At 37.3% G+C, this 70,729-nt stretch overlaps 3 protein-coding genes across 3 annotated transcripts in view; all 3 read left to right on the top strand.

The window, feature by feature from the left end:
• The first annotated feature begins 10,513 nt into the window (after nt 1-10,513).
• LUM (lumican) lies at nt 10,514-22,269 on the top strand. The gene is made up of 3 exons (XM_054827947.1): nt 10,514-10,731; nt 13,819-14,715; nt 21,259-22,269. The coding sequence occupies exons 2-3, from the start codon at nt 13,839-13,841 to the stop codon at nt 21,411-21,413; spliced, it is 1,032 nt and encodes a 343-aa protein (XP_054683922.1). The 5' UTR covers nt 10,514-10,731; nt 13,819-13,838; the 3' UTR covers nt 21,414-22,269.
• Nucleotides 22,270-33,457: 11,188 nt separating this feature from the next.
• On the top strand, nt 33,458-43,190 carry KERA (keratocan). The gene is made up of 4 exons (XM_054827934.1): nt 33,458-33,515; nt 33,635-33,732; nt 35,033-35,925; nt 41,282-43,190. The coding sequence occupies exons 3-4, from the start codon at nt 35,040-35,042 to the stop codon at nt 41,452-41,454; spliced, it is 1,059 nt and encodes a 352-aa protein (XP_054683909.1). The 5' UTR covers nt 33,458-33,515; nt 33,635-33,732; nt 35,033-35,039; the 3' UTR covers nt 41,455-43,190.
• A 24,691-nt stretch (nt 43,191-67,881) lies between these two features.
• Nucleotides 67,882-70,729, top strand: part of EPYC (epiphycan) — a 21,749-nt gene continuing 18,901 nt past the window's right edge. The window contains exon 1 of the mRNA XM_054827956.1: nt 67,882-68,049. Coding sequence (XP_054683931.1) covers nt 67,882-68,049 — 168 coding nt within the window. The remainder of the gene's footprint in view (nt 68,050-70,729) is intronic.

Genomic DNA, 70,729 nt, shown 5'->3' with positions numbered 1-70,729 from the left:
AACATTTGCATGCCTCAAAAAACCCTCTTATTAAGTCCCAGAAAGGGGGAAGAGTAAACCTCAGTAGGATAGGAGAAAAGCAGGAAAACCTCACCAAAACTCTTTTACAGAAGATATGGGTCTTTCTAATGTGATTGCCTTTTTTGTATTTTTTTCTGACACCAGGTACTCTCAGGGTTATTCAATCCATTTGTGCTAAAAGTTCCATAATAAATGCAGATGTTTAACTGCTAAAATACAATGTAAAACCCTTCCATTCATGAGCAAAGTTATTACAAATGTGTGACGCTCAGCTCTGGAAACAAGAAGGTCTCATTCTGCTTTCATGAGATTGGAATAGGAGCAACGGATTTTGCTATACCACAACTGGCTAGCCATATTATAGAAGTTATCTATGGGATAGGAACATGACCTAAATTATAGTGTTGCTCACCGGTACTGCTGTAGCTAAGTTTGTGTCAGCAGTTCTATGTGAAACCAGATTTTCCACTTAAAAATTAGTACTCTGCTAAAGCTTGGAATCAGATCTTATTTCTGGAACACATTTGTTTCTCTTCTGAAAATTAAAAATAATCCATGTATCTTCTTCAAAATTCAGTGTAAAGCAAGAGTCACATATGCACACACACACATGTGCAAACACAGATAAATTTTGAGAAAATGGTGAAAACAATGAAATTATAATTTGATAAAATTCAAATTGTGGCTCAGCTAATGTCAGCAGACCTTAGGACCAGAATGTCTATTTTATTATTGATGTCCCAGGTTATATTCCAGAGTCTAAAGCTGCATCTGTATTATTAAGTGAAATAATTTTCCAGCTTTGGACCAACTAGCATGACTTAGCCCCGTCTCTACTGTAAGGCTATCTTACCTCACGAAACAGCATGGCTTCATTTAAACTCTCTGTTGAGATTGGTAAGTCTCAAACCATAGCTAGGAAATCTTCAGTTCGGGCTAGAATCATGGAAAAGCCCATTCTAATAAATTAATACCACAAAAAATGAATTGCCAGTGCCAGGGGTACTATGTGATTTACTAGCATAGGTAGAGCCTAAAGGGGAGGTAAGCCATCCATTTGCTTATATACAATAATTTTAAGTGTGATGACATTAATATTTTGCATTGAACTACCCAAATATTGACAATGCTGTTACCTACTTGCTATCTGAATGCTTTCCTATTTTTTCTTCTCAGTCAGTTGTAACGTTTTCTTCAGCCCTTCATGGAGAAGTTTATCTCTGTCCTTTTATATCTTTGAACAGCTGATAACATGGAGTTCTGATCTGATTGAGAGTTTGGAGGAGTTACAATAGCTGATTACAATGTTTTACTTTCCATACCTACAATCCAAAAGAAATTACAATCCAGCATTTGAAGAGCGAAGGAAAGAAATTCCCTCTGGTTAGCTTCATATCGCTATTCCGAAAAGGTGCAGCATCTTTGAAAATGTTGTTCTGTTTTGTACCATAACGTATCTATATAGGTAATTTTAGATATTAAGAAAACATGAAGAAGACTACTGGGAAGCTAAAGGGATAGACGTTGACTCCAGTTTTTGGTCCAAATTCGATTGCCATTTAGCAAACAGGCATACATGTGTATAAATATACAGATACATAATTATACAAATGCAATTGCTCAGTTGACTAAAGTCCAAAAAAATGCAAAGAGGTAAAGAAAAAAGAGTCAGGCTAAGTAGAAAGAGGTCTAAAATCTAAGTGAGGTTAAAAATAATAATTGGAAAGTGGTGTATTCTCCTTAATCAACACAGGTTGAGCGAAATGCTGCTAGAGCTTGTCCCTTCTCGGGTTGGATGGAGAACAAATTAGACCATAAGCACTCCTGTGTCAATTCAAAATAAGCCTATGAAAGCTTGTGATGCAAAATCTCTTAAATTGTTTCTGTCCTTTCCAATATCCATAACTTATAGAATTATATATGAAATCTAGTGAGAAGCTTTGCTTGACTAAAGCAGAAGAAAACTCTTCAATGAAGACTCAGGTAATGATCTAATGGAAGCAGAAGGCTGTATTCTAAATTTTCATTTGACCTTTCAAAAAATTCCCTATTTTGGTGGGGTTTTTTTTTTTTTAATTTGTTATTATTTTGTTTTTTCAGAGGTGGTAAGAAAATGGAAAATACCTGTGGAGGAATAGATTGTGACTGTCTCCAGGCTTGTACATCTCATTTTGCTTGGCTCTATTTCTGTGACATTTCTTTGCAGACATTGTGCTCAATACTTAGCTAAGAGAAGTCTACAGAGAAAATTGTTGGAAAAAATACCATTCAGACAGTTTACACAAAGTGAGGATATTACCTCACTTAGGAGACTGGCTATCTCCTGGACTGGAGCTCCAAGAGTACCAAAACATAAGTGTCTAATGTCATTCTAGATTGCTTGGATGTGCCTGGCCTCCTGCCACTACTTCAGGACAGGACACGTCTCCTCAAGATCCTGAGTTGTAGCAGCCAGCCCCACTTGGATGTGCTGTGCAGTCCAGGGCATGTCAGACAGCAGTAGATGCCTTGTTGTCACCAGCTGACTGAAGCCTCTTGACAGCAGGCAATTGCCTAAATGCAGATGCCTCATTATTAGGCTCTGTGGAGTACTGTGCTTTGTCATCAGCTGCCAGTTGAAAAGGGGGCAGTCCTTAAGTCCTTTCTCATAACCTATACAGAAGAGCTGGATACCTTAGAGCATCTCAAGTGATACTAGATGCCTACATTTAGGTAACTGAACACTGTTATGGTGTCTGTGTTAGAGAATTGACTCCCTAGGCTCCATAAAGCTGTTTACTAGATCCCCATTGACCATGAGGAATGCTTGGACTCGTAGCACACATTTAGTTACCTATCTTTGCTGTCTCTCCGGACCAAAGTGAGAGATATGTCATCTGAGGCCGTACAAAAAAGGTGGTCTGCATCTCACAGAGAAGTGGAGGTAAGCTCAGTGAGATATAAAATGGATTAATTTATGAAATAAATAGCTTTTCCAATGGGAAATTTTATTTTGTGAGATGTTGATAATAGTGCCGTGCAGCCCATAATAAAGCTTTAGTGGAGTTTCTCAACACTGAACAATTCCTAAGACAAAAGGTATTGCATACAACATGAGGTAAAACCACTCTGGACCTCCTTATGATGAATAAAGACCAGTTAATCACTGGATTGGAATCTGGTGGTTGCCAAAGCTGACCATTTAATATGGTCAAAAGCATATTTCCAGCCAGTATTTCAGAGAAGCTCAATGTCCCCAAACAGGAAAAGGATGAGCAAGTTTGTCTGGAAGGAAAAAATTAGAAGAAAAATAAGAATACTTAAAAATAATTTAAGAGATTGTCCTCAAATACCTTTCCCCTCCTGATTTTACAATCAAAAAGACCAATTTTAACCTTAAGCTTGTTTGTTTCAGTAGAAAAGCGCAATGCAATTAGAAATGAAAAAAAAATAAAAAGCATGAGACATGAAGAATGAGGAAATACAAAGTATATATAATAGTATCTCTGTACATATTAGTAATATGGCAAAAATAAAACTGAGTTGCACTGAAGATATCAGTGACAGATCCATAGATAGCTTGGCTGAAGATGGAAGAAACTGAAGTTTATGATGAGGAAATTAAAACAGTAATGCTGTAGAACCACAACTAAACAGACACAAGCCAATGGGTTGAAATTAAATATGTAAAGAAAAATCAGTAGACATTGTTTCTCTGCTTTTGGAGAGGAGTAGACTGATGTACTTTCATCAGAATGATGTACATTTATCATATTGGGACTATCGTGTACTTTCTAAAGGGAAAAAAACCCTAAATAGTATTTGTTCATGATACTTTTAAATTGGGTTGTCATAATAATATGTACTTAAATATCTTAGGAAGCCGTGTAAGAGATCTTTGGTTCGTTTGCAGTCCCTTTTCACGAGCCTGGGAATATCAGAATGCCAGTGCATTGTTACTGTTTATGGACTACCAATAGGTAGATACTGTACCTCAAGGCTATTAACCTGCCAGCAGTCCCAGGAAAGATAATGTAAAAATCTGATACAGCATTCAGCTGGTAATGAATTATGTGATAACTAATGTCAAAAAATATACTAATAGTTAACTAATGATAGATATTATCTAGCAAGCCTTTACTTGCTGATGAGGTTGTAAACTTGGTGGATAACAGGATCTTCTGTAGTAGCAGTAAATTTTTCCAAGGTGTTTCATTTAAAAAATGATAATAAGCAGTACTTCAAAAACTGCGCATTAAGTGGCTCCCAAACTGTCCCATCTTCATGGCAAAGACAAATTATCACCAAGCGGATATGCTCCCGTAGAGGGTCTCATCAAATGGCAGAAGGCCAAATGCTATGTGCTGGTTGTCTGGACATCCTGTTCAAAGCTGAGGGGTATGTGACTGCACATCACTTTAGGCAAAGGGTTGCAGTTACAGGAACTCACTGGGAGACAGTGTCTCATGGAGAAGCAGCAGGATGCAGTAAACCAGCTTTGCAGGAGGCAGCAGTTCCCACTCCCACTGAGGTCTTGTAGAGCAGAGTAGCTGCTGCCCACTGCAGCTGCACGCACAAACAGAAGCAGCCAACTCCCCAGGACATCACCATACACCCTGCAAGCTGGAAGCTACTGTTCCTGTACTGTCTGGCAACCCTGTTGAGTTTGTAAGACTAAAGTTTTCTGGTGGTTGTGCTTCAAGGAGAAACAGAGGACTAGTGTACTGAGTGGGGATGCCCTGGGTCTGTGCTAGCTGAGCAGACCCTCCTTCCTATCAGCCTGGGAACCAGCTCTCTACTTCTGGGTGCTGCCTGCAAGCACACGTTAGCAGGCACAAGGATGAAAACTGTGATAAATAAGCCTTACTCAACTGGCAGTCTAAATTACGTCGGCTGCTACCCCAAGATGTAGCCCTCTACCTACAGATGGGAAAGTGTGGAGTGCCCGTCATAGCCTGCCAGATCCTGAAACCAGACTGGGCAAAAATTGACAGATTTTTGCACCACACTAGAAAACTCCCTAACTTTTTACGTCTTATAACATGGTTATATGTTGTCTAGAGCATAAGTAGGAAAAGATGTTTTGTTGAACTCAGTACAGCAGTAACAGGATGAAGTTTAATGGTTTGTGTTATACAGCAGGTAAGGGTAGATGATGCAATATCCCTTCTGACCTTAAACAGTAGTGATCTGAAAGGAGATGATAGACATTGCTAATACTTACATTAGGGGAAGATGTTTGGCACCCAATGATGTTCAAAGGAGGTCTACGTTGATACAGCATTAGTATATACAAAGAATAAGCAGTGAGCTAGCCAAGTTTGCCAAGTCCATCTCTTTCTTTTCCTATAAATTATCTGTACTGTTTTAAATACGGGGCTGCTACTATAATTTTACCTGTAACCACAACTTTCCCACAAATTCAACAACTTCTTGAGATCCTCTTACATTCTTTGCCTTAGGAATCATTTGAATTGTTTCATGTTGAGGCTTTAGGCAACATGGTCTAGTGGAGGGTGTCCCTGCCCGCAGCAGAGGGGTTGGAACTAGGTGATCTTTAAGGTCCCTTCTAACCCAAACCATTCTATGATTCTATGATTCTATGTTCCAGGGCCACCTGACCCTTTTACACATAGATCAGCATATTTTAAATGCTATAACACAAAGTACAGTGCATATATATAAAAAAAAATCTGTTTTAAAAACAGCATCTTGCCTTCATCTGTGCAGTTCTCATATAAGAGGTTTGATCAAGAGGTTTGAATCGACTCAAAGGAATTTTGCCATTGACAATTAAATCAAATTAAGTGCAGTCTAGTACAAAAACAGTCTGAAAAGCAACGGAGAGGAGGATAACAGTACTAGAATGTAGACACTGTCAAATTTGAAGCTAAACAGTGAGCAATTTTTCAGAACGACAAAAACAAAGATTTATGCTCAGCTAAAATATCTGTTGTGGTCTGCTAATAGGTTGTACCACTATTACCATTTTTGTAAATTTCCAAAGCTGTTATTTCCTTTTTAGGAGAAAGGAAAAAAGTATTTGGATCACCACAAATTTTGTAATGCTTATAGTATGTGCTCTAACACTTTCCATTTAACATGTAAGTGCAGTGTAGAGGCTGAACAAATAAAAATTTCAATTTAGAGGAATGGAAGTTTTCAGATGAAAAAATAAGCACCTACAGCCTTCAGAATCTGGAACTGAACTGTTTTTAGTGGAACTCATTTGATATGAGTCAGCCTTAAGTAATATTTCCAAAATGCTGCAGGACTTCACAAAAACATTTAGCTAATTATTACTGGAGATTTGAGTCAATATAATACTTTTATTTTATTCACGATATATAGGCTAACAGGCTATATATTCACTCTTTAGAGATACAGAAAACATCATGCATTAAGACTACACTTTAAAATTAAGTGGCTTGCTGTATGGTGCCCATGGTATGTCCTTTTCCGTTAACGGAGGTTTCTTTACCTTCTGCTGCAGGTAGGGAATTAAAATGAACTAGTCTTCATTTCATCTTGAGAGTAATATTTGATTTAAATTATCAGTGATCAGTGCAAAAACTCACTACTCATTTTATGTGGCAATGTGAAAAGTTCCACAAGCATTTTTTCTGGGGTTATAGGCTCCTATGACCCAGATATCCTACTCTTAGCTTTGGGCATCCAAATCTCTTGGTTCTTAGGGTACACATCTGTGTACCAGATGTGTACACAGATTTAAGACTAAAAGGAAGCAGTTGATTTAGATAATATCTATTAGGTCTTAGAAACTTGAGTCTTTTGGGAGAAAAGAGATTAAAAGCAAGCAGATTGGGAGGGGTTTCCATTTCTGTAGAAGTGCGTAGAAGGCATTAAAAAGATAGTTTTACAGGAGAGAAAAGGCAGAAAGGATATCACTGATGAGTTAAGAGAGAAAGTAGTGACACTGTAACTTGGCAATATTTGAAGGCTAGATCTTGCCCACTGCAAATTGATATAGATATAGTTGCAGTGAGCGCTGCTTTCAGATTCTTTCACTACAACCTACCAGGCACCTTGGCCATCTCCAGCCATTAAAACATGAATTAACAAGAATGGAACTTTGAATCAAATAAAAGGAATATTTCTGTTCATGTATCACAAACCAAGGAAAACTAGATGAGAATAGGTTTTAATCATATTTCCCATCAAAGAAAAATTAATAAATAAGAAATAAATAAGGCTTAATTAAGAGCACAGTTGCTGTAAACGTGAAATATCAGTATTCATACCTGATATCATCAGGTGTGAAGCATATTCATAACTGTTTTTCAACTTAGATGTCACGGGTGAATATACACATTATTTTGTGTATTCCTTGAAAATTAGCTGGAATACGTTCACATGCCATTTAATGATTTCTGAGAGCTACTAAAAAACCCCATGAAATAGGGCCAGAAAGAAGAAATCACCCACCCACTTTCCCACCCTTTGCTGCAGAAGAAGCCGTACCTCCATTTGCTGGGCTTCAGTCCCTACCTGCTCTCCCAAACAGAGATTTATGAGGTGAGTGCTTCACGAGTCAGAACACTAAGGTTAGGAAAGCACATAAAATGGTGCTTGTCATGGTTTTGCCCCAGCCGGCAGCTAAGCACCACGCAGCCGCTCGCTTACCCCTCCCACTCTAAGAGGACGGGGATGAGAATGAAAAAAACACTCATGGGTTGAGATAAAGACAGTTTAATAGGATAACAAAGGAGGAGAATAATAATAATAATAGTAATAACAACAATAATGATACAAGTGATGCACAAATGCAATTTCTCACCACATGCAGAAGGGAAAAAACCCAACCCAATGCCCAGTCTGTTTCCAAGCAGCAATCCCACCTCTCAGCTTGCTTCCCCAGTTACATATGGAGTATGATGTTATACGGCAGGGAATGTCCCTCTCGCCAGCCTGGGTCAGCTGTCCTGGCTGTGCTCTCCCAGCTTCTTCTGCACCTGGCAGGGCACAGTGAGAAGCTGAAAAGTCCTTGACTTAGTGCAGACATTACAACTACCTAGCAACAACTAAAAACTTTAGTGTGCTATCGACATTATTTTCGTATTAAACACAAAATGCAGCACTGTACCAGCTACTAGAAAGAAAATTAACTTGGTCTCAGCTGAAACTAGGACAGTGCTGAAGGGACAATATTAAATAACAGAATGGAGAGATGGCAAAAATCTTATTAAAGGGAAAACCTGTTGGTTTATATCTTATTCTTGGAAGGCATGTGATTCTTCATCTTGACCATGCAATTTATAGAGCTAATTTAAAACAGTAAGCAAGACAGGAAATATATGAATGAAAAAGTCTCAGCTGAACTTTATGTGACCCAAGCTTTTACCATACATTTATTGCAAAATATCATCACATTTGTTTAATAAGATTTTTCTACAAGTTATAAAGATATGCATGCTTTTTATTTCAGTTAATAGAATGAGAAAAAGGATGTATACCAAACCTACAGAAATCAATGGAAAAAACAACTGGTGCATAAATATACCTGTGCCAAAACCATATTAGTTCTGCACCATCCTGTATTTGCAGCCAGTGTACAATTCTACTTGTACTTCAAATGTTAAACTACATCTATTACTGAAAGATCGAAAGATGTATTAATTTATTATAATAATAATTTATCCTTCAAAACAAATTTTTAATCAGAGAAAACACAACTAGTGCCTTTCCTGCGAATTTTAAAATTTTCTTTACAAATATTATGCTCCATTGCTCAGCTTGCTGTGCCTTCTTCCACAGAGCAAACCTCATTATTGCCTTAAGGGGCACCTCTCTCTATATTAAAAATCTCTTCTTTAGTCCAACTGATGTTTTGCTGAATTCTCCTGCTTGTTGCCTCATTTGCAGTCAAGACTACAGTTGAGGTTTCCTTGGTCAGCTGAAACTAATGAAGTAATTTTCAGATAAGTATCATATGGTGCATGAGAAACTCCATCTGGTCTCCGTTTGTCCACACGCAGAACAACAACAGCTTTGTCTACTTCTACTTTTCTAGTTCTGATACCATGCCCACTTCTTCACCTACTTAGCTTAATTCACTATTGTCATCCCATTGCTTCACATTCACTCATTTGCATCATTCAAATAGTAATGTAGTTATGGTCTGTCATCAGCATGTTTCCTAACCCGTAAACGGTTCTCTTACACCAGGGGGACAGGTGTGATGTCAGAACATCAAAAGACAACATTCAGTCCCTATGGGCCAGTGGCACTTGGCACTCTGTCTTGAGCAAATTTGTTTGCCAATTTTGTTGCTGAAGAAGCAAAGAGGTCTGTAATCATTTGGCAGGTTTGCTGTTCTCAGTGAAGGGCACTGAATTACGCCAAGCCTTTCCCTGCTCCCAGTAACCTGCACTGGCACAGAGGCCCAGATGCATCAGCAGCAGATTTTGGGGGAAGCCCACATCCAAGCTCCTCTTCTTTAGGAAGCTGCTAGGGTTCTCCAGCCCAGCCACATCCTGTACTACGACTTTTCATAAAGATAGCAAGTCGATAACAGAAAAAAACCCCACAAACCAAAATAAAACAACCTCCCCTGATCTGTGCCCAAAACAATTGCAGTCAAATACAATTAAATACACAGGACACTTTAAAACGGCTTGTGCATGCTTTCTATATGCACATTTCACATTTGTCCCCATCCAGATTCATAAGAAAGAGCTTGCATCCCGTAAAAAAAGGGAAGACATCCACCATTTAGAGATAAGGGAAAGTTCTTATGGAAACATTAAGACCCACTTTAAACAGTTACTGTCTTAGTGCATTATTTTTTGGCATTGCCTGGTGAAAATAACATCTCATCCAAGCCTTAAGATGCATTCTTGAACTACATCCATGGAATAAGAAACAGACAACGTAAAGCTGAGTAGTTCCAGATTCTGAAAAGCAGGAGAAAGCTGTAAGTGCAAAAATGAACAAATGTATAAAGTGAGTTTACAGTAACTGCTGAAAAACCATGCCTGGGATGTGTTTTTATTAAACAAACATTCAATCACCAAAGAAAATCTCCAGACCAAATAAATTCCAATGCTTTGCGGAAGAAACTTTTAACTCTGTACTTAATGGTGTGGAAAAGGTTATAATTCAAAGATATTCCTGCATCTTTGGTTTTGAACCTTAATCTAAAACTTTTTTAAAGGTTATTTTACTGCGGACATAAGATAGTTAAACAAAAAGGCAGAAAAATGAATGAGTCACTTGGCTGAAGAAGTACAGCAGCATTGAGGTTTGAGCGCTATTTGTTAGCTCATGTCTAGCAGTATAAAATAAGTTGGAAAACAAAAGTCTGTTTGTAATTTGTTTTACAATCATCTAAAATGTTTTCCCTCTAAAATACAAAAATTCCTTGTGTAAAGAATGGCTAGTGGTCTAAACTTTCTCAGGTTTGTGAAACACTGATCATTCTCTCATCCCACAGGAATAACAGATGGGTTGTCCTTGTACAAAATATGGTATCCACCTGCACTTCATTAAAGAGCTGCGTTTTTGTACATGCCACACCACAAGATCACCATGATGACATAGCAGCTTCAGAGAACAGCGTGACTAGGGCTTTTTTTTTTTTTTTCGCCTCTTGTAACACAGAGGATCTGGCAGAGTTTTACCTCCTGACACTGTTTACAGCATATATTGGTTGATACAGTCCCTTATTGCATCTGCTCTGGGAATTAAGGAAAGCAGCTTCAAGGCAGTAAGGTAAGTGTTGCATGTTTTAACCGTAATGTTCAGCTGTTTAAATGTAGCTGTAATGGGAATGTGAAAACACGTCAGGATAAGTTTGCCAATTTGTAGATTGAACACAAATCAACAGTTGCTTAGTGGATTAGCTTTCTCACTTTCCTAAAACAACCTCACATATTTTGTGCATCAGTGTTGCACTTTTTTGCAGTCTGTTTTGTTCTACTTCAAAAGAAGAGTCGAGGTACAGTACGAAGAAATTTGTAAGACTACTCACTGCTTATTCATTCATAATCTATTAGTAAGAGCTCCAGAGACTCCATTTGTTAAATCATTTTACTTCATTTTACAAAATGACAAGGTATCCTGATATTTGAATAATTAATCAAGTAAACAATGATAGGAAAATCATAAGCATTTTGAATTTTTTATATAATTTAAAATCAGATTTTAAATATACTGTTGAAACTTTTAAAAATTAAATCTTTTGCAAACTGTGTAACATGTTATGCTGCAGAATTAAGGTATATATAGGTTAAGGCTGATTGAATGATAAGATTATACTTGTTTTGTTTCACAACAACTTTAGAATTAACGTAGTATCAAAGTAGCTCCAAAATAGTTCGAATAGTTTGTCTACTCTACTGTAGTAAGCATTTTTCCAAAATTGTGGATTTGCCATTGAGTATGATTTGGCAAGTTGCCTCAGCAGCTTCACAAATATTTTCACAGGTATTTTACAACATAACTGTTTAGAACAAACACAGGCAATTAGTTCAAGCATGCTTCTGCTATTAGATAAACATCTAAGAATGCATTCTGATTTTATCTTTTGGATTCATGCAGTTCAGTGCAACAAACAATTATGTGTACACAATCTATTTACCTTTTACACTTCTGACAGAAACATTCAGATATGTGAATGAGAAATCCATGAATAAAACAAGTTAACTATACTATATATGTACTTTACTGTGCTATTTTATGTCACACACATGATCATATGTCCTTGCACTACAGAATTGTCACCTACGTATCTTAAAATGTTGTTGATAAAATAATTCAAAACACTTGCTATCTAACTTTTAAAATTATTTCCAGGGTTCTGCAGAGCTGTATACTATTTAAAAGAACAGTCAGCCTATGATATAATAATAAAATTTATCATTACAAATATAATTTAAAACTAGAACAATAGAATTTGAATTTAAAATAGGATGTTTATGCTACTTTATCAGTAAGACTATATAATTATGCAGATGTGTAAAAATGTCACTCTAAGGCCAAAGAGCGTAGTTCAAGAAGTTCATTAAACTGAGTCTTATACTTTGAATACAGAAGCAGTTAGTTCCCCCATCCTTAATGTTTAGTACCTAAATAGGACCAGATTTTGAGCTGAATTGTGTCACTGTAGTGTCTTTGCTTTCAGAGGAGCTGTACTTATTTATAGCAGCAGGGGACTAAAGGTTGAGTTTGCATGTTCTCATGCAGTAATGAAGAACAGACAAAGGAAATTACACTGATAACTCATATTCCAACAATGGCTCTGTCCTACAGTTTGTAATTAGGCAAATGTGATGAGACCAACACTGTGGAAAAGATATGCAATGGTCCTCCTTATTCAGGGGACAGCAGCTTAATATCTAGCAGAGGGACTTTGTGGGTGATTAACTGGAGATAACATGAGAACATTTTTTAAAAAATCTTCATGCTGTACTGCATGAGATCAATAGGCCTGCCTAGAGGTACTTTAGTTGAGATTATTAGCTGACTAGAATGTGATGCGGCTTTTATCAAGTCAATAAAAGAAAGGAAATTTAGAATTAGGGAAGACTTTCTAGCTATGGCCCTGCATTTTAACACTCTCTGCTCTGTGTAGCATTAAATAGTGCCAACAGCAACACTGACTTACTCTGCTGGAAGATTGCCCAGATCTGAGATCAATGTCTGGTGGTCTGTTTACAATCTTCACATACTTTCTGAGATTACTTGAGAGCAAGAAGGTTCTAATGATTTTCTTAATCATCTCACTCTCCGAACAGTTGTGGAGTAGACCGAGCCTTGTCTTTTACTGGGGAAAAGTAAGCTCACTGACTTCAGTGATGCTAGACCCACTTTTCCAACACAACATCTGTCTAGGTAGTAAGAAATAAAAGTAAGGTATTAACCGTCACAGATTAGCATCTCGTGGAGTATCTGAAGAGAAAGGTATGCCCTTAAAAAGTAAGGTGAGACCACTCAGTGGATCACAGCAAAACATCCCCAAGGACACTGAACATCCTTTTGCTGCATGTGAACTGAAAGACCCACTATGTGAAGCCAGTGCTTTATTGTTCTATTGATTTAGAATGGTCATACAGTGTAATCAACACATTTATTGTAATACATAGAATTTGCACTATCTGAAATTCAGTCATTTCAGATCCACTGTAGGTCCATATTAGATATACATGTGCGCACATATGCAGTGCTGGTTGTTTGACATATCCAGAAGAATATGCTAGGTATGTCTATTAGTCTGTTCTTCAGGTGAACATGAAACTTAGTGGACCATGCTTTACTGGACATGATCCATGAGAAGCTACAGGCATCTTAACAACAGGCTATACAGCAGATCATTACCCTGAGTTTGTAACTTCCCCAGCTCTTTCAAACTTACGTCAAATTGCCACATGTTATATACATATGAGGCAATTTGGTATATCAGGAATGTTTGATATAATTTAAATGGCAGAACTAGCTCTGAACATGGCCTTCATCAAAACTGAAAACTCTTCTGTGCCAAGTTTAAAAACCATGGACTTTACCATCCTTCTGGTGACTTAATGAATGAATGTAGGAAGACATAAAGAATGTTTTACTTACAGCAGCAGAATGGCCTGCAATTTTGCATTACAAAGGTAGATTGTAACAAGACAAGTACTGTAAGTTTATAGTAGTAACAATGCAATACTATCAAACTAATTTTTTTTTCTTGATAGCTTTAAACAGGAAGCTTAAATTAATTAGTTTTTAATTATAATCTTTATGTGGTAAAATTTCAAATATTGCTGAAAGAGAGAAAAAAATAAAGTTATAACTTCTTTATTCCCTTTCACCATACAGGGACAAGACACATTGCAAAGATGACTTTAAACTCCCTACCCATCTTTCTGTTACTGATTAGTGGCATTTTTTGCCAATATGACTATGGTCCTGCAGATGATTACGGTTATGATCCTTTTGGGCCTTCTTCAGCAGTCTGTGCCCCAGAATGTAATTGTCCTTTAAGCTACCCTACTGCCATGTATTGTGACAATCTTAAACTGAAAACCATTCCGATTGTACCAAGTGGAATAAAATACCTTTATCTTCGAAATAATATGATTGAGGGCATTGAAGAGAACACGTTTGATAATGTAACAGACCTACAGTGGCTGATCCTAGATCACAACCATTTGGAAAATTCAAAAATTAAAGGAAGAGTCTTCTCTAAACTAAAGCATCTGAAGAAACTTCACATTAACTACAACAACTTAACTGAAGCTGTTGGACCCCTCCCCAAAACTCTGGATGACCTGCAATTAAGTCACAACAAGATCACAAAAGTCAATCCTGGTGCACTTGAGGGGCTGGTGAATCTGACTGTCATTCACCTCCAGAACAACCAGCTGAAAGCAGATTCTATTTCTGGGGCATTTAAAGGCCTGAATTCACTTTTGTATCTTGACTTAAGCTTCAATCGACTTACAAAGCTACCAACAGGACTGCCTCACTCCTTACTCATGCTGTATTTTGATAATAACCAGATCTCCAATGTTCCCGATGAGTACTTCCAAGGTTTTAAAGCCCTGCAATATTTACGTTTATCCCACAATAAATTAACAGATTCTGGAATACCAGGCAATGTCTTCAATATCACATCACTGGTTGAGTTGGATCTCTCCTTCAATCAGCTGAAGAGCATTCCAACCGTCAGTGAGAACCTCGAAAACTTCTACCTCCAAGTCAACAAAATTAACAGTGAGTTAAATCTGTGTATTTTCATTAATATTTGCCACAGTCTAGACATCGATGGTCAATACAAGTATCTGAAAGAGTAGATTAACCACTCTGAAGAAATGGTACTGGTCACACTGTTAGCACACTCACATTTCTGGGACTGTTGTCCACATCAATGTCAAAAGACATAGTTATCAGAGCTACTCAAATTAGCCTTAAAGAGAGAAATTTCTGTTTTCATACTAATGTGGGTATTATTGGTTAAATTCTCATCTCATGTTAGAGTAACTCCATAGAAGCCAATGGAGTTGTCTTATACAATTGAGTAAAAAACAGTGGGAAAATTTTGATCAGTGTGGAAGATGTTTAGAATTCATAAGTCAGCAAAAAGAGAGAGAAATGAGCTGAAGATCTGACTGTGGTATGTGTAACCTTTCAGGAGGGTGGTAGTGAAAGTGCTGGAGGGAGGAGAGAGGGAGAGGACAACAAATTCATAAGATATCAGGCACAAGGAACAGTGAAAAAGATACAAAGTCGCTGCTTTTTTCTCTTTCTTCCCTTCTCTCATGCATCATCCCTCCAAACCCATCTTTAAATCCAAAGAGCTGCTCCTGTTGTTTTTTTTCTTTTCATTCCCATTTCTGACATCGTATGACCAGGTGGTCATTCATGATTTGAAAAAATTGATTTGACTTCTGAAGTCAATAAATGTCACACTTTACACGAGATCATAGAATCATAGAATCATAGAATGGTTTGGGTTGGAAGGGACCTCAAAGATCATCTAGTTCCAACACCCCTGCTGCGGGCAGGGACACCCTCCACTAGACCATGTTGCCCAAAACCCCATCCAACCTGGTCTTAAACACTTCCAGGGATGGGGCCTCCACAACCTAGAGGTTTCTACTTGGACACGGCTTTTACAGGGCTGTCCTAATCCTGGGGTGAGAAGGAGGTGTTGGAGAGCTGGAGAGGCCTCACCATCACATCAGAAGCTCTCCAGCTGCACCTCTGTCAGTGGTGGTCCCTGATGGAGAGGCAAATCTGTCAAACATAACAGTGTTTCTGCATCAGTTTGTGATGGCTTACATCATCTTGCTAGCAGGGATAAAGTAAACCATAAAACTTGCTCTTCTATTTGCCTGCTTATATCCACCAAGGGTTTAGGATATCAGTGTTGGCTATTCCATACATAGCTAAGTCCATACAGATGTGGCCTTTAAAGTCAAATATTTTAGTGCAGATCTTACCAGACAGAGGGCAAGACCTTTGAAATATTTTGTATTTACTATGCTTCACATTTTCCTCAATGTTATGATTTTTTTTCCTATTACATCTCAGTTCCTTGTTTTGATGAGGGAAAATAAAGAGTTAATGCTTCCCACCTGAGGGACCACATGCACTGGCATGTAGAACTCTATCAAATACTCTCCCTCTCCTAAAAGAGCTAACAATTATGATGTTTAATTTCCCATGAGATAAGAGGCAATTTTCCCTGCCTAGAGTGGTTGTTCTCAGCCTTCTGCAAGATACCCAAGTACCGAGTTTGCTTTCCATTCACATTTCCAAGGACTTCTGAGTCAAGGACTATGACAACAATTTAATTTTCAATGAAAGCTGTATTTCCAGAGTACTGGTCAGCAGCAGAGGGGTATGGCGTGAGGAGTGGGTGTGCGCTGCCTACTGCTACACTGTCATTGCTACCCTATGGGCTGATGCAAGAGAACTCTGATTTACTGGGTTTTGCCTAACCATAAAATCTAGCAGATTTCAATAATAAGTTTTCTCGACTATCTAATTTCACAGGCATAATATTGTGTTCCCTAAATGCTAATTGACAATGTGAAAGAAAATTTAGTTAGCAATAAGCATTTCAGATTAATGCACTACCAGATACAGGGTGATCAAAACCTTTGCAGTTCACTACTCATTACAGCTGACCTACTGTCGTGAGTGCTTAGTCTTTCTAAAAATTGATTGACCTTCGAGTATTTGAGCCTCAAACAAATGACCAGTTTCTTTTTTTAATAAAATATTATAATTTGCCAGAGATTTTCATAAGGATGACTGTAAGCAAGGCCAGCTTCCCTTCCGTACGACGGCCCATGGTACACATATACTGTGTGAGAGAGACTTCTGTATTAGGGGTAATGATAATTTGTCCTAAAATGTACAAAAGGTATAATCTTTCAGATTATGCTTACATAGCTTAAAGCCTTCACTTATACTGAAACCTACCATAAAAATATTTCTCCAGAGTTCCTAATTTGTTACTGTCTCCCTTTTTCTCAGATACCTTTAGGCTAGAAATTAACATTTATATTTGTCTAAAAAAGAGTAATCTGATCCCAACCTTTTTGACATTGCCAGAAAGAAAGGGAATATTTCTCTAAACTATTGTCCATGAGTTTCATCCTGGGCTTGCTACAGTCATTATGCATTGCCATACATAAAAAATTACCTATGTGAGAAATACCCTCATCTGAGTGACTTTGAGCTTTTTGAACAAGAGTTGATGAATATACACAAAAAAAATTGTAGCAGAATTGGCTTCACTTTAGTATGTTCTATCTTCATCTGTGATGTGAGGGTAATGGGCAAAGTGGATAGCAAACTGGAATGAAGACAAATTCAGACTAGCTCCTCTGATCTCTAACTAATAAATTGAAGCACATCCATTGTGTTGAATGTAAGTTTGGTATGAACTGTGTTCTCTATATACTGTACTTGATCCTGGTTGGATCTCCAAGCTAGCATAGGAGCATAGGTTTGTAAAAGCCTTTGCTTTCTCCATACCTTAGCCTAAACTGTAACTTCTTTTTATTTAATATTTATTAGTAGTAATTTAAGGGTGGAATTTTCCGTTTAATAACAACAGTTCTTTGCTACCATGCTTTAAGATGCCACTAGGTGTATGTATATTTTTTTTTATATATATATATATATGCATACACACTTGTTTTACAGACTCCTCAAGACAAAAAGAAACTCTGCAGGATGAAAAAAAGTACAGGAATCAAAGAGGTTCAGTGATAGAAGAAGAGGGTCCAAAGGCGGGCTTCTCTGTATTTCATTTATACTTGTAAAGTATTAAGGAGAGAATTGTTGCTTCCACGTGAAACCCCAGCAAGGAGTGTAACAAGGGGGAATGTGAAAGTGTGCCAGAGGAGAGTTAAGGGGCCACATATTCTGCTCCAGTCCATTGGCTGGATCAATGCCTACACCATAATTGTACTTACTCTAAATAGAGTTATTTCTGGAGGTGCTGTATGGCCTTTTATCTGGTTCACTCCACCGATCCCAACAGGATTTTTTCACAATGGCCTGTGCAGAAATTACTTACATATGATTACTCTGCGACCACAGACCAGCAAGGATGACTACGGGACTTCAGATCCCATTAGGATTGCCCACTGTATTGCACGCCTGAACAAGGAATCTTTGCACAGTTAATGTTCCTCTCAGCTAAAGGCTGCTTACACTAATGTGTGAGACGATACACTCTCACCTAGCATATAGTACGAAGTCAATTCTGTCTAAAAAAATAAGTGTTTCTATGGTCCCATTTTGCTCTGTAGGTATTGGAGAGGAGAGGAGAGATATTCCTGATTTTTTTTCTCCAGATATATCAAATATTCAGGTAGTTTGTTAATATTAGAATTTCTTATGGCAACACACTCTTTGAGTGAGAAAATAATTGTTCAGCTGAAAATCCAATTTTCATCCTATCCTTATTCCAGAGTTTGACTCATGCAGGAATTCTGTGTTGGGAAAATGCCACACTAGTGGCAAAATTCTGGCACATTGCCTCTGAACCTGAATAGTGTAAATTCAGGAAGACATTTTAACACCTGCAACATTAATAACTGTAATAAAGGAGGAAGTAAGCTACTGACATATTTTATGCAACAGTACTCTAGTCTCACTAATTGCAGTTCCCATACAGATCATATAGGTATCAGCACTTCAAGTGAATTCACAAGACCCACTTATTTTCTGCTACTGGAGACTGCAATTAGAAAACAAATATTTTTAATATGCTTCTAACAACTGACAATTATATGAACTGTATATATATATAAAAAATATCCAAATGCAAGCAGGGTGCACCAAATATTGGAGCCAAATCCCACTGAAGTCCATGACAGAGTTCCTTTGATGTCTGTGAAGACTAGATCTGCATCGACTTCCAAAGTGGTTTCAGTCTCATAGTCAGCACAGATGAGTATTTTGGTAACAGAGATAAATTTTGTGGTTTACATGAATGAAGTTTACATATTTTGGGTAGTTAAGCATCTACCCAACTTATATAAGCAACTTTGCAACCAAATGTTAGTATTTATGCTCAAAAGTCACAATACGGAAAAAAACAAATAAGTAAATTTAGAAAGTTTTTATATGTCCGTCTTCAACAAAAATATACTTACCATGTTGTTCCTGAATGACAAGAAAATGGAAAAAAAAAAGTATATTAGAATTCATGTTTATTTTAATCTTTACAAATTACTCCTGAACTATCTGCAGAAAACTGAACCTAACTAGTTAATGGTATAGCCTGTAGGCCAAGCAAATAAGTTCAACGTCTCAGGAACTTACGTTTTCATTCAGCAAAATTCCACACAGATCTAATCTTATTAACATCTCTCAGATTATATGATCCTAACTCACAAGAATCATCAGTTCGCTTCAGCTGGTACATTCTAAATCAAAAGAGTATCAGAATTAGTCTGCAGTCTTAAAATAATACTATATTGCAATATGGACTGCCCAATAAATGTGCCATTAAGGGTGCATTTTATCTCTTACCCTTCCAAAGAAGGCTGTACAATCCACAAAATCTAGGAAATTGTTTTGATTTGCTTTAATGAAATTGGTGATCAAGATCTAACATTTGAAATATTTTTCCTTAATCCCTACTCAAAACAACTTATTTTATGAAAGATACACAAATCTTTACCCATTCTTCAACTTCATATCTCTGTGTCCAAAAAATTACCTAAGCTCTCATGTTTTAAAGAGCTGCCTGTACAGATGGGTGTACATTTAGTAAAGTGTACATTAAGCACTGAAACATAATTAGTTTACACAAGCCATGTTTCATCAATGATAGCAGATTATTGCAATGTCAGTTCTGAAAGAATCTAATTGAGGTTAAAGTGGAGATATGAAAGACACTTCCTCCACTTCCTTTAGTACTACAGCATGACGCAGGTCATCACGTTTTCTTAGATGAGTTAACAAGTCACGCAGAAAAGATGTATAAGGTGGTGCTTTCAAAAGTCCATTCATGACCTATGATTGGTAGTTAAAATGGCATCCAGTTTTCCTTCCTTGGTTTCTCAGAAATTATGAGAGCTAGCCCTTTGCAACCTAAAAGCAATTAAAGATATGAAATTTGTCCGCATACTGGTGAAAGGGTTCGTTGAAGGAGTCCCTTTAAAATATTTTCTGTGTGAATGCAATTGATGTCACTGACCCAAAGAAGAACAAACCTCTCAGACTGCTACTTGAGTCGTGATGGAGCTTTTCAATAGGCTAACCCTCTGTCTGACTCAAAGGAAACACAGGTGAGAATGAAATAACATCTTTGCAGAATTACACAATATGTGGTATGTAGGGGACATCAGGTTTATTTACATACATTCGCTCTTGAGAATAGATCTTCTCTGCACAATAGAGGTGTATAATATGCATATGTGTGTGATTATGTATACCGAACACAGAATTTCTCTTCTTCATGTAATTTCTAGCTTACAGTTAATACTGCTCATAAGATACAAGACATAGTTTTCCATTCAAGACCTGTCAGGTGTTATATGAACCAAATAATACTTCAACTGAATAGAGACTATAGATATAATGATAGATAAATTACAGTAAATATAAATATTTTTATAAAAAAATTTTACATTTATACACACCTTCTAATCGTGCTGTTCTGGAAAGGTTCAACTATAAAATTTAAATGTAAAACTCCTCCCCAACCCCAGCCCCAAATTTCATTTTGAAACTAGTAAATCAAAATGACACATCCAAAATAATATTTGACACAGCCACGCATTGGACTACCTGTTCTTAAGAGTAAGGCTGTATCATGATTTTAATTTCTCTGGAAACGTTTTACTTCCTTTAGTATCTTATGTAGCACTGTTTTACCCTTCCATCATAATGTACCCAGCATGATTGATTCCTCCTTCTGCATCTCTGGTTTTACTGGAGATTAATTTTTTTACTTTTTTCTAAATGCCAGATTAGATCTGTATATAAAATCTCAAGTCTTAAAAATCAAATGGGTACTGGGAGCACATAGCCCTTCAAAAACTCAGTTTGAAATTCTGAAAGTCTCACAACTAATGGAAAGAACCTCTCCCAACACAAGCCTCTGAAGTTCCAGTAAACTCATGGGGAACTACATCAGTGGATATGTGAAATACTGAAAAATGGTAGAATAAATTTAAGGTCACAATTTCAAAATAAAATTTAAAAAAGCAGAAAAAATACTGAGTTTGTTCCATTTGTCCTAATTATTCGTTCTTTCTTTTACTCCTGTTCCCTTTGTTTCAGAGTTCCCATTGAGCAGCTTCTGTAAGGTTGTTGGGCCAATGACCTATTCCAAGATCACACACTTGCGCCTGGATGGAAACAATCTCACTCGGGCTGACCTGCCACAGGAGATGTACAACTGCCTTCGCGTGGCTGCTGAGATTTCACTGGAGTGAGATACCTGGGAGCATCCAGTTCCCTTCTAGGGGCAGTAACTACAGGAATTACATCATGATAGCTCTTAAAATTAGGATACGCCTTTAAAAAATTGTCAGTCTGCATATTATCCATTCTGTTTGTTAATATTTAGCATGCACTTGGCAACCTTAAGGAAGTGTGTGCATATTTTTACAAGTGGTTGTATTTAGAAAGAACAAGAATGACCAAATGTGGTGCAAAATATGCCTTCATCTGGCTAGGTAAGTTGATAAAAAGCATTCAACTTCATAAAAACCTACATCCATGCATGCAATATATGTCAGCTGGTACCAGGCTGGAAATCAGGTGGGTTTCATCAAAGTGCTGAACAGTGTGGGCTAGCTTCTGTAAATACAAGATTCCTCTCCAACCAATCCAACTTGCTTAATTATTCACACCTTTTTCATATTATTATCAATTACAAAAGAAAAAAATGTTTTAACAATTTAAGAACAATCTAAAATGTATGAAAATATCTTTTCAGAGCCCATGACATTATTAAATTAATGGAATATGTGACAGATAACAGAGAAACAAATATTTTCAGGTTAAAAAATTGTTTACTCCTTTTTTGTCATACTTTCATTTAAACTTTCATGGTAAGATTTTTATCCATTGCTGGTATAATTATTATTTCAAAATAAGTCATATATATAAAAGTATTTTTATTCAATTATTTGCATGCTACGTTTAACCAGATTGTAGAAAATAAAACATAGCAAATAGTATTTTTGTGTCTATATCATTGTCAATTAAGTTTCAGTCTTTTATAAATTGAAAAAAAAATCAGGTTAAGACAAGATAAACTAAGCTATTCTATTATTATTAAAATTTATTTTAAGGTTAAATAAATTGTTTTCTCTACTTTCAAGTTTCAATATGTTTGTAAACATATAATTTAACATACTCCACTGCACTTGGGTTGGCCATTAAGTCGATGCCTTTTGGAGTTTGCAGTATGGGAGACATGGCACTATGAAATACTGCAAATTAATTTCTCAGTATTGTCAAAAGAACAATGAATCTCTCAGATGCCACGGGCAATGAGTAAAATGCAGCCCTAGCTACTCATGACAGAAAGATGGTAGTATATTCTGTCTGGGAATGCATAGTCCAAAGATTGTCAGCATCCTGGAACACACACTAAAATAAATGTTAGTAACTGAGAGCCATAATTGGCTTGCTTGAAGGACAGATCATCCCATGGGTACTATTTTCCTTTCAACTACGAGACTATTAAATACTCAAACAGAAACTCTTCTAGTTTCTATAGCAAAAGCAGAAACTATCACCTCTGGAAAAAATAACAACACACCAAACCATTTAGTTGGCACATTGCCATTTCCAGATGTCCAGAATCAATACCTGAGGATTAAAAAAAAAAAAAAAAAGGAGAGATTCAAGAGACAGTAGAAATATTTCCCTCAGTTCTGTCATTTTGGAATTCATAAGTGTCGTTGCTTTTTTTTATACACATACAGGAAGGATTGAAAGTAATGTTTGTTACAAGTAAGCTAGAATTTTCATAGAAGAATAGTCTTAAGCTGGAGCTTTCTGAGCGCATCAGAGCCGGAATCACTATGGAATAGCAGCTAGGCATTATAATATAGGAGAAGAAGAAAGAAGTGCATGCAAAACCCCCCAGAGAATAGAAAATGATATGAGAAACAGCATTCAACCATTTCCAGAGAGATCTTAACCCAACTGTCCCCTTCACAGGAAAATAGCCTAAACACTAAGACCTCTACAGCACAAACTGATGCTGAGAAGTGTCACCACACAGCTGTGATCTAGCAAACAGGACAGGAATGTATTCTTCTTTTCAGTTTGTTTCATCAAACCAGTTATCTTTATGCAAAATGAAACAGTGTGAACAGTGAGACTGAGAACAGTTCGCCTCGGGATAGATTAAAACCTGTTGACGAGGGTATTTTCTACATACCCATATGCTGCAATCAAAGCATCCACAGATGTTCACGAGGCACTTTGAAGTTCTGTTCAAGGGATACAGTAGAAGGAAGCCCTCTGTCAAAATAGCAAACAGTCCCAATGACCTCCCTCAGAAACTGGGGAACCTTCACCTTGCAATGAGCCCTTGGACAGCTAAGAGAAAATAGCATTTGGCAGTACATTTTTATCTGGAACACCTCTTTCCCGTGATTCAGAAATTCCCAGTTAGCTGGGGAGAGATAACATTGCACAGCTTGCTCTTCACACTACCTGTGAAAAAGATAAAACATGAAGTCCTTCTGCTAAAGGAGAAATGGGACACTGTACCTCTTGGCTTTCATATTGTGAGACACAGAAGCATAGGTTTCTGCTGCTGTATTAATGAATTGCTCTAAATCACTATAAAGACTGTTTAAGTTCCCAATCTCTACATATCTTACAGAAACAAATGGGCCACAACATACATATACCTTACTTCTCAGTTTATGAAAGCTACATGAATTGTTTTCTAGGCACTAGGCAGAAATGTAGGTGTTTGGGAATACTTCACAGAGCTAGAGCCTTGGAAACTGAATCACTGTAACTTGCAATTTCTGCCCTTCCTAGAAGAGAAGGTGATGGATCTTGATTATAAAGCCCTCAGCACTCTGGATACTGAAAAATATGATGCATACATCCCTGTTCCCACCTAACTTGATCGTATTTTAAAATACTTATGTGTACATGCAAACATGTTACTTAAAAGTAGGTAGACAGGAACAGAAAATAACACAGCTGCAATAGCATGGAGACAGTGGAGTGGGTAAATTAGCCTGAACTAAAACTCTATTTAGGGCTATATATTTACTTAAAATATATGTCCCTCCTTCTTTCAAGTCAAAATGGGTAAATTTGTCATGACACTTTCATGGGAAGTTTCATATAGAAGAATTTACAAAACTCAAGATCTTTTGGAAAGACATGAATTTGAAAGCAGACATAAAAAGGGAAGTTTGCTACTAATGTCATGGAAAGCAGTATTACAATTACAATATACAAAATCAACAGACAAAAACTTTACCCATGAAATTTCAGGAACTAGTCTGCAAGTATGTTGCACAGTCATTCAAAAAGATAGAGTCACCTTTCAAATAAACATGTATTGTCTGATTTACAAGACATTTTTCACATTAGGTTATATTACAGAAGTCCTCTAGAAGGAACAGGCACTGACGCATGAATTTTTGGACATGCACTGGAAGCATAAATCCTAGATGCCCTCTACTGCTTTATAGAGTCCAGCATAGTAAAACAGATCAAGAAAGGGGTGAACAGTGGTTGGTTACAGCTGTCCTTCTAGTGCAAGGAACCTGGCAGGGTCCCATCCCTACTCACAAAACTTCAGCTTTACAGAAAGAGAATAAATAGGTAGCTGCTTAGCATAAAACAAATTATTTTGAAAACTGGGAACAAGAAGGCAAAAGATCATTAAGAAAGGCAGTCTGAATTGTTACACGTGCAGCTGCAACAAGCATAGGCTGGAGACAGCAGAGACTGCTAGGTTATAAAGCAACATGAAGTTCAGTGGAGAGCCACTAAGATGGAAGGCTGCAGAAAGAACTTCCCTAAGCCGCCTCCTTTCCAGGCTATGCCAAGTCACTTCCCTTAGCCTCTCTGAACATACCATATGCCTCAGACCCATGATCTGTTGCAATCTTCCACTGCCTAAAAGAGCACTATAGAAAAAGGGACCAGATTCAGAGGTATACAATGAAAGGGAAAGAAGGTGAAAGAAAAGTTCTGAAAAGAGAAATTCAGGCTTGACATACAAAGAAATTCTTCACAATCAGTGTGTAAAGCACTGACACGAATTGCTCAAGGAGGTTGTGGATTCTCCATCCTTGGAGATTTTCAGAACTTGCATGGACAGTGCCCTGAGGAGCTCATCTGGCTTTGACGTTAGCCGTATTTTTAGAAGGACATTGAACTAAATGACCTTCAGATGTTCCTTCAAGCTTATGTATAATTTATGTGAATCTGTGGTTCTAAGAATACTAGTAGCCAATGGAGGATAATATCAATTTTAATAACCAGTTCTACAGCTGAAGATTTTTGTGTTAAATTCACAGGGAAAATTTATTGTTTCAGGTTCTAGTCCATAATTCAGACTCCCATGTTACTCACAAAATCATAACTCAGCTAACATTTGGATATAGATTCCACAGGTAAAAACTGTGGAAAGTTTCCTCCCATGCCCAGATATCTGCAGCTGGCTTGTGCAAATCTGCTCCCATTTTGACACTTGTGAGCTATTCAGTACTGGCAGTGAAGTCAAAGATCCATCCCACCTCACTCTCCCAGGTGGGACAGCCCTGGCAAACATGCTAGGATGTCTGTGTGAAATAAGGGAAACAGTCTGTGAGCTACCATCCCAGTGGACAAAGTGCTCATGGAGGACATTTTGGTTCTGAACTTTTTTTGCAGATTTAGATATTGGATAAAAGATTCTCAGTCTGCAAGAAAATAACTTAATTGGTAGGCTATATAGCTTTCATGGATAAATATCTTTTAAATCTTTTCTACTCACTGTGAACAGTTCAACACTGTTAGCACAGAGAAAGAAAAGGAGTGCTAACTCTACTTCAGGACACTCACCTTGAATGTAGGAATATCAGGTTCAAGTGCCTGGGCAAATGAGCACTTCATTACGCAAAGCAAAACAGCCTTAAAAGTAGAGGCTGAAGCACTTTTAATCACACTATACTCCTCAGCTTCTGAGATAAAGATGTGGTTGCGGGCTAGACAGGAAATAATTGCATCCATATCTCCACATGCTGGAATCACAAGAAGGATCCCACCAGTCCTCTCTGAGAGGTGACCTGCCTGCAGTGCCCAACTCGATCGAGTTCAGAAATGAGACTGAATTGCTCAAGGCTGTGCTCACTGAATCACATGAACACTTTGTCCTGAAGATTTCAGTTTGGGTACTTTAAGTTGTCCTGAATTTGATAGCTTTTGTGGACCCTTAAGGTTCTAGCTGGGGGGGGTTTCTCAGCATCTATATCCCTCCATCAATGTATATGATGGTATAGGTATATAATCAGGACCTGAGGATTTCAGTGGGCAGCAGCATATCTGAAAAATTACATATTGCTACTCTTTGGTGTTATAAACCGTGATTCTTTGTGGGTGTAACCCCATCTACATAGTTTTTTTTAGGAGTTATCTTTCTTTTCAGAATTTGAAATCTTAATCTGCAGATCAGAAAACACAGCATTTATAACAAGTCTTGATTGCCTGAATAATTATTATTTAAGTATAATCCCCCTTAGGCAGTAGCTCTGTGGTGCAGCATACATTTTTATTCTGAAATTGTTAAAGAAAAGCAGAAAAAAAAGTCGTAGTTAGAAGGCAGTGAAGAAACGAGGCAAATAATACATGAAAGAAGAAATATCATTTATAGTTCAGATGACAGTGTGGAAGCACAGGGATTTGGTCAAATGCACCTGACTTCTGAACAAGAGGTGTTAGCACAAGGGTTTATGGCTACGGAGGTGACTGAGTTAACATGTAGCCTTTGGACCTGCAAAGAAAATGGACTGTTAGATTTAACTATATGGGCAGCTACACTGTGCAAAAGAGCATTTTTGTCTTTATTGCTTGTCTCCTAGCATGGGATAAAGCATGCAAGACAGCAGTGTTATCTCGTCAAGCTAACTAGAGCACATATTTCAAAAATTACAAAGATACTTTGGAATATATTGAATAATATCTGTAAAAATATATTTCTGTTGGAGATAATGCTTTTATTGAAACATGCATAAGACTCCAGACAGAAGTAATGGAAGTCTTTAGAAATGTCATACCTTATAAAGAAATTTAATAATATGCTGTCCTCAAGATAAACAAGGCCAAGAATTGTCTTTCAAAATTCCTGTTTTCATCAACTTTCCAATATCTCATCGTGAGTATCTGCTATCCATCTTAATCTGTAGACTGGTTTCCAAACTAGATAAACAAATGTTTCTTGAACTTCACCCTTAGACTTCATCATCGTGACCATTTTGCTGCCAAAGAAATAAACAGTAAGACTAATAAGTTCTTGAAATTATATGCAACGTCACATTGATTTCAAGAAGAATTTGTGATTCCATGTGTAAAAATGAGATGTTTTCATTCAGGTTCCTAAGTTTGGGTAACGAAAGTAATCCCTTGCAGTATTTTTCTTCCCAGCCTAGATTCAAAAGGATGAAAGGTATGTTGTTCCTAATTAAAACCACGTCCCTGAGATGAGGTATATGTTATACCCAGCATGCAGAAAGGAACTAGGCATTTACCTCTGGGATTCATAGCAGCCACTGGGATGAGCGGGGCATCGTCTAAGATAAGAGCAGGCAATGCTGGAGCACAACCCCGACTGTTTAGGGCCTCTGGAGTGCTGCACGGTGCTTACATGGGGATGGACGCACCAGTTCTCCCTGGAGCTGGGTTCCAGACTTGTCTTCAAAGAAAAAGGTGGTGTCAGTTGGCACCAAAGTGCTGGATGTTGAGGACTTTCATCTGTAATATAAAGACTTATTTTCAAAATGTTCCATCTGAAAGGATAATTAGTGACTGGAGTATTCATGGTGAGTGAGATTCTAGCTTCAAGTCAGGACTCTGGAAGAAAACTTGAGTGCTTTGGGAAATGCCAACTCTTGAAAGTTATGACCAATATGACAGTTTAAGAAAAAAAAAAATCATATATTCTAATGCAAATTTCAATATTTCTCAAGAGTACCTGCATTAAAAATTAGACCAAAAAATACTACAATTAATGGAAAATATAATAAGGCCTGGGTTTTCATATGGCTTATGCCATTTGGCTTTTCTTTTTAAATATTAAAAAAGCACCTGAACCTTGAATTTCTCATCTGGCAGAATCACTGTAGCAGAGCTTTGTTGTAAGGAGACTAAAATATTTTTTTCATTAAGTTGTGCTAGTACACTTTTATGAAACCCTTGTCATTTATTTTACAGGACAGTTCTTTCTATAAGTCTAAACTCCTCAGAATTCATCATCCTATTGTGAGAGTGAAGACCTATTCAAATATTTTTTGACTTCTTTAACAACAGAGCAAAATAAGAGAAGAAAATTAACACTAACAGTCTGTTTTCACTATCTTTATGCTATCTTAGACTATTTAGTTGATGATGGTTTATATTTCAAAAGTGCAGATTTACTGAGAGGGCATCGGATGACTAAATTATACCTTAATTTACTATTAGTTGCTTGGAAAATATTAATCATATAAATAGACCCATGCAGGCCCAAGAACTCAATGCATGCATGTAATCAATAAATGCATGTTAGATATTTAATTTAAGATACATTTAGCATATATGGTTGTACATCTAGCATTTTAAAAATCGGGTCCCTGGGTAGGACAGATTTGTTTCAGTGTTGAAATTGTTGAAAGCATGAAAACAAATTAAGGTAAGAATTTGACAGCCACATTTACACAGTAGGTAAACTAAACCTGGGTAGCCAAGATAAATACCAGATCTTGGCATTGTGTCGTGGAACCTTTATGGTGTCACTGTTGTAAAGAGCTCAAAATAGAGAGAGAAAGGGAATAGAAAGCCAAAAAATTCCTTAATGAAGCGTATTCAGGAGAGTATTATATTTCCCATAAAAGCTGAGCTCTTTTCCATAGTTATTCTGTTCTGAAACGTGTTGCTCTGCAAGGATCTCTTTAAGCTGAGATACTCAGTTCTCACTGTTTTTGTTTTTTTTTTTTTTTTTTTACAAGGGAGTGAAGGTGTGCAGAAAGTAAACTGCTAGAATTTTGTTCCTGTTGTAGAACAGGATCTCATCTTCCTAAACTCTATATAAACAAGGGGTCAGGTGACATTTACATTTCACAAATTAAGCTAGCCCAACTATTTCCCAGGGTTCCTTTAAAGATTGTCTCCTTAATCTAACCTGAAAGCTCCCCAGGTTAACTACCTATACTTTAGCTGCCTGCATATGCACAGAAATGCCTATTTAAATAAGAGATGCAATTTCTCCCACTGGGGAGAAGGCAATTCTTTAGGCAGGCAATTCTAGCCTTCCAGTAGAAGTGCAGAGTTCCTGCTCCTAAGTCTGTTTTTTGTTTGTTTTGTTGTTTGGGGTTTTTTTCATCAGGAATGATGTAGAGTAAAATGCTTCCGTAGGAGCAGGGTCTGGAACATCTGTGCTGGCCCCTTTGATCTGTCTGCACTGTCCCTTGGGCTAGCCTGAAGGGCTCACTGCTTTATTTTAGAGTCTTTGGTCTTGCCGACCTTGTGTGGCTCTTTTTTAAAAGGAGCAGCAGATATTACTAATTGGGATAATCAGTGTCTGGTGATCAGGAAACTGTTTGGAAATAGAAGTTTTGGCTTTCTGACTCTGAGTAAAATTCAGAGCTTCCTACTCTCCATTTCAAGCAGCAAAGCAAAAAAAGAGAGAGAGAGATCACCACTACATACCAGTCTTCAGAAGTGAGAGAGGCAGATTGAACCTTGAGTGAATGTAAACACCTGCCTTAAGTGGTCTGCATGGCTGTCTGGAGCTACCAGTAGAGGATGTGGTGAAGGGTACGTAAACTGGACTTAGTCTCTTCTTCAGGCTTTGAAGCATCACCTTTTCTCTAGTCATCATGAAGGGAATTTAAAAGCATGTTTCAGATATAAACTGATTGTCCTTTGGAGCAAGGCACCTAGCATTTTAGTAGACTAGTACCCAAATTAGGCATACTGAATTGCAGCATTTGCTAAATGAAGCAATCCACAGGGCTGGTGAATTAGGTCTGCTTGCAGTATACTCCTGGGTTTGCTGGTGATGAACTATACACATGCTTGATGTTTAACAGACCTTGCTTCGTATTAAATCTGAGACATATGGCAGCCATTACTGAAAGCAAGCAATGAATTTTTTCACCGTCAGCAACTTCGATGCTGAAACAGAACAACAGCTCTTACAGCACTCCCAGTTGTCCATATCTCCTCCCAATGGGTCTTTCTAGTCTATCTTTTTAGCTCTTCTAGTCTTTCTCAAGTTTGTAGGCAGTTCTAGTCTCAAGCAAGTACATCACTCTGCTTAAGGAGATGTTACCACCCTCTGTGGTTGTTGGTGCACCTCACTTTTTGATTTTTTAAAATATTGATTGTCTTATTACATTGATTAACAATGTTGATTGCCAGGACACATATGGAGGAAAAAACCCCGTAATAGCTTAAGACATCTTCCTCAAACTAGAATACTCCCAGCAGTATCTTTTAAAAGGTCTTCAAAATTCTCAGAGAGCGCATTCACGGTATTTATACTGTAATAATTTTTCTACTTCCTTTTATTGTCATTCAAATACCTTGTACGCTGTTACTTTTTAGGAAATTGTTCATGATCTCACGAGCAGTTTGTGTTTCACTGATATTTGCCTTTGGTTGCTCAGCTTCACAAGTTAAAAACAACCTCATTGACATGCAATTCTTAGCCCCCTCTTACTGAAAATAAGGCCCTGGAAAGTGTCTCAGGTTGGATACTCAAAACAAAAAGACTCCAAAACCATTAGTCATTTTTTAAAATATTGGCTGTGGCCTTTTATTAGGCTGTAAAACTTTATCACCATATATTGCACCCTTTAAATAATAAATAGTAACACCAGATGATGGAGGACTGAACAAAACAAATGCATGATGGAGAGTATGTGTGTAGTCTTGAAGGTTTCATGGAAAGCAGGACTTGCTGCAAAGTCTGCTTGGGCACCCAAGCAATCACTTTTTCCTGCAGACATCTTTCCAAAAGTTTTGAGTGCACATGAGAATACATATTACAGTCATCATGCTCTTTCTTCCTGATTGTGAGGATATTTCTTGTCATTTTTTTTCTGCTTTCTTTGCATCGGAAGAAATGAAAATTCACGTTATCGAGAAAGTCTTAGCAAATGTTTCCGCTGTCGTCTTCTAGTGAAGAGCTGCTTCTTCGAACGGGATGGCAGCGTGTGTGTTTGATAAGGATCAAATACCTGGCCCCCAAATCCGCAGAGGGCAGGCTGTGCCATGCCTCTCCCTTGCTGATCAGTAGTTCATACAAATAGTCCCACTGCCTGTCACAAGGCAACCAGCAAGTCCCTCTGCCCATGACTTCTGTGATAACATTACGAACATCTGTACATGATTAGCAGGTTAAAGGGTAAATTCAGCCCCCCATGAAGCATAAGAAAAATCAATCTTTCTTTTTTTTGTTAAACGTGCAACATCTGGCAACTGGCATTTAAGCATGTCACAACAGATACCTGCCACCAGGACTCACTATTTTAAACCCTTCAGTATAACATTTGTGAATGTCTCGGCTCGTTTTTAATGGTGAACAGACCTCAGCGCCTCCGTATCCTCCCCGCACACTCTGTGAAGGCGTAGCACAAACGCAAACCGGCTTCACGTTGCACTGCCTGGCTTTTACAAGAATCATCGATGCACTTTTCGTGGTGAAGCCTCCTTAAATCACTCGCAACTGAACACACAACTGTTTTAACCTTCACAGAGTGGTGCCTCTGCCTCTCCTCACCTCTCTTCCGTGGACTCCTCGTCATTGATGTGTGGTTCCACGCTGCTGCGGGAGGTCAAAGGAAACGTTTTAAGGCTGGGGCATTTAAAGTGACACTCATAATGAAAAGGTTAATACATTACAGCTAATTTTTGTGCTTGTAATTAGTACATCTGCTTAAAGCTAGAACCTTTATTTTTAGGTATAGATGTAAATTCATTTCATGTAATTTAAACTTTTGAAATATTCAGCTTAGTATGCATGAAGGAATCAATTTTATACCTGGCTTATAAGAAAGCCCTAATAATCTCTAAGAGATGTTGCAGGGTCTGGAGTTCTAACAGAGTGAAACACTCAAGCATTTGTTTTATTTTTAAGCATGTACTTAAGCCATGTAAAAATAAACTAGTAATAGGAATGTATTTTTTCCTAAACAAACAGGAAACATATACTTTTCAAAACATGTTATGTCGTGTTTAACATTAGCCTTGCTGAAGTCAGTGGAAGCTGCCATGTGTTGCTTTTTTTTATTATTATTACTTATCTTTTTGTCTGCTCTTCTTCTAAACTTCTTTTGAGGCATTCTTAGTTGAGGAAGCAAAATATTAAACATTATGAAATAAGTTGTTAGAGGTTTTATTGTTAAAATAAATTAGACGAAACTGAATTAAAATAATTATATGACTAAGTTTAAAAACTAATATAAACTCATAAAAGGTACCAGGGTATATTTTATGTTTTCAATATTTTCATTAGCTTTTTCCTTAAAATACTTATGCCATTGTTCTTTGAACGTGGCTAGTTTTCCTGACATTACGTTGTTACTTTAAGTTTGGACTAAAAAAGAAAACAAAAATGCTCCAAAATACTTAATGTGAGAAATATGTGTCTATGCCTTGGACAGCAAGTTGGCTGGAAAGAGTTTACTTTAGATCAATGATAAAACAAGGTAATTAATTGGTGCCTTGATAATTAAAACCAGACCTCACTGCAGGAGGCACTGGAGAGTATGAAATATATGCAAATTTCTCTCTGAACAAAAAGGAAAAAGCATGGTTTAATCTTTAAAGAAATGAAAATATGTTATTAAAAAATTCTTAGCAAATGCTTCTGCTATCTTCTTTTCCTAATCAAGAATAATGTCTTCAAATGTCATGGCAGCATCTGCATTTGATAAAAATCAAATAAAATATTTCCGTAGAAACAGATGGCACTGTTTTTAATTCTTCGTGGCCAGTTCAGGTATTATGAGAATGAATTATGACGTAAGCGAGCTTTGCGTGTAAAATATCTTCTGACAAAAAATTTTGAATAAAGGTACATTTTGTGTTACCTGTTTCATCTAGACCAGTTCCTCTCATCTGCTAAAACGTAAAAATCAAATGCCTTCAGCTCTGTGGCTGCTTGATATTAAAGTCACGGTTTCCTGCCTTTTCCTGCCTAGGTGCTGAGGTGCCTTAGTTATTTTAGGGGTTAAAAGCTGTAGCCACTGATGCGTATATATTAGGCTGTATTCATAGAACACGGCTTGTAGCCTGACTCAAGCTATTACAGTCTAACAACAGTGACCAATAGAAAGAGAAGAAGATCCAAGAAAGCTGAGGTAAGCCCAAACTCTGAAGCAATGTCAAATTAGAAACAATAGCTAATAAGGTGTGTATGGTAATACATCTGGGAATACTCTAGCATGTACTTCAAGTTTTATATGCTATTAATTCTTAGGAGGACAGGAAGCAAACACAGTGGTTAGCAGCCAAAGGCTGTGAATTTACAGTGATTTCTAACTGGCTTCAGATAGCTCCAGGAACTTAACTAACAAGGTAAATTACTTTACATTTCTCTTTAAAAATGTTATTAAGCTTATGAATATTTACACAGTGAGAAGGTGCCATTTCACTGTGTAAATTAGAGATGTTATTCTTTATATTTTATTTGTCTTTTTTTGGAATGCTTCCAGATAGCAGTTTCTGAGGCTGGAAGTAACTGCACTTGTTACTGCTAATAACAATGTTGAAAACTGTAAAATGACTACATATTGTATGCAGCAACTTAACAGAGCTCTTAACCTTACTGGTTCTCTCTATGAGAGAATTTACTTTTTATTTAAATACTATTTTTGCCAAAACTAACCTCCTATTTTTGACCAGATATTTCAGCTATCAGTCTCTTGCCTCTGCATTATAAAATGCTTGCTAATCTTCATCAGAAAGCGAGCAAGATAACAGAGCTTCTGAAGCACTGTTTTTGTGCTACACAAATATTTCCTTTTGGGATAAATTATCATTGATGATTTTGTTCATAGTTTAATGGTGGAAGACGCTAAACAAAGCAAATAATTAAGCAGGTAAAACAGATACAAGATGCAAGAGCGTGTACGATATAATTTGGTTAGGACTTACTTTTTGTGTCATTTAGATCAGGCATTTGTTTTGGCTGTTTGTTTTAGAGAAGTAAATTCATAACTTTGGATACGAGAGAGTGAATGAGGGAGGGGAATGGATTACTCAAACATATTCCCTCCAAGCTTTTTAAGAACATGCCCAACAAACAGCTGTTAAAACACTCTTTGATCTTTCACTTTTCTGTGATGCAAAAAGACCCTGGAAAATCTAATCCAGATGCCATTATAATTTAAGAGAGAGGAAAAACAGAAAAGAGGGTACAATTAATTTTAAAAGGAAGAACACTGAGTACAATAGTATTTATATCATCATGGTATTTATAGCTTTACTGACAATGGTACACTATATAAAGCAGTTTATAGCTCTGTACAGGAAAACTTATACAAATGTATAAGAAACACTGATTTAATATCAGAAAAATGATCCGTGTTTTCAGGTTCTTTGAAGTGACACTTGTGTGAACATCAATTAAACTGGTAGCCACTGTGGAGTCTAAGTTGAATCAGGAAAGTGTTCTTCAACTATAGCACTGAATTGTTTATACCTCTTATATTACTGTTCAGTTTTTCCTTAACATGCCATAGGTAATACCACAGAGGACAGAATCTGGCTGTTTATAAAGGGAATATTATTTTCTATGTAATACTGCTTTGTTAATCTAGAGCGCTGTTAGAGAGTTCTGTTGAGAGACAGCTAATTGTTTTTCTCCCCTTCCAAGGCAAACAATGACTCTAAAAGTCTATACAAGCCTTTTGCTCTTATTTTTGGTCAATGCTGTGTGGACTCGAACTGTGAGACAAGTTTATGATGAGCTGGATCCTGACCATTGGTCTCACTACACTTCTGAGTGTCCACAAGAGTGCTTTTGTCCTCCTAGTTTCCCCAATGCATTATACTGTGATAACAAAGGACTTAAAGAAATACCTGCAATCCCAGCAAGAATTTGGTACCTCTATCTTCAAAACAATCTAATTGAAACAATTTCGGAGAAACCTTTTGTAAATGCCACTCATCTGAGATGGATAAATCTGAACAAGAATAAGATCACCAACAGTGGAATTGGGAGTGGTGTGCTGAGCAAGCTGAAAAGGCTGCTTTACTTATTCCTTGAAGATAACGAATTGGAAGAAGTGCCTGCCCCGTTACCAGTGGGCCTGGAACAGCTGAGACTGGCTAGGAACAAAATCTCCAGAATCCCAGAAGGAGTCTTCAGCAACTTGGAAAACCTTACTATGTTAGATTTGCACCAGAACAGTTTGTTGGACAGCGCACTTCAAAGTGACACCTTCCAAGGACTCAACAATCTCATGCAACTCAACATAGCAAAAAATTCACTCAAGAAAATGCCTTTAAGCATTCCAGCTAACACACTGCAGCTGTTTTTGGACAACAACTCCATTGAAGTGATACCAGAAAACTACTTCAGTGCAATACCCAAAGTGACTTTCCTTAGGCTGAACTACAATAAATTATCTGATGACGGTATTCCCCCAAATGGGTTTAATGTTTCGTCTATTCTAGATCTACAGCTGTCTCACAACCAGCTCACTAAAATTCCACCAATCAATGCTCATCTCGAGCACCTTCACCTTGATCACAACAGAATCAAAAGTAAGTGTGTATTGTCAATGTGGGATCCTACCAAGATATAATTATTTTAAAATGTCTACTTAACTACCCAAAATGCTCTTTGAAATAAAGAGATTAAAAATGTGCTGTAGATTACAGGGAGATGAGCAAGAGGACTTCCCACAGGCCAGTTCTCAAGTCAGGTCTACAATATGACAACCAAATATGCGCATGGAAGTAATACCACACGTGAAAAATGTTCATATGCATACCGAAAAAACACATTGCAAGCAGATCAGAAATATGAGTGGATTAAGGAGAATTTGTGCATTCACATTTCGCTATATACATGCCAGTAACCATTCTGTGAGAACAAATTCAGTTTCCCACAGAAAGGTTACAGGTAAATAAGCAAGAAAGAACAATAAAAAGTAGGTGCAACAAGTTAGGATATTCAGTCCACATCTGTATGACTGTTAGATTTTCAAAGTTCCTGAGCACCTTAGGGACTTCACTAAACTAAAAGAATTGCCGTGTGCTCAGTTCTTCTATCTCTCTGCCCACCTGAATTATGTAGGAGGAGCTTAAGGTGAGGCACCCTTAAAACAGAATAAAATGTTGGCTGTAGTCAACACAATGTATTTCATATATGACTAATTAGACTGTGGATATTGAATATTTCAGGCTTGAATATCCTCCCCATCTTTTGTTTAGTGTGCACAAAATGCTGATGCTTGGGTTTAGTCTTCATGAAATATCTTTTCACTGACTTTACAGAAGCTTTGTCCTACTGAGGTTTAGCTCCTCAAATGTCTTCTAACATTTTTCACTTTGTATAAATGAGGCAATGTTTTTCACCCAAGGCAACAGAAGTCTGTTCTCATGTCATAGTTCTGCTTCTAGCACTGCTTCCAGATTGATGCAGATACAGCGGGGATGCGGTGGTTAGGGACACTGGGTAAAGTATCTGCTCAGTAAGTCCTACAGACCTTAAATCCTTTGTTTCGTGCCAAAACCCAAAATCAAAGTGATGGCTTTCTATTTATCACTGCACAGAAGGTAGCCAAGTCTCAACATTTGTCTTCCTATCATGGTGATTTAATTGAATAAATGGTTCCTTACTCCTGTTTTGTGTCTCTGTAGTTCACAAATATAATAAAAATAATGGTTTGGCTTGTTTATGAAACAAGGACATATTAAAGGAAGATAGCTGTTAATAATTTAGGTTAATTCACTACATTTTGCAAAACAAATATATGAAAACTTGTAAAGAAAAATCAATTTTGTAAAACTGGGCATATTTAAGTGGCCCACGAGAATTCTAACAGATAATTATGAGTCAGGGCTTATGACATATGTTGTTACTGAACATATTTCTTTGCCCCTTGGTTACAAAGGGATTTATTTTAATTGCTTCACTGCAGGACCTCAGGTGCAGACTTTATCTCCTGTCAATGTAAAAGGACACTAAACTGAAGCTAATGGAATGTAACCTGTCCAGTTTAAGAAGTGTTTTGTGTCTAGGTAGTATTTAAAGAACTGCCAAATTACCTTCCTTTCCTAAATAAGTTTAAGGAAGGTTAAAACCATGAAAATCATCCTGTGTAGTATGTGCAAATTCAGATCCTACTTTTCAATGACGCATGGCCTAAATCACAATAGTTGTACACAAGCCTTATATTCCTTAATGCCTTTACCACTTTTCAAAATCCATTACTAACTTAAGCAAAATTCTGCTTTTAATTAAAAAAAAAAATTATTCTTAGAAACTACATATAAAATAGTCAAAAATATTAAAAAAGGCAACCTAACACCTTAAATGAAATGAAGGTATTATGTAAGGCACATTCTACCACATAGCAGAAGTGTTCAAGAGGTGAGGGATAACGACATAGTCTTCATGAGACACTGCTCTAATAGACAATATCTCAAAGGGCCTTTAGGATCACAAACAAGGAACGTAATTCCATCAGGCAGGAGTGATAAGATGTGGCATTAATTCTGCAGAGTGTTTTTGTCTTAAACCCAGGAAGTTGATGATCAGTCATTACTTTAAGATAAACTATGTAAAACATTTGAAAACAAAATAACTGTAAAAGCCTGGATCTGGTTTCTTCACAAAAGAGTCCTCCTAAAAGTTTACTTTTACATTTGCAGTACAAGCTCTTTTTATGATATTAATTCCCAGATACCCCCGCACACCTGCCATTGCTGTTTTATTTTCTCTTGGTCGTTCATAGTTACATTGCTGGCATTGCAAGAGCTCAGACATCAAAATTTCTGTATAAATATTATTTGCCTACTTTGTATTGTATGTTATTGTATAACATCAGTTCTTCATATAATTCCAAGACCTTATTTCTCCAGAGACCATTTATGAAGATATAAGGCAATACCCTGAAGCCAGTGGAGTCAATGGTAGCCTCATCATTGGTCTCAGTGGAACCAGGATTTCTCCTGTGGTCCCTTCCCCAAGGATCTCAATGCACAAATGGAAAAAGTACTTCAAAGTTGGAAGCAAAATCAACATAAACCCAAAACTAATTATGGCTACAACAGATACGCACCACACTTGTTCCATGGCATTTTAGAACACACATATTTACATATTTATTTATGAGATACACATGTGAGGCTCTGGGGAGACGTCAAGTGACAGAAAAGGGAGCAGTAGAGGAAGCAAAAAGAGAAGGCATGAAATTATGATGCAGTGAGTGAGCAAGGGTAAGCAGGTAGTATTACAGTGCTATCAAAGGAGTGATAAAAGGGAGTGAACAGTAAGTTCCCCTCGAGGAACACCAGGAAACTGGAATATCTCCTCTGACCTAATGTTATTCCACATGTAGAGAAAGGGAGAAGTCCTTGAGCCAAGTAGCAATGCCAGTTTATCAGAATCCATTATAAGATATTTGGAAAGAAATGGTTGAAGTTACACATCCTGACTTATTGTCAGACGTCTGCACTATAACTGGAGCTGACTTCTTTGCTGGAAGAGCCCAGAAAGGTGCAGATTTCCAGGCTGATCCATGGCTTCTGCAGTTAAATGTTACGTGAAAAGGAGAAAGGGAGTCCAACTATTCAAGCTGGACTACAGTGAGTGCAACTAGAGGTTACAATAATAGAACAGAAATACTCTTACAGTCGTATATGTCAGAACTCATCTATCTTCTAGGTCAACGTACTTTCTGAATGTTTCTAAATTATGATTTTTACTGGAAAAAAACCAGGATCTTCTGCGATTTTTCAGACATACAGTATTAGCCATAAATGAGAACCTCTTCTGTAGTTTTTCGCTTCAGCAGCTCCAGAGTATCATTTTTAAATACTACACCACTTAACAGTACTGTTGTCAGGTGGAATTAATCTGATTTGAATTAACCATCCAAGTTTTTGTATCTAGTTTGGGTTAGTCATATAGACCACCTACTCAACTCGTGGAGAGAGACACAATTGCAGAGGGATAATCATGCCATTTTAAGGACCTGTGAATCACCTTTTGGAAGTGTTCATCTGCCTCCAAAGTTTATAAACAGAGTGTAAATGATTTACTTAGACTGACACTTACCCTCTACACAGATAATTTTAGGTGGGGTGAATTGCCATGTTCCTCCTGCTTAAGCAAAATTCAGCAATATACCCATGAACAGAATTGCAAGAGAAGAGGAGAGAGGCTTTTACTCCTCTGATAGTTTGGGTAGTAGCATTTATTGTTCATGGGAAGAGAAAAATAAAAAAACCCAAACAAACCACTTCATACCACACATCATCAGGAAGCAACCTCTTGGTAGGTGGCCTGTGGTTAGATAACTGCTGTTTCACTTTAAGGTTGGAGTAATTAACCCAGTGAAAACTAGTGCAGGGGGATAGTTTCTAGGTCAGAGAACACAACGATTTAGAACACACTTGAAGCCATCTTGTCTCCTAAGGACAGTAATTCTAACCTGGAAAGGCAGATATTTTCTACTACATAGTGTTGATTCACTTGTAAATCTTTTAATAACTGCCTCACTCCCAAGCTTCTTGCTTCGTAGCTTCACACATAAAAATTAGTTGCAGCTTGTTTCTTCCAAGAATATCAAATGTTTTATAAACATTAATTAAATTTCACAACATAGGCAAAGACATTTTGATGTCATGGGTACAATAAAAGTTTTAGGCCTTGGCCAACTGTATGTATTTATCTAGTTTCCATGACAAAGATAAAGTTTATTTCCAAGATGTTGCAAACATCAGGGCAGTTTTTCAAAATGGGGTGTGTTTTTTTTTTTTTTTTCCTTTTTTTGGGGGAAAAAAAAAGTCATCATGACATTTAACCAATTTTTGGGATTGTAATTAAAAGATATGTGAATATTATCATTGCTAAATGTAAGGAGAGAAAAAAAAATGGTAGAAATCTTTTCTATTCCTATTTCTGGGCTGTTAAAAATAATTGTGCTAAAAAAAAAATTGTTACACACATTCTCCATTCAACCACTTTTTGCCAGTGGTCTGGGGCCAAGAAGATCCTCAAGCAGTCAGATCAATCACCAAACACCATAATTTGGTCAAAGGAATTTGACATCTTCAATAAACAAACACCACTTCAGTGTTTTCTAAAACAAGGCCATTTTGAGGCTGAAATAGGGCAGCGGCAGCCTCGTTATTCAACAACTGAAGACAAAATATGAAAAGCATGTTAGCCAAGTGACAGTGCAGATGTAACTTAGAGGAGACAATATAAAGACCCCAACCTATTCAACTGTTATGAAACTGGGTAATGATTAAAGCCATAGTTTCAAATTTTATCTGAACTGTAACAAGCTATGTGTGATTGATAACGAATTTTAAGACCTAGTTTGCTTTCAGATTGGGAAGAAAAATATCCCATTGCACCAGTTATATTCTTGCAATTAAAGCTAACTATACTGAAGAATTTGAGAGAACAGGAAAGTACAGATGTTAAAAGTTACAGACACTATATGAAAAGCTCCTCTGATTCAATACTGTTATCATTTTGAATGCAAGATCTTCACTGGGGAATATTATCAGGTAAATTAATGTACTGTCATTGCAGTAAGATGTTCAAAATCCCTCAACATTAACCTTGTTCTGTGCTCTCTGTGGGCAGAGAGCTATTTCTCAATTAATAGTTACCCAGTAGTTGTCTAAATTAGTTTCTTCTCTGTCCAAGATAAAATTATGCATTTAATGGCCTTTATTCATAATTGCAGCACATTAAATATGTACTTGATCAAAAAAGCTGCTAATTGTTAATTCAGCATTTTCCAACTCTGATAGGAGCAAATGTCTCCCATATGAATATTAGTGGAAGCCTGTTTTATTTATTTTTTTTAAATTAATTTTATCTTCATGAACCTTTCCCATGGAAATTACCTAACATGTTGATCTACATTCTCAGGTGTCAATGGCACTCAAATATGCCCAGTCTCAATTTCCGTAGCAGAAGACCATGGGTTTTATGGCAACATCCCTCGCCTCCGATACCTTCGCCTGGATGGAAATGAAATTCAACCTCCAATCCCATTGGACATCATGATATGTTTCCGCCTACTTCAAGCTGTTGTCATATAAAGATATTACAGTGTCATTTGTGTGCTGTGTGAATGCTAAGATACAAGTTTTGCTGGAATGAAACTTGTTCTAATTCATAAATCAAGAAGTAACAGCTTTATTTTGACTTTAATTTTTTCTTTGCTTGTATCTTTTCTATGTCTGAAAAGATTGTTCTTCTTTCAGAAGAGATTTTGGATGGACATGAAACGTGCTTAACACTTTACCTAAGAATTCCTAATGCGAATATATTGAAAATCTTCTGTGTAAGATCCGAAATATTGCAATGGAAATTCTTGTCTACTCCATCTTTCTCGTCAAATCGTACAATGTATACCCTGTTAACATCATTGCTACAGAAAAATTATATTTCCTTATTTTGTTACATAGAAACTAACACAATGAATTTGGATGCACTTGGCTAATATATGTGCTAGAAAAATCATGAGCTGCATGACTACTAGTTATCAGAACTGCCACTGTCTCTTTTAAGATAGTGAATAATGGTGAACAACCACTTAACATGTAAATAACTCATAAATCACTGTCATCCTTTGAAGACTCATACTTTTAAGGCATGAAATATATGAGGCTGAGTCCAAAGCAATATACTGAATATGTATTGTTGTATGGATTCATTCAGTGTATGATTTCAGACTTGGAATACACTGATCCAACTCAAATCCAGGGACAAGGGAACATGAGATGAAATCTTGGTCTACCAAAGTGCCAGTTTTCTCCTGTTTCATTCTTCAGTATTCCATTTCTAGTTTTGACACCATTTCCTTTTGTAGCTTTGGGATAGTCACTGAATGTTTGGTTTATTTTAATTTCCACAGAGGTAAAACCAAGAACAGTAACGATCACATATTTCACAGACAAAGTACTTCACAAAAATTGGAATGGCTAGTTAATATAATGGTAATAAAGAGAAAATTAAAAGATTAAAAGATACATCCCCTCCCAATTATGTACTGAACTAGCCTAATATTGGCATAAGAATTGCATCAGTTGAAGCAAATACAATCAACTCAGAACAGTATGTAGCTATCTGCTCACTCATATACACGCACATAGTAACACTGGATTTTAGAGAAGTCCAGGTATTTGGAATGCAGCACAATCCCAATTCACTAACAAGGGAGATATCAGCAGGCGTCTTTTTATGGTTTGATTTTTTTTTTTTATAAGATAAATAAGATAACATTGAGATTTAAATACACAACTTCAATATTAGAGTCAACTATTCACTGGGAGAGTATGATATTTTTATTTCTGATAGCCAGCACAGCAGATTATCCATCAGTCATATTATTTTAGTCTCCTTGTATTTGTAGATAGAAGCAATTAGTTGCTCTTTGATAGCTTGCATCTACTTCTAACATTTTAAGATTGGCCTCAGTAATAAGCATTTAAAGACTATGCATGTGGTATAATTTTTTCTTTGAAGATGAAGCATTTTCTTAAAAGTAGATTTTTAAAAGGGTTAAGAACTGCAATTTCTAACAGTCAATTTCTTTTTATCAGAAAATCAGGCCTTATTCTGCTCTGGTGCACTTGTGGAAATAACCCAGTATAGAAACCCAGCATAAAAATAACCCACTCAGAAATCCTATCACAAAAACATTTATTTTTGCAGTTCTTTTTTACGTGATTGCTGAGAAACTACTGCCCTTCTAACAAAATATTTTCTGTACCTCTCTGTTCACCCTATATGAAAAAATACAGATTTAAAATATCTCTACAATATGTATGCATGTTTACCTATGTTCTTTAATCAATAATAGCATAGTAATTTATTTTTTTGAAAAAAAGTGACAATACTAATTAAATTATAACAATAATTATGTGCTTGTACTTGGAAATTAATTTCTACTTTAAACAAAGAACAAATATACATACTACAAAGTGAATATTCACAGGCATATATGCATATTATTAACATTCCTTACAGTTCTAACTGATCGTACAGCAAAGCATCTTGAAGTTTCAGCCAAAAACTATGACCGTTTTAGGTATTACATACATATTACAACAGGAAAGACTAACCCTTCCCCAAAGAGATGTCAAACTTATATGTGAGAAGGGATGATAATGGAACATCAGGGTACTCAGTTTTCTTGATAGTGGCATTATGTGATGAAATCAGGGGCACATAATTTGATGAAATCACTTTTAGCAGTTATTTTCCACCAGCTAGCCTGATTTTAATGGATTTTTCCAATCCACTGGAGGGTGGAAAGCCTTATAAAGTAGTTCTTCAAAGGTCAGTACAATCTTAGGGAACAATCTTTGGACACATGAGATTGATGTTCAGGACTCGTCCTTGTCAAATCCCAGTTAATCTGAGTGAAGACAAAAATTCATGATACATCCTTGGACAAACTTTTATTGGGCTGAGGAGCTGCTGCTGCCAAGTTCTCTGTGTTCTACACCTTTGATGCAACCCGCTGACTCCACATCTGGGAACTATTTAATAAAGAGAAAATCCTCAGTATCCTCATTTAGGCTAATTTTTCCCATCTTGATTCCCTCTCCCAGAACCAGCAGTATGAAGTAGGATGAAAAATAGTTATGTTACTGCAGTGATCTTCACAAGATAAATCAACCCTGGTTGGGGTTTGAGCTGCTTTACTGCATGCATGTCTCTATTTGCAACAGTCTTAATGTTCTTAAACATTCTGGGAAAGTTGCTGAAATTTCCCCTCAGATTACAATAGCAGGCCTAAATTGTATTATTGTGTGGAACTCAACAATGGAGGCTTTTGGCCACATCTCATTCAATCCATTTGTTATGCCAGAAGGCTCCAAAGGAAAAAGTAAAACACAACGTCCTTTTCCCTATGAAGAGGGTCCCTAAAACAATGTAAAAAGTATCACTGTGCTTGAAAGTCTGATGTTAATTCTTCCTAATCCAAGATTGCTCTAAGACTCCCCACTGAGTTCCTGGTTCAGAAAAAAATTGCAGACTCTTCCACTGCAAGGAAGGAGGAACAGACCTCTCGGCTGTCCTGTCTGAACCCACAGCTGCCTTCATAAAGTCGACATTCGTTTCATTTAATTGTCAGAGCACATCACAAACAGTTTTGAATGGAATATCACGTGCAGAAGCAGAGACATGTACAAGTACGAGCAGTTGAGAACAAAGCAGGTCACCTTAAGCACACTGCAGTTGCGGTCAATCGCTAATCAAACCACAAACACATAGTGCTTTGCCAGAAATGCATACTACATAGGAGTTAATTTTGAAATTATGGTTGTTAACACAGATGTGCTATCACCTCAGCCCAGGGTACAGACAGTTGCTCTGTAAAGAAAAGAATTAAAGCAAAGTGAGAGGCTAGAGAACGGAGAAATACCCAGACGTTTCTGACACGTCTGCCAGCTTGATTGGAGGCTGGATGCTGGATCTATCAAAAGACTTTGTGGTTTTATAATGCAGCTGGCTCTGCAGGAAGAAAAGTACTTTAGAGGTACTGCCAGCATAGTTAAAAATTCAGCCATATGCATGAATCTCCCTGCTCCATACTCTTCTCCAGCATTTTCTGTTTCTTTCTCAGTATTTCAAACAGTTTGCTACCACTTTCTTCTTCAACATTTTTAATAAAAACACCACCACAACAATCATCTGCAGAGATGCCAGAGACCACAGGAGCTTGTATGACACTTGAAGGAAGAAGCACAAAGTGGTAAAAATTTGGAAGACAACTAGAAAGCCAATTTGCATGTTTGTAATTGGTAACTCCAATTGTAATTGTAACTCCAACACATATCCTGTGTCACTGAGGGGATTTTCATTCACCCTTGCTGCACCCAAATGGTTTCCAATGTTTGCCACAAACACTTGCTGTCATTTTTGCAGCCTATAAAAATTGTTTGCTGGTATTATATCACAGCTAGTTTTGCTGTCTATCTGGAATCAGATTACTCTAACACCTAAACTACTGTGTTGGTTGTTGAACAGCTAATATCCCACTTCTGCTGCGTGGCAGAGAATCTTTGGCACTGTTGAAGTCAGCAAGCAAACATCCTCCTCTTGACTGAAAGTCTCCTCCATAATTGCATTCCTCCCCGCCCCCCAGCATTGCTTGCCCATTTAAACATAAGGGGTAGCTCTACAAGGCACCACACTGTCTGTGTAATGATACTCAGGAGCAGTACTAACCACTTCAGGTCAGGCACGTGCAATATGCATCATTTGCATCACGGTCTGCCTTAGCTAATTTACCTTCTTCCCCATTAGCAGGCGTAATATTGCTTCTGAGCCCTGTGCTTGCTCTGTCAGTGCTAGTTTAAACAAATCTATACTATAATGAATTTGAAACCTTTCCCAATACAGTTGTTTCTTACACCCCCTGCACTGTTGCCAACAGCCTGGGTGTTCTTACTGGTTTTGTCCTGGTTCTGTGGCATATGCATTTGACCAACCTATCTGCCTATCAGCTTGATTCAGTTTTGTTTCCTCAGTGGGTTTTTTTAGCTTAATCATGTTCATGCATGCTGCGTTAATGGCTGTTCCGATTTCCTCTGTTTCCTGGCAGTTGAGCCACATCAGGGTTTCTCTAGGAGAAGCGCCGTCCTGACTGCCGCACACGTACCACAGCAGCACAGCGTGCCCCCTTGCTCGCAGCATTCGCACCTCCTCCTACGCACGTGCAAGGACTCAGGCTGATGTTGTCGTGTCGATAGGGTACATCTGGAAATCTCTTTTCCAAGGCTTCCTCTCCCTGCCCCCAGTCCTTTTGTAGGAAAAATAGTGAAGAAACTGGAATCACATCTTCCACAAACAAAAGCTGTTCCTAATTAGGGGCTGTGGCAATGAAAGTTACATGTGGAATCAGCAGATCTCAGTGAAGCTAGGCTTTGTCAATAAATCAGTTATTCATTAAAATGCTCTATCACAGTTTTTATGAATTATTAGTCACTTCAGAAACAATATGCCAATAGTTTCAGCCACAGGAAAGAAAAAAAGAATTAAAACAGTGCTCATTCTTCTTATTTAATAATTCTGTTGCTAAGACATCCATGTAGCATGATATGCCCTTCTCCAGGTAATGAAACCTTGGAGTTTGTCTGAAATCATATTCCTGCTACTAAAAAGCCTATTTCAAGGAGGGTAATCTCCTTGTGATTCTCTGCTTTGTTTCAGGACTTGAAATCATCACCAATTCTCTATCCTGTCAGTCAGGATAGCCTTCATGGTACTATAGGATCTAGGCTCAAATCGTTGTCTGAATTGGAAGCAGAGTATCGATTTTTTTCTCTGAGGAGGCTGTTTTGAGCACCAGAGTAGAGGTTTACTCTGTTTTGTGAATCCTAAGATTTTTTTCTTGTGGTGACTGGAAATGCTTCAAATGAAAAGACTGAGCAACCCTTCTCAACACTGCTTAGCAGGAGAATAGACAGGAGTTACACCTAAAATGTCTTCTTTGAGAAAGCTGCCAGGCACAGGGCCCGCGAATTCCCTGCCTCTGAATTACTGGCCAAATGGGGAAGTGAAAGATGCTGGTGATGATTTTCTCCGAAGGCCATGGTGTTTTGGATGTTTTAAAAAGCTAGTCAATTATGTCTTTGTTTTGGTTTGATGTAAGTTCTTTAACATTCAGTTTAAAACACAACATATAAACATGGTGTGAGGTTTATTTTTCATTTCAATAAGAGATGAAAATATTTAATTCTTAGTCAAATAAACATAAATATTTTTATAGTGGTCTGACCATCAAACAAATAGAAAAGCCAATTTTCTGTTGTCGAGCCAAGATTTCCATGCTTTTCTTTTTTCCTCCATTGTTTGGTTGTTTTTATTTTACATTTGCATTCTGTCTGGGATCACGTAACAGACTTATCAGGTGTTGAAAAACATTGAGAATGATTTCAGCTTCAATATTATGCATGCTTTTTATTCTCCTCAAAGTGTTAATCAGACTTACGCCTGTATTTTCCTACTTTTGCGAGCTCTGCGCACAGGCCCCCTTTTTTGTGCTGTTTCAACCACAATTGTCAATGTTTGTGCAAGATGCCTGTGCAGGAGATACAGTGCTCCCAGGGATTCAGGCCTTTCTGTGGTGCCTGCTTTTCTCATATTTAGACACCCACTGCCTACATCCTGAAGCTCTCATGGGGCTTATTCCTGGTGGTTTAATAACTACCTTGATACTGGGATTTTTCCCAATGTTGGTACTGTGAAGGACGGAGCAGGATAAGTCCCACTGTTGCTGGGCTGCTTCTAACGTGGGCCACCCGGGCTGATGGAGGAAGGACAGGCTGTGGGCCTTGTGTCTGAGGAGCTGAAGCAGGTGACCAGCAGCTCAGGTTTATCAAGAGGTTAAACTGAGTGGTAGCAATCAAGGCAAGAAAGGGGTTCAACAGCTAAATGAAGGCTATTTTATCACAAACACGCAGACCAGAAAATCATCCAGTGCAAGTCAGACGGTCATAAAGATGGGGGAAACTGTCAGACTTAGAAGTACGTGCAAATACTTGTATGGGTGAGAAACACAGAGAGAGGCAACAATTAGCTCTGTCAGGCTGAGGATCAACCCCATTTTTTTAATTTGTTTCAAACTTGGAGGATCCTAATACTGACTGAAGTCCAAAAGCCCACCTGATGCATTCTGCTTGGCACATTAGATCCCTATAACAATTCTATCAAATTAAGGAAAAAAATCCTAAATCCTTGGTGTCTCAGTCATGCCTTCTGTCAGCAGTTACACAGAACTGCTCCCTGAAATACATTTTCTTTTACAGCAGACCTTAACCTTAAATGAGTCAAGAAGTAACTAGGAGTCAAGTCCACAGGCTCTTCTATATCAATATCAGCAAACAGTCCCCTTTAGGTGGGAGCTGCATGCAGTCTGGAGGGCAAATATACTTCTAAAGTGTATTTTCATGTTTCCTTCAAGCAGCCATCCACACAGATTAAACTATATGAATGTCCATGAACCACCTGGAGAAAACACAACCCAGTTCTTGCATTTCCATTCCCACAAGGGAGTCTGGAGGCTGAATGAGGAGCAAGGGAAGGAAAGATCCTGGTTTGTCTGGGGAAGTTTTCAGGGCAGCCCCTGGTGACTGGAGACATGAGCCAGGCCTCTTAGATTGGGGTGTCTAAACAAAAAAAAGGGGGGGGGGGGGGGAGAAGGCAACCTAAAAATAGGGAATTCTTCTTAATTAACTTTTGGATTTTAAGCACTCATAAGGTTTATAAAATCATATGTGCAACAGGACTAAACATTTCACTGTTTTTTACCCAAAGCTGAAATTCTCTATAATCAGTTACTTGAAGAACAGAATTTTAAGATCGCCTTACGTGGTTCGGTGCCATTTGTCACTGAGTCCATGTAATGACCTGCCGCAGCTGCGTCTTTGATGCTAGCTCAAGTCATCGTTGATCTTTGGAAACCTATGCATGAAGCTGGGGCAGTTTGCTGCTAAGGCAAAACACCAGAGGGGCTTCAGAGAGAAGGAGGAGTGGAAAGCTGTGAATGCAGAAATGGAACCTTTTTTTCCTCCCCAAACTGGCTCTTTTTATTGCACTGACTGACTTTACATTTGCAGTTTTTTCAAAATGCGTAATGATTTGCCCCTTCTTGGTTACCTTCTCAGAGGTAAACAGTAGGTTGGTGACATGGGTGGGTTTGTGACTTTATTATACTGACCATTGCGATCAGGTCTAAACAGTCATCAGTCAGCTCTTCCAAGGCTCCAGAAAGTGTTTAATCAGCAGTTCAGGCACAGCCCAGCAGTTCTAAGTGCTGCTGAAAGCTCATGTAAACATATCCATGGTTTAAAAAAAAAAACAAACAAACAAACCACCTCTCCTTTGAAAGCTGTTACTGTTTTCAGGGAGAATATGTCAAATACTCCTACAATTTTGATTAACTTTTTCATCATTTCAGAAACCATTTCCATAACAGTTCTGATGAATTCATGTGCCTTATGTAAAAGAAAATAAACTTTAAACAAGCATATCTTAATATTAGCAGACAATTAGGAATGTTTTAGATAAATCTTTTCACATTGATCTGCTAAAAGACACATTTTGTGTTGAATATATGCATCCCATTGAAGTGAAATCACTTAAAATTTCTAGATTATCCCTGCTCTGTGTGTGTGTAGAGACACATATTTTAATTTTAAGACTACTTTCAAATTCAACAAAATGCCTGAAGGTCTGGTGACTGCAGTCTAATTGCTTGCTGGAAATGGAAATTCCTATTTTTTCAAAAGAGTAAACCCTCATACCAAAGCCTCTTAACTTCTCTAAAGATCAGTGGGACATGCTGAAGCCCTGTGCTTTCTACAGCTGAAAAAAAGCTAAAAGCACTGCAAAGTAGCTAGCTGATACAGTCCTTGACCAGGATTAGGTGATGCTTCCCCCTCTGCATCACAAGATCATGGAGTTATGCTGTCAGTAGTTGCTGAACTGCGAGCAGACACAGTGTGGAAGGGAAGTGATGTGATAAAGCCTGGTCATATGAACAAATGGGAAATCAGTTAATAAATTACAGCCAAAGTGGTTGTGGATGGTATTCTTAACTTAGAAAGGTATATTAGCTTTTGCCACATTGATGGTCTTTTCCACCTGAAAAAAATGCCCTTTCACAATATTGTATATTGTGGAGAATTCTCAGACATCTCAAAAATCCGTGCAGTAGCTTCAGCCACAGTTGGTATCAATTTTACACAGTACTCCCAGATATATGAAAAGGCTTTTGTTGCAGTCATTATCTGGCCAAATAACAAAACAACTGTATTTGTCATTTGTCATGTCACTAATATAACCAAAATTCGATAAGGAAGGAGGCAAAGCAAGTCAAATACTATAAGAGAGAGGACAAGAGATGTGAAAAAGACGACTTAGGGAAAAGAAGAGAGGGAATTTGGGATGGTGGATAAAAGAAGAAGAAGGAAAATAAGACTAATTTGGAAAAGTAGGAAGCTTGAGAGATGTCTTTTTGGGCATCCCTTTGCATGAGAGTAAAAGGAAGGGGAAGGAGTCACAAAGAGCTCAGATACTTTTTGGGAGGAAACCTGAGAGTCTGGAAGCTTGGAAACTACCAGTCTACAATGCCTCTTGTAGCAGTGCTGTGGTCTTTCCTAAAACCTGAGACTTACAACGCCTCAGCCTAGTCTAGCGTTACTTCTTTTGGGAACTGGCAGGACAGCAACAGCTAACAGTAAGTGTTTAATATCTGTAATGCTGTCTAAAGCGCTGTGATTAATACGTAATCCAACATTTGAGCCCTATCCAAACACAAAGAAACTGTGCCGATGTGAAAATAACACCCATGAGCTTTCTTCAGATCATGCATTATTACATTCTGTGCACTGTTTCATGCTGATGTGGAGCTGCCTTTTAGAATGAATTCCAGAAGGAATATGGTAATATGCCACAACCATGAATTTCGTTAAAGATTTGTTGGAAACCACATGAAGAGGTAATGTCAGCTGGCAAATCAACTCTGCAGTGTTCTCAGGCTTAACCTTTATCCTGTAAACCATATGCTTCTTCATGTGCTTAGTTTAATCAGTTAATGTTTCAGACACTGGCTGATATAAGATCCATGGTCTACTAATTTTCAGTGACCCTCTAGCTTGTTGGGTTTTGCAGGAGTACTGTGGCCCCTTAAATACTTTCAGGTGCTGAATCACAGCTCAGATGTACTGCAAGCTCAAAACCAACATTTTGCTTCTCGCTGGCCTCCACTTAACATCATATAATGAAAAAGTCCTCATTTTTTTCTAGGAATACTAGAAAAAAGAGTGTCCATGCTGAAGGAGAAAAGTCAGCATTGGATGGTTATAGAAACAATGTTTAAAGAAGTTCTAACTACAATCCCAACACTGGTTAATCATAAAATCTCTGACATATCTACTCTTGTAAATGGGATGGCTTTGTAAATTCATCTTATTTGTGAAAAACAGACAACTACATACTTAAGCTTGATTAATATGGACCAAAGTAAAATTTAAATTCAGATTGCAGAATCTCAGATATCCAACTCACAGAATTTTTTTCACTGGTTACCTTTCCAGATAAACATTTTTCAGACTTTTTTTTTTTTTTTAAATGGCAGATAAATATCTGATCTTTCATCCTTCAGGGTTAGAGGAATCTAAGAGTGACTTGCTTATTACATGCATAGATTGGGTTACTTTGGTCCCAAACGGATTCTGGTCAACAGTCGACAGTGAAAACAGCAGCACTGTTTTGAAACGGCCATGACAGCGATAGCAACAAAATTCAGCTGTTCTCTCACCCTGGATTATGAAGTCAGTGAAGGAGTCGTTCCCAGACAATGAGGATGACCTTATGGACTCCTAATAAAAAATGAAGGGAAAAGAAAGGGCTAAAAGGAAAATTGTGTGAATTTCCCTAGGTCCTTTTCTACTATAACAATATCTAGAACAATGCAAAAAGTTATTAACTTTGAGGGCTGAATTTCAGTAACAAACAGGAGGGAAAGCTGAGCAGAAAAGACTCAACACCTCTCATTCCAAACCCCTCTACCCACAGTATTGCTTTTTGGCTCAACCGTAACACAACAGCATTTTTATTTCAATACATAATCTAGTTAGGGAAAAAAGATGTTGTTCTGGACCATGCATTCCCTCTCCACATCTACACATCTTCTTGCCAGAATCCCACAGTGGTAGGGTTCATCCTTTTGCCAATAGCACATGATTGAGTGACACATATGCTCATTTCAGTGTGTTGTTATCCAATTAAATGTATGTGTAGCACACAAAAGAAACATACTGCATACACATAAGACAGAGCGCAGAGGAAGAGGCACAAGAGTGAATAAAAGACATTATGAAATGAAGACTTCCATGAAACTGGTTTTAGTTAGAGAAAAATGAGGCTTTTAACCATAATCAATGCTTCAAGCTATTCCGGAAATAATCCAAGAGAAATAAAAGGAGAATGAGGTACATGAAAGCTTCTGGGTTTGCAATAGTAACAGCTGTGTCTAAAGAACCTGGGCAAAGGGGTTTTTTACTCAAGTATTTCTGTTTTAAATAGCATTTTCAATTCAAATGTACATCTCTGTCCATTAAAACAAAGAAAAAAATTCATGGCTAAGCACACAGGACAAACACCATATGATCTTCAATAGACAGCCTTATAATCAAACACCATGTAATTAGTGTAAGAATTGAATGCCAAAAATATGTTGCGATTCTATGAAACGTACCCTTAAGGATTTGTGAAAAAGAATAAATATTCTAGGACCTGTGCCCATTTATCCCATTCTGTTCCACATGAAAGAAATTACATTAAATCAACTGAATATCTGGAAAGAATTAAATCATCATCTCTCATTGGCAAGCCTAAAGGAAAATTCACAAGAAAGCACAGTTTTATATAATAAAAGTTCTCATGTTTCATGGAGTAAAAAGGAAAAAAATAACTGCCAAAGGGAAAGTTTTTGTTGCCTTTGGTTATTCTTCTTCTTAGACAATATATTATGGAGTTCTCCTCTGCTCCCTTTTATTATCTTTATTCAGTGTGACAGATATAGTACCCAAAGTCATTTAAATGAAACCATTTCAAACTCTATCGCAGAAAGTCCTACAGGAACCAACTTTTCTCTCTAGCAGCTGATACAGTGACAGTCATTGGCACTGTACAGTAGCAACCAAAACAGACTGGTCCCCTCAGCAGGGTTCTTTTTAATGATAGAAATGTCTGGCTTTTTTACTGTCCTCAAGTTCTGTTTAAAGTAACATGTGGGCCAAAATCTGCCTTTGTTAATGGTGTTTCAGAGGTGTAAATGAAAACAAGGACTTTCTCCAGCAGACCAAGCTCACCACGGTCTCCAAATGATTTACCTCAGAGATGGCTTTAGTTCAGTAATGGAGTTTTACAAGTCACGATGCACTGTTCTTTAATGTATATTTAGTTTTGGCATATCATACTTGTGTGTTAGCTATCGTTAAACCACCAGAAAATGTTCAGGGCTCAGCTTTCTTTTAATCTGCACTCTGACGTGGAGATCTGATGATTTTCACCAGCTGAGGCTGTGTCCCTCAGACTTTACTAAGGAGAAGACACAATCTATGAATACTGGAGATTACAAATGAGATGCACACTTACATGTCTGCATAATAAATATAAACTGAAATGTCTATTTTCCTTCCAGAAAATGACTGTGTGAGCAACAGGTGGTTCAGCATCTTATTTATGGGTTTAGCAGCAACATTCATTCCTGGGTGTCCTCTTACATCTCAGGTCATTCTTCAATAGGTCTTAGTCTTTCCCTCACTTTATTCCATGCCCTGCTGATCTCCCATTGCTCATTTTTCTTAGACAAGTCAATTTATTCACACTACTTGATCTTCAGCCTCTGTGGTGAGAATTCCCCAATCTCCTGCTGAAGACTGTATTAAAGAAACTAGAATTTGGAATGGCAAAACATGGAGCTTACTCTTTTGCTTCTGCAGTTCTCTACAATGCTATCTATGTGTCTTCCTTACTGCTATTAATTTCTCCCATTCTTCTTTTGGATCCCTCCTTCTTCCTACTGTGGTCTGAATTTTGTCACTACATTGCTATACTGTTTTCTATACCTGAACTATTATTCCTATGGATAGCTTTTGTCAGTATTTTTATAAAGCTCAGTTCTTAGAATCTCTTATTTCTGGTCTCCGGTACAGCAGTTCCTATTTTTTTTCCTTCTCTCTCCTCACATGTGATCGTTCAGACACACTTCATACATTAAAAATGTACAGTTTCAAATCATCTCCAATGCCTGTCATTTTGACCACATCAGGCTATATCCGAACATTTCCACTTACTCCCCTTCGCCAGCTGGTGAAATTCAAGCTTCTGATCTTCATGTAGGACTTGTTCATTTGGAGCAAAAAATCTCAGATACTTGCTATCATGTAATCCAATTCATACATTTCTGTCATTTTACACTAAAGCTACCAAAGGCTTTTCACTGTCACTGGACAGTTGCTCCAGAATCTATTTCTCTTACAGTTAGAAAACTTTTTAGTTCCCACCTCAATTTATACATGGCTGATGAAGGCCCTTTTGCCATGGTGCCAGCAGATTTATTTTTTTCCGGTTATTTACAGTGGGCCAACTGACTACCAAAAGGAATCAGCAAAATAACTGTGGGCATCTGGGCAAACGACACTATAATCACCACATGGCTCATCAAAGGACAGAAACAGAAAGAAAGCACCATTTATACAATGAAATTCAACACTGTTTCCCTTGTGCTTGGATGGAGAATTTTCCTCTGCACCAGAGCTGGAGTAATTCCCTCAGTTTAAAGCTGGATGAATCTGGATTCATCCGGGTTTCCTGACTTCAGGAAACTTGCACAAGCCGAAGCTTCCCCATGAATGATTCCCTCACATGTTCACCGGCGCAGCTTTGTGTGACAACAGGACATTAGCAATCTTGAAATAGCACTGAGACACACTACATCTGCAGTTACTTTGAACCCTAAAACTTTCCTTTTCCCTTCCATATCTCATCCAGTGCTTGTGTATTTTCCCAACACTTGCTTAGATCTGCTGCTTAAGTTTTGGATTGTCTCTTCCTGATGATATACAGTAGAGAAATTCCACTCAACAAAGAATTTTACCTGTACTTTAACTATATTGGCTGTGATAGATAAAAGGTTTTTTCATCAGCTAACTCTGATCCTGTTTCTGTTAATGGCAACATGGAGATGACAGAGCTCACGGAATACAGACCACATGTTAACTCGTTGCAGATGGTGAGCTAAGCAAATGCTGATTGCAGCTTAATTTTAAGCAGTGAGAGTCAATGACACGTTTTGCAGGCAGTGAAGCAAAACAAACAACCCCCGCCCCCCACCCCCCCAAAGACAATCCTGCAAATCAGAAGTTTTAAGGTCATTTGATTACACTGTCTTAAGGTTTTGTGGAGCTACCAGGATCTGTCTCTGTGTGTGTGTGTGTATAAATTAGAAAAATACCTTTGGAAAATGCCTCATACATTTCAAATAGAAACTGAAAAGCAAAGTTTTACTATTTCAGATCAACCAAAAGTGATCACAAAGTATTAATTTACATATTTTTCTTGGATATTTGCTTTTAAAAATATGACTAATGTCTGACCTTTAAAATTCATACCTCACTCTTCAACCAATGATAGTTTTCTTTATTGTCATGCTAATAGCAACCTGCACTTTTGCTGAACTGCTATCTGGACTGATATTTTCTGTAAGCTAAGATTATTTTAAAGATGTTTTCCAAATATTTAATTGATAGAAATGGAGTTCTGGCTAACATTGTGTTTCATTCTTGTTTACAGCCACATTATTTTATAGATAATTGATAAATCACCATGGTAATTCTAGCAGCTAAAGAAAATTAATATTTTTCCTTAAAACCTATGAGAAAAATCTAGATTCTCACATTCTTTGTTCATTAGTGTCTCAGAGGACATTGTTCCCAAGTGTACTCAGAAAAGAACTAGTTTAAAGCAGAAATTCAAAACAAACAAACAGAAATATTGGCTGAAGGTTGGTGTGTCTCTTATTTACAGTGCCAGAGGTCCTGGAGTCAGGCGGTGGCTCGCCGTGGCACAGACCAGCTACGTCTGTCTCACTCCGTGCAACCGGCTCAGTCCTTCTGCCCCGCGCTGCCTGCCCGCAGCATTCACCTCCCTCCCTCCGCGCCCAGCGCCACGGTTCCTCCTGCACCTCTCGACTCTGCCAGTCCAAGCTGGCTGGCCACCGTCAGCTGCAACCAGGCGTCCAAAAGCTGGAGAGAGCCTGAAATGCTGTGTTGTAGTCAGGGTTGGATCGTCTAACAGGACCCATACTCTCTCAGAAGCTCTGCTGGGAAATACATCTTTGGTTTTAGCCTGGTCGCTCCCCCACCAGATGACCTAGTGCTGGTGTGGATGTAGCCATTGCATCACTCAAGCCATCGACGTGTATCCGTGAAGCAAGATATTCTTTCCCCTGAACTAACCTGTGAATGCTGTCTTTTACTAGGAGGAACAGTAAGGAGGGTTACTAAAGCTGGTGTACCCTCTCCCTTCCCCCTCTTTGCACTCCCTGGTGCCATGACTCATCCTGTGGGATAGTTGGTGGTGAAGCTGCTCCCCTCCTCTACAGCTTGTCTAAAACTTTTGGTGCTATTCCTGCCACTGCAAAGCAAGCCTGGATCATGGTCTTTCTTTCTTTCTTTTTTTTTTTTTTTAATATCAAATATTTTAAAGTCAGAAACTGCTAGGTAACAGAAAAGAAAATTTCCCATAGAATGGACACTGTTACAGGGGAAAAAAAAAAGACTTTTGCTAAAAAAAACCAACCAACAACTTACTCTATGAAAACATATGTAATTTCGAAAAATCATTTCCATTTTATTAGAGTAATGGGAAGAAAACAAATTGTAGGCAGTCAGTTGGACTGGCAGTAGCAACCCTGCTGAAGTTCAGCTCAGCTCTGGATATAGTGACAGATCTATTTTTGCTGCAATCACTTTCAACTGTCACCTGCAGCTCCAATTTTCAGTGACTGTATTTCAATTAAATTCATTTGAAAAAGAATCTGCTTTGCAGACCTGCATATTTTGAAAACCGTAAACATAGGGTTACAATTTTAATAGTTTATAAAATTCTATGAAATATATTCCAATACCATATACATTTTATTCCTGGATTTTGCTACAGGATAACAATATTTTTTTAAAAAAACTTTTCATATAACCCCCCATTTTTTTGTTTCAAAACATCTGTAAAAATAGTTGGGGGAATAAAAGGGAGCTATTTTCTTATCCCAGCTTTATAACAAGCATTTTTCTAGTGTTTTTTTTTTTTTTTTTCTTCCAGGGGAAGACACTCATATTCAATCCTTGATTCCATAGGAGATTAAGAGAATGAATATATTTCCCAAATACCAGACCACAGCAACGTAGGTTAATGTGAGAGACCAATGCCCTCAGAGCCACTAACTTGGCTACTGCTAGAAGAAACAATAAAAAGGAGACAATGCATAAATGCCACTGAGGGATGCAACTGATTTTATGATAACATGAATGCCACCTGCATGTCTGACACACTGGTGCCTGAGCAAAGTATTATAATGACTGGTTTATACACTGCACTAATAATTCTCAGATTATGTTCTGCAGGTTGGAGTAATTATAAATTCTTTGGATGCCTGTAGGTGAGAATTACTTGCTAGTGAGTTGTACTGATGTTGTAAAATGTAAGATACTACAAGTAATTAATATTCATGCATTTTATAACAAATTTAATGAAAGCAAGATAATTTTTATGTTACAACTGTAGGATTGCATGAAGGAATTCAAATGCAAACAATCATGCTATCCTCTTTACAAGCATTTTTTGAACATTTTAGAAGCCTATGTAGAGGGTATAAACCACTGCAATATATGCATTACAAAATGTAAACCTAAGAACACACATACAATTTCATATGCAAACATCACAGGAAATGGTAAAATTTATGCTAACAAGAAAAACAACTTTAATTCATGACCTCAATTTCAAATTTATTGAGGATATTGAGGACATTATGACCCTCATTATGCTACATAAAACCTTTTACATTCTCTGTCCATGAAATAAGTATAGTATAATAGTCTTCACCATTTCTTTTGAATAAATGGGTATGTCAACATATAATATACAATACGGAGCCTGTGCTCTAGTGAATTCCAAATCCTTGTCTTATTGGACCTTGTTTCTGGTTTATTTTTCCATCCCAAGCAAAACATCATACATCTTTTAGTGATAAATATGATAACCCAGCTCTGAACTGTACTTGTTTAGCTAAGCAAAAACATTCTGAAGTTTTCAATCTCTGGGGCCAGGAACTGCGTTTTCCTGAAAGGGTCTAACACCAACCAGTCCACAGGCTGGGCTGGAACAGCAGACAATAGCTCTGGATGTTAATAAAAACCATTCTGCAACACCACATGCTTGCATACTCAGCAGTGCTATCTTATGTTCAGCTATGATTAAAGAAAGGACAGAGATTTCTTTCCCAACTCCTTCTCAAAACTGATGCAAATTATACCTCTTAAACAGCAAACTGTAAATTTGGTTTTAGAAGAATGGCAGTCTGTCTAATGTGAGTGGAATATAACCCAAGTATGTGAGTCTGAAGCTCTGACTCCCGTCTCTGGCCTCAGTGGGAATTCCTGAGACTGCCTTCATTAACGAGCTACAGCATAACCTGCATATATCTGTGTGCGTGCACATAGCCGATAGACCGATGAAGCACAAAATGTACATTTCTCGCCACCCAGTTAATTTCAAAAGCATGAAAGGATTAGTAACAAGGTAGAAAAAACCTGACCCATTATGATTTCTCCAGCAAAATCTTCAGAAAATACACCTCTCCATCTCTCCTTTGCAGGCTTACATGGAACAAGGAAAAATGTTATCTTAAGCACAAACCTCAATTTACATTATATTTCAGTATTACCTGCCAGCTGTGTCCAAACCAAAATTACTAAGTATGCTGAGAAAAATATATTCTCTTGAGACTTTTGAATCAAATAAAAAAAAAGAAGTGCAAGGAATATAATTTATAATAAAGGCTATTTCAGACCTGCTTTAGCAGAGTTTGAATAATCAGAGTTCTCTGATTTTCTAAGTGCTTTTCTAAGCTAACCATATGGTTTATTCATATATAATATATAGTAATAATCTGACAAGCTTTTCATCTGCTTGAAAATTTATAACACAGAGAAAGAGTGAACAGCATGCTGTGATGGATTTAATTTATGGACTGATTATACAAACAAACGTTAGAGAGGGAAAATTGGAAATGTATTTAAGGAGGATCTTTGAATTTTACAGGGCAGTCATGCCAGCAAGCCTGGCTAAAGATGATTAAAAGGAATAGCTTTTGGATCATGCTCATAGTTTGCAACAAAGTTTAATAATTTCAGAAGCAGATATTGCAGGTTCTAAATCATCCTTTCCAAAAGAAAAGTATTCATTCCTGTTGTTGTAACTATGGATTCCTTGTTTGATTTTTCTGTAAATGTGCATGGTCTCTGTTAAACCTAATGCTTTATTCTTAACAACTAGGAAATTCCAAGAATGCTGAATGCAATGATGAATCAGAGTCTATTTAGATATGGGCTTTACATATGCAAGAAAACAATATTCTGGGTGGTCATTTAGAAAATAATCATAGTTCATAGACCAGACTATATGAAAATAATCTGAGATTTCACTGTTAGTAATCAATATTAACCAGATTCAGCATACATCTGACAAATTTTAAATACGCTTGTTGTTTGTTTTCTGGGAGATAAAAAAAACCCAAACATCTGGAAAGGCAGTACAAAAGAGCAATAATTAATATTTGAATGACAGGAAAAAGGTTTTATACTACAAGATCTGACACTTTAATCTGCCTACATCAACCATGGAAGTAAGAGGTGATGATAAAAGAAACTTTAAAGGAAAAGAATAGCAGCTTCTAAGGGTATGTGATTTGAAAGGGAGTTTGCCATCGAGAACCAAAAATTGGACAAACTGAGGTGAGAAATAAGGCGCTTGAGTTGATCCATACATAATGGGTTTTTAGTTATTTCTGTGACTCATTAAAAAGCCTTTTTTTCTTCCTTGCATTCACCATTTATGCAGAAATAATGAAACGTAAACAAGACTTTAGTAGTAAAAACAATTGCTGCTATCTCACTTTTTCTGTTTAACTCTCTTTTTCCTCCTGTTTATGGTGATTTGCACAAGGGATGGAACAGTTGGAGCACTCTAAATCCTTCTTTTGTACTTTGTTTAACTTTGATGAGCAAAATGGAAATGCTAATCCCTTCTGCAGACACATGATTTCCTTCCTTTCTCCTTCTCTCCGAGACATTTGTTTTTCTGTTCTCCGGCCTTTGTTCCCTAGTCCCAGTGAGGTTCATATGATGCACTCCTTTTCCCAGGGTCCTAGGGTGAACGAGGTTCCACAATCCAGCAATTCATGAAATGCAAGTGATACTGAGACAGGCAAGGGATATATCAAAGCAGCTTCCTACGTCTCCATCCTCTCACTATGTCTTTAGAACAAACAAACAAACAAACAGAAAGAAAGAAGAGTCGGGGTGTTCAGTAGCTCAGAAGGAAACACTCTACAATACTGGCCTGAATTTTAGCCCTGAAATTGATTGTAGATAACTTCAGTGATTCCAGGATTTCATGTCGTGGTTTCTCTTTGTTCAATATAATTCTGGCCATGTATTTAAAATTGGAAAATAAATAATAAATAATGATTTGGTAAATAATAACGTCACACACCAAGAACAAGTTAAGAAAAATATTTGTTTGGATATGAAGCAGACTCTCTGGTACAGTATGTAACATTCATGAAAATGTTGGAGGATTTGAGCATTAAAGGTCTGAGGAAAGTAGGCTGTCAAAGGTGGATCCAGGTGCAAAAAGAGAAAGCTCTTTGCTATGCACCTTAGTAAAGTTCTTCATGAACATTCAGTGGACATAGTTTGGAGTGCTAAATACTACTTTAATTTAGAAAACTAAAAACTATCCAATTGGATTAGGTTGATGTACATATATGCAGGTTAGAGGGTATTGGTTGAAAGATCATATTTTAAATTCTAAAACAAATTTTTTACAAGTTCACAATAATAGATGCCTTTCCAAATAGTTTAGAATGTCTGTGGAAGGAGTTACATCTACTTTGGGGTCTCTTCTCTACAGAAAAGTCAAAGAAAACAAGCATTCGTTATGGGCATTTTGTTAATAAAGGGTACATGTGTGCCACCAAATACTCTGAAACCTGACCTAAATATATAACAATTTATAGTCATTTAAAAAGGAGAAAAAACTTCAAAAATTAAATAGTATCTATAAATCAGTAACCAAAGTGACACAATGTATGACATTTTATTACTTCAACTATGAATTCTCTCCTATGTCTTAGGGAAACAACACAAACTTGCTTTTTCTAGAAATAATCCTTGCATAGGTTTAAAAATACAAGGAATCTGCCAAAAATATAAATTTTAAATTTTAAGACAAATTTTTTTCTTCATCCACTGAGGTGATATTCTCATAACAACTTTATTCAGAATAGATGGCCCTTGCCCCTGCTTGGTGAGTCTTTGGCTTACACTCAGTGCTCTGTACCAATTCAACCTGACTATTTTTTGCTACCTTCTTTTCTAAGTGCCCCACATTTGCTTCCTTATACTAATATTATTGTTAACAAGCTAATGCTAACATTAACATGTTAACGTTGCCTGCATTTTTTTCGGGAGACGCAGCGTATCTTGAGAAATGAATATTTACGGACCTCCCACATATGACCAAAACACAATTGTCCCCATCACATAATGTGAGTGACCCCATTTTGTTCATCTGGCGGATGCACTTCTGGACAACGAATGTGGAAAGGAGTTGGAGGAAACCCAATGCGTCTCCTTAAGAGACTGTGTAGCCCAAGCAGCTGAACTTACTGTCACCAGTACCGGAACACTTACATATTTCCTCTCCCTTATGTAGACTGGTCCCTGGCCCAGGGGAAGGTGATCTTTCATTTTGTTACTATTGTTTTATATGAAAAAACATCGACATCTTCATTTATTGCTCTTACTCTGTAGTTTCAGACCAGGAGCATCTTTTAGCCAGGTGCCAAGTAGAAACAACCAAATGACTGACTCATTTTGGGACTCCCCTGTTGCTTCTCCCAAAGCTGGATATTGTCTTGCCCTCCTTGTTAAAAATCAGCACCAGAACTTGCCAGAGTTGACACAGCAGACTAAAGACCTGTACTTCTGCTCAGGCTGGCAGACCGAGAAGGTGCCACGAGAGAAACTTGGTACCATACACAAACTCTTTCTGAAGGTCAGACAGGATTTTTCATTTTATGGCAAAGCTAGTATTTTTTCCCACACATTCGTTCTTATCACAAGTTCCTGGGGATGAAGCTGTGAGGCCCAAAAGAAAATAAAGCAAAGAAAAAATTATGTTTATATCAAATGGATGCTGACAGTCTGAATCAAAGGCTCAGTGCTTTATAATCAAGGTTTTGGAAAAACAAGAATAGGACAACCCTGAGGCTTTGGCACTGAGTTCAAGAACACAGTTAGGAGTCATTGCACCTCCAAGAACTGGGAGAACTGAAATGGAAACAAAGCCCTCTCAAAAAACAAGGGAATAAATTAATTCATTTAGCACTGCCAGCAATTATACAATGGGAATGCATTTTAGCTAGGAATGTGTTAGGCAATGACCACAGCTGGATATGCTTCCAGCTGAAGTAACGTTCCAAAAACCACTGAATGCAATGGAACACTCCATTAACTTTAGTGAGCTTTTAATCAAGCCCAAGTTAGTAAGTCAGACAGCAAGATTTAGAGACAACTGAGGAAGTTTGCAAGACAGTAACTTAAACTGCACAAGGCCAGAGGATCTGGAAAAAACCCAAGTGTCAGTGAAGGGGCTAATTAGAGGACATGAAAAGTTCACTCCCCAATGTCCTTTAGTCAGACTCAGGAATTTCATTATCTTCTATGATAACAGAAAGCACAAGGCAGTGATCTGAATCAGTTCCTAGCTCAAGCACAGATTTGCTGTGAGCTTTTTAAAATGCTTGTCTTTCTGCTCAGCAACACCACAAGGGCTATAAGTAGTCTATCTTTTCCCCTTTTTTTAATGCCATAATATTCTCAAACTGCTTAGATGTTGGGTCTCTTGGGTTTCTAGGTATTCTAGGGTTACTAGCATCAGGACTTCTGGCATCCAAGCTCAAGTAAAATGTCAAATATTAATTCTAGAATCGACTAAGGGGTGTCCACTACAGATATACCACTCATTCTCCAAGTTCTGGTTCTTTAAAGCATAAATTGAGACAAACAAAACTGTTTTCTTTGTTTGACCCCATTGGCAAAATTTGTGTGCCATATGAAACATTATGCTCATAAGCTTGTAAAATGCTTTGTATAAAAGGTATCATTTTTCAGATAAGTTTCCATAGCTCTAACAAAAAACCCAAAACAACAAAACAAACAAAAAAATCAACAACGAAAAAAACAAACAAACAAAAAAACCTAAAAAACCCACCAAACAAGCACAGCCATTTCAATGTTTGTGAGGTGACATTTGCCTTCAATTAATTTTACTTGCTTAGTGTTCCTGGAAAACAAGACCAGCAAAGCATATTGTAGTCTGACAGGAATACAGTAAGCCACTAAAATCCAGATAAGTTAAGATCCAGAGGCAAAGTGGTTTGAACTTCATTGGTCTTAGTAAAACAAAGAAAAGCAAACCTAGACACCAAAAGATACAAATGTTTCAGGCCATAGGTCACAGTATGTCTAAATCAATTTAGTTGTGTAAGATTGAAGAAAAAACACATTAATATAGATATGAAGAATTTGTTGTAGATAAGAATTTTCCTTCAATAAAGAATACAAGACTGAGGTCTTTTGTACAAGTGAAATCCATGAACGCTGGACCTGTGTAGAAAGAATATGTTTTGTAAATGAAGACATATTGCGAGTGAGGATTTAGTAGAGTAAGTCTTAAATGACCAAGCACAGCAGCAAATAAAATACTTAAAAGTGAAATAATGTTAACTACTTCAACACGTGGAACAGCATAAAAATTACCAGTAGCAGCAAGAAGGTGAAATGATGCATTTTGCTGCAGAAGATGTAGCTATTTGCATTTCTGCCAGGAAGGATCATATATAGTCACTGAAGGAAACTGGATCTTTAACTTAAGGAGTAAACTGAGGCCAAAGCTACTGACCTGAAGAAAAAGAATAGCAACAGGACACAGTAGTGTGATGGTCCCACTGTACTTATTGCCCTGATTCTTCATGGAAGAAGCTGCTTTTACAGTGGGAAGGGACTGTGAATAAGGAAATTAAAAATATCTGCTCTAATATTTCAAGGCCCTGTTTTCATAGCAGCAAGCCATGCTGAACCTTCCTTAGAAAGAAGTCTGTCATCCAGGAGCAGTCATAGTACTGTAAGGCACTGCAGACTTGACTCAATTGCCAAAAAGCACATGATACCTAGTGCAATTTGATGTGTCCTACAATATCCTACCCTGTACCTATCTGCTAACAGAGCTGTTGCTCTTCTACCCTTTAATCTATCTGCTAAATCCTTTCAAATGTCTTGGATTCCCTAGGCTAGCACTAGAAGTTTCATGTTGGACATTCAAGTAATTGAGAGCTGGCATAAAATTCTTAACATGCTTTGAATACCTCATACAAATTTGGCCTTCTAGGATGCACTTCTCATGGGAAAAAATTGATGTGAAAATTATGTAAAGCAAAGGGAATCAGGTTTGCTTAGCATATTGGAATCTTCTGCACGAATCTTGTATTCCTCCATAGATAAGGAATGGGTTCTGCCTTTTCCTAACTGTTCATATAGGACATTGACAGTACCAGGAGGTATATTTCATTGAAGAGTTGAAGGAATGATGAAAAAGTTCAGAGGAACGGTTGTATGTTGTACAAAATACCAGCAATATGAAAGTAAGCACATAATTAAGTAGGAACTGATAAGAAAGAAAATACCATCAGTAATGAAAAGAGATAGGTTGACTTCCTCTAACATTGTAAACCCTATTTCTGGTGTAATAAAGCACATGATACTACAGTGTATGCCTATCATTTGTGGCATATTATAGCAGTTCATATCTATTAAGGAAGTGGTATTTCCCCTTCAGAAGGAAAACATACTGGAAAGAGTAGATCCTATGAGTATTGCCTCATAAATACCTACAGAAAAGCAAAGGGAAAAAAAGTACCTCTAAATACATACCAGACAATACCCACAGCAGATGGAAATTCATTAAACATTATCATATGCAATAAGCCCAAAAGTAGAAATTTTACGTATAGGAAAAAAATATTCATATGTAATCCAATTTGCTTAAGCCTTGATTTGGGACATTAGAAAATATCCATTTCTAGATTATCAGAACACCCAAAAGATTGTTTTCAGAATGCAACTGAGAATGATATTGTTATATTGGTAGGAGCCGTAAGAAATTTGAGGGGAAGGGGTAAAATGCTGTGATGTGAAATAAATGCCATTTGCTTACAACAAACCTTTGTCTGACCTTGCTAAAATTCGATTCAGCAGAATCAAATATAAAGGTGTTTGAAGTCCGAGAAACTCCCCGGGCTGAGGTCTCCAGTTGAGGGTAGAAGCTGTACCACCTCCCACAGACCCAGAATGCCACTGCCATTGGTCAGGGTCTAATACCACTGGCTCTGCATTCTGAGTAACTCCATCCCATTTGAGAGATTGGAAGCTAAAGGTAAGTTTTGGTACTTCTCTCTTAGAACAGTTGACTGGGATTTTAACGCTGGAAATATTTTTATAGTATTTGTTTTATTTTATCATGCATAATACTGATTCAAAGGCTGCAGATTGAGGAGACTATTTATTTTTCCCTGGATATGCCTTAGTTCCTTCCTGTAAAAGGAGTACATAATCTTCATCAAAATATTTGATCTTACAGCTACTGCAGATGCCAATATCATTACAGTGTGTTCCAATATATTACACGTAAGGGAAGTACAGAGACATGCAAACTCTGCAAGTTAGTGTAGATAATATAGTCATGGGTAAATAACTTTTTTTTTAACAGAGATTATTATATTTGCTGGTTTTGTCTATATATATACAAAATTAAATAGTTGTCAAGCCCTATACCCTTTAAAAAGCTTTTAATTTTAGGCAATGTGAAAAGAAAACAATTTTAAATAATGAGTAATTTTTTTATTTAGGAATGGTTTATTCAGAGGAAAAATTACACTAGATATTTTAGTATTATATTTTGGGTTAATATATAACATCCCTTATAGCTGAATCATTTGGGATAAATGACATGCAAAAGAAAAACAAGACCAAAACCAGTCTTGTCAAAAATAGGCAGCAGAAAATATAAAGACAGAAAACAAACAAGCTCCAGTATACTTCAGTTTATTTCAGAGATTGGTTGCATTTTTATTTTATTTCAGGTTTGGTTTTTTTTTGGTAACGAAGCGGAATACCTTTAGTAATATTGGAAGCTACTACTGAAAGGTGCAATTCAACTAAGTCTTCTCAAAGACAAGCCCAAGTGACTCTAGCTTCTCCCAGCAGCAGCTGAAAAGTCTTTTTGAATAAAGCAAATGAGGGAAAAATGAATGCCTTGTGTTGCTGACCATCCCCAGAGGAATTTCATATCCTCATGCCTAAACCAGCTTCATAAAGACCTCTTTTCATGAAGCTAAAATTCAGCTTGTTGCTCAGCATACACATTTAAAAAGTGTCTTATGCATTTCTTATACTTAATCTATTTTAAGTAGCTACAGTTTAAAATTTCAATATTTAAGTGTGTGTATTATGGCATCACTTCATGAGTACAATTTATTAGACTTATGCACTGCTCATTATCACCGTGCTTTTGGTGAAATTAGAGGGAATTGTAGCTAAATCAAGGTACAAGTAAAGAATGCTGAATAGAGCCTTGTGTCAGGCATCTTATATGATAATAGTGAATACATTGCTTACAAGGAATAGGGAATGCCTAAACACTAATGTTCAATTCTAATGGGAATTTTCTACTATTTTACTAAAATATGGAACTTTTAAATGGGTGATAATCCAGTTTTACAATTCTGTTCTCCAAAGAGAACAGGTGATTGTACTATTCTACCATTTCTCACTACTTTAAAAATGGTGTTGATTGAATAATGAAGGAATGCAGAGTAGTGTCACTTACAGGGCTATAGAGGACACTGACTACTTTTTAGTTGGCTTCCCAGATCTTTGCAGAAGTGATGTTCCAAATATGCCACACCATTCAACCAATTAAAATTATATTCTGGCAAAACAACTACTGTGTGAAAAGTGTTTTGATTATACTCATCCAGAGACAACAAAGAAAGAGGTCCTAATGTTGGGTTGGGGGTTTTTTCCCTTTTTTTTTTTTTTTTTTCCTGGTGGAGGAGAAAGACAAAATTGCATTGCTGCACACTTCAAAAGATTATTCATTGTAATAGACACAAGTAACGTAATTATTTAGCTTTTGGTTAGTTTCTCAAAAGTTATTCTCTAATGACACAGTGGAAATAAGTGAAATTAGATGAAAGGGGGAAAAGATGAATATATATCTTCCTTTCAGCTTTTCAGGTACTTTCAAATTGAGGCCAGTTTAGTCTTATACCAATAAAACTCAATAAATCTTTCCTAAATTGTCTAAATGTTAGTATGGCCAAAGCAGTCTGCAGAAATTTTCAGATCCAGGGACTTTTCATGAAGGAAAACAGAATAACCATTGAGTTGTCATGAATAAATATGAATTATCAATCAGAAATATTGTTGCATACATAGAAGTACTGTACTTGTGTGATTAAATTTTCATAGATTCCTTCCAAATACCATATTACCCACATTTTGTCCATTTTCTTCTCTTTCAGAAAAGAAAGCAGAATGCAGACCTTTGTAAACATTTTTCTAGGATTTTTTATCTTTAAGTCTATTGTAGCTGCGCCTATCACTGATACTGTAATTTATGATTCTGAGTTCTATGACGTACCACTTGGAGAGCTGCCTCACCCATTTGTCTATGATGAAAATGAGCAGTCTGACCAACTAGAGGTAATCAGAACTTCATTTATTCTCTTTCCAAAGTGCACAAATGCAGTGACTACTGATGAGGTTTTGTTGGCCATGAAAACATTTATCAGACAAATCTACTCATGTGGTTGCTATTACCTTTGGTTGATCAACAGTTTTCTGTGCTAATAACACACAGTAGTTTATTCACATTTTCCCTAACCTACAAATGTGGCCAAAATATTTCATGATTTTTGGTTTTTTTGGTGGTAATCTTTGAGAGCAGGTGAAAGCTACCATGCTTCCCTCAGGTCCCCTTGCATTGCCACAAATTCTGTTGGAGATTGTCCTTATGATTTACCTGTCTGGATGAGGCACCAAGGCAGTTGAGATAGGACATGCAGTATTCCCCATTAAATGAGGTTGTGAAATGCTGTTTCCAGAGGTTATTTCTTACAGTAATAGATATGTTCAATACAAGTATTTCAGGCTACAATTGCTACTGGTTTCTATTTCTGTTAGGAAAGTGGGCAGAAGGAAGTAAAAAAGAAAAGGGAAAGCATTTGAATTGAAAAACAGGAAAATAAGAAGAATTACTGAAGAAAAACTGTTGAAATTCTGTTACAGTATGAGATAGTAACATGTGCTGCCGGTACAAGCAAGGGACTCCATTTGTTGACTTAAATGCCTCCTTCCCGTCCCACATTCTTGTATTTCTCTACCTTACTAAAAGGCTACATTAATTTTAATCACACTCTACTGCTTAGACATGGACACAATTTCCCTGAAGGTGATATATGTACTGCATGATTCAGGATTGAGTGCAATAGAAGTTGAGTGAAAAATAAAACATTTAAATAATAGATTTTTTTCGCTATTACACATAATATTTTAGTACTTTTTCACATAACAGTACATAATTCATGAAAATATGTTCCTTTGAGAGATTCATGACTGCAGCAGGAGGGACAGGAACTAGTCTTTCATCAAGGTGAGATCAAAATTGGATAGCAGCCTTGAAATCAAAGGGCAGAAACAATTTAAGAATAAATATATCCCAAAACCAGAGAACTGAAGAGATAAAAATAATCTCAAAGTTTTCACTAAGATCAGAACCTTACAGTTAAAATTGTCTTATCTAAGAAAGACTGAGAAGAACTTTGCTCTGAAGAAATCACTTTGCCTTTGGCTTGCTTCCCTGTGCCATGCAGAATCAAAGCTCTTTGAATACCCATCCACTTGAGCTTTCTTCCCTGATAAAGTCACCCCCACTTTTAGTCACTGGATACTTGTGCTCTCTGTATTTCACATTGACTAATAAGTCACAGTTTCTGTCCTTATTCGCTCTTAAAAATGAAGCATTTATCAGTCCTACAGAAATAGCTTCCTTCCCAGAAATGGGAGAGGCTATTTTGTATGTGCCTTGCCACCAAGTTTTTCTTATTCAGACAATAGATTTCTTAGCAATGCATTGAATGCTAAGTGGGACTCTGCTGTGCTGTGCTTTCTCTGTGAGGTCCTATGACACTGAAGGATGGGGTGGCCCCTTTCCAAGTTCCTGAGTGAAGGACAGAGACAAGGCAAGGCGCCTGTGGTTCTTTTCCAGCTGAAAGGAAATTCAGGATGATCAATATTGCACTCAACAAGAAAAGATACAACAGGTCCTATCACATGTTGCTTTTTTTAAAGAAGCATGGAATAGGCAAAGAGTCCAAAAGGTCTTTTCATTTTGTCTTATAAACTTCTTTTCCAGAGCAGGATTGTCTCCCATTACTAGGCATTTCAGACAGCCTTCTTAAAATTCGTGAAGGTCATCCATTATAGCAGTTGGAAGGAATGTTACTTTGCATATGGATGGACCTCCCTGTGAGAGCCTTTTTTCCTAGATGTTTAGCCAAAAACTTTTTTGCTTACATTCCTCTTACCATGTACCACCCAAAAGAAACCTAAGCATTCACAATTCCCCTAAACCCAGGGGAGCTCAGAGTGGTCAGTGCTGTAGAAATTAAGCAGCTTTTATAGATGTGCATGTCAGTCTTGCAAGTTATCTTTTACACATTGAATATTATTGATGTCACTCGAGTTTTAAACAGAATACATTTGATTTCTTGATCATGGTTATGACTTTCCTCCCTACAATCCTGTTATCGTAAAGATGTGGACAACACAAGTGGCTCTATGTGTAAAACCCAGTATTTATGCAAGGTCACAGGTTAGTTTTTATTATGCATAGCTTAAATGATGAGCAATACCACAGAGACCCAGACAAACAGCAGGCTTACATTAGATCTAGCCTGTGTACAATAACTCTTTAAGGCCTGGTTTCCTTTTAGACAACTCTGCATCATATCTTTAGCCTTCTGAAATAGTGGAGAAAAAATGAAATAGCATTTTCTGTTGTTGCTGTCTTCAGTTTAAGATTTTAAAATTCACTTATGTGCAAATATAAATCATTCTGTTTAACACTTTTTTAGACTCATTGGAGAAATGCATACTTTTCCAAGGTTGTGTATCGGACTGATTTTCAGCAGGTCCAGGAGACTCACTGTTTCTAGGACTTCAGATGCATGTCGTTCCTGTTGATTTCAATGGGAATTAGGCACCAGTGCATCTTAAGGCATTAAAGTAAGGCACCTATGTCTGTATGTCCTTTCCAGAACATTACCCGTTGGGTACTATAATCACTCATTCAATGTGTAACCACCAAAATGAGGAAAGATCT

Source organism: Grus americana, chromosome 1, assembly GCF_028858705.1.
Source record: "Grus americana isolate bGruAme1 chromosome 1, bGruAme1.mat, whole genome shotgun sequence".
NCBI lineage: Eukaryota > Metazoa > Chordata > Aves > Gruiformes > Gruidae > Grus > Grus americana.
Note: the sequence above shows the minus strand (reverse complement) of the source record. Positions and strands in the feature narration are given on the sequence as shown.

Coding starts and splice junctions, on each gene's coding strand:
- KERA (XM_054827934.1), top strand. CDS start 35,040: ATGACTCTAAAAGTCTATACAAGCCTTTTGCTCTTATTTTTGGTCAAT. Junction 35,926..41,281: donor TGATCACAACAGAATCAAAA/GTAAGTGTGTAT, acceptor CTACATTCTCAG/GTGTCAATGGCACTCAAATA.
- LUM (XM_054827947.1), top strand. CDS start 13,839: ATGACTTTAAACTCCCTACCCATCTTTCTGTTACTGATTAGTGGCATT. Junction 14,716..21,258: donor CCAAGTCAACAAAATTAACA/GTGAGTTAAATC, acceptor CCTTTGTTTCAG/AGTTCCCATTGAGCAGCTTC.